This window comes from Humulus lupulus, chromosome 7 (genome assembly GCF_963169125.1).
Source record: "Humulus lupulus chromosome 7, drHumLupu1.1, whole genome shotgun sequence".
NCBI lineage: Eukaryota > Viridiplantae > Streptophyta > Magnoliopsida > Rosales > Cannabaceae > Humulus > Humulus lupulus.
In genome coordinates this window covers 70,275,083-70,347,171 of record NC_084799.1, presented here as the reverse complement: position 1 = coordinate 70,347,171, position 72,089 = coordinate 70,275,083, and the positions used below count along the sequence as shown (strand labels likewise).

At 34.9% G+C, this 72,089-nt stretch overlaps 2 protein-coding genes and 2 non-coding genes across 6 annotated transcripts; all 4 read left to right on the top strand.

The window, feature by feature from the left end:
- The first annotated feature begins 20,358 nt into the window (after positions 1-20,358).
- LOC133793085 (small nucleolar RNA R71) lies at positions 20,359-20,465 on the top strand. Its single transcript, XR_009874546.1, has one exon. It is a non-coding gene; the product is annotated as a small nucleolar RNA R71 (small nucleolar RNA).
- A 17,597-nt stretch (positions 20,466-38,062) lies between these two features.
- LOC133788264 (ABC transporter B family member 25, mitochondrial) lies at positions 38,063-46,003 on the top strand. 2 transcript variants are annotated; one of them, XM_062225679.1, is made up of 21 exons: positions 38,063-38,403; positions 38,515-38,877; positions 38,976-39,227; positions 39,332-39,518; positions 39,691-39,752; positions 40,019-40,062; positions 40,319-40,421; positions 40,625-40,732; positions 40,995-41,078; positions 41,192-41,252; positions 41,890-42,035; positions 42,150-42,266; positions 42,589-42,674; positions 43,443-43,531; positions 43,639-43,694; positions 43,854-43,934; positions 44,040-44,105; positions 44,206-44,298; positions 44,665-44,729; positions 44,996-45,131; positions 45,508-46,003. In XM_062225679.1, the coding sequence occupies exons 2-21, from the start codon at positions 38,524-38,526 to the stop codon at positions 45,649-45,651; spliced, it is 2,334 nt and encodes a 777-aa protein (XP_062081663.1). In that variant the 5' UTR covers positions 38,063-38,403; positions 38,515-38,523; the 3' UTR covers positions 45,652-46,003. The 2 variants fall into 2 exon arrangements, with proteins under 2 accessions (XP_062081663.1, XP_062081662.1); XM_062225678.1 differs by having other exon boundaries at positions 38,064-38,877.
- A 140-nt stretch (positions 46,004-46,143) lies between these two features.
- LOC133788263 (uncharacterized) lies at positions 46,144-54,358 on the top strand. 2 transcript variants are annotated; one of them, XM_062225675.1, is made up of 10 exons: positions 46,144-46,419; positions 46,520-47,608; positions 47,939-47,981; positions 48,081-48,162; positions 48,289-48,334; positions 48,432-48,530; positions 48,780-48,848; positions 48,959-49,151; positions 49,293-49,414; positions 49,967-54,358. In XM_062225675.1, exons 2-10 carry the CDS (start codon positions 47,303-47,305, stop codon positions 54,230-54,232), a joined length of 5,226 nt encoding a protein of 1,741 aa, XP_062081659.1. In that variant the 5' UTR covers positions 46,144-46,419; positions 46,520-47,302; the 3' UTR covers positions 54,233-54,358. The 2 variants fall into 2 exon arrangements, with proteins under 2 accessions (XP_062081659.1, XP_062081660.1); XM_062225676.1 differs by having other exon boundaries at positions 46,144-46,582; positions 47,273-47,608.
- A 13,925-nt stretch (positions 54,359-68,283) lies between these two features.
- LOC133793119 (small nucleolar RNA R71) lies at positions 68,284-68,391 on the top strand. The gene has a single exon (XR_009874579.1). It is a non-coding gene; the product is annotated as a small nucleolar RNA R71 (small nucleolar RNA).
- Positions 68,392-72,089: the final 3,698 nt, after the last annotated feature.

Here is a 72,089-nt window from a genome sequence, read left to right as displayed (position 1 = left end):
AGTGTTGGGGTTTGCTATATAAGCAACTATAAGCCCCAAAACATATATAAATCATAACATATAAAAAAATATTATAGCATAATCATATAAGCATATAATAACTATCCTATTTTCCTTACCAAATACCGGGATGTGAGAACAATGACGGGATTTTGGAACACTCCTAAAAACCATTAATGAGAAGGTGAGTGTTTCTAAAAGAAGGAGATGAAAAGTGAATGAACTAAACCACTGAGAAGATACTTACTGACAAGAAACCTCAAGTTCAAAGAACTTAGATGCCTAACCAAGAATGGAAAATACTGAGTTAGGATTTGAGTAGAGAAAAACTATAAAAACTAATGAAATATACAGAAATGAACTAGGAATAGAAATACCTTTGAATGCACTATGACCAAACTACACCTCGAAATCAAAATACACACTATTAACCTTACTTCCAAAGTGTTTAATAAACTTAAGATGATAAAGCTTATAACCCCAACCCAAGTGTTTAACACTCTAAAGTAAACCTAGCAGCTTGAAGGCTCTGAACTCAGCTTGAAGAATGAAAGAAATGACTGGGTACTAGGTCCTATTTATAGAGTTCAAGAATGAAAATATCTTCTTTTAGCTTGAATAAAATAATGACTTTTTAATTGAAAAACATTTAAATAATCATTCAGCATAGGCTTAAGACTTGGTCAAAAGATTCTGAGGCTTATCAAGAGGTTATGGAATAAAATGAGCTCGGATTCAAAATTGTTTGAAAAACTTGCCCTAGAGCCGATATATCTCCCATGGTAGGCGATATATCTCCTGGGCTTATGTTCCCGAGGCTCATCGAAGTGTTCGTGCGAAGTTACGTGTTTTTCGTATTCCCCGAGTGGCGATATATCGCCCCCTATAGCTACGATATATCGGCATACGCTGAAATATTATACACGTAATTGCACTTTTTCATCCTAGTTTGAATTGAGTAAACAGCTTTGACTGAGTCCTATAACGATCTTAAAGCTGCTGGCAGACTCTAGGATTTTCAAATGTTACTCTTAATAAACTATTCCTCAAAATTACTTAATTCTTCAATAAACATGCACATGACAAGTGTCATTATCTTATTGGGTCTATCTAAACCTTATTTTATAATAAATATCATCTTCATAATCAATTATATTAATCAAACCTTATGTTATAATTAATATTCTTAAACTATAGGTTAAACTTATAAAATCTACAAGTGTTGCTACGAGTGTCCAACTAAGTCCCGGCTTGAACCAAAATCCACAGTAATAAACATACTATAACTACTACTAGCTATTACTACTACTACTACTACTACTATCTAACTAGCTAAGTAAAGTTCCTGGACTCTACACAATCCCACATAAAAAGTAGGCCTTCGCCCAACACCTCCTAGATGACGTCTTCTACATCTGGCACATTCCAGATATGTCTTCCAGCTCTCATTGCCACCCTGCAGCCAATCTGTACACTATGTGGCCTCCTATCAGGTCTGGGAGCCAAAACAGTAACTGAGGTCTTCATTTTCTGGTCATTAGGACCTCCGCCCCTACCTGATCCTATAAAGGGAGGTCCCATTCTCCTCATATCCATTCTGGTTGCATTCTCGCGCCAGATCTTGTTCTCAGCACCCTCTGTAGTAAGGGCTCTCTCTACTACTTGAGCGTATGTCATCACTCTAGGTACTATGGTAATTCTGACATCCCGGGCTATCATAAGTTGTGGCCCCTGAAGGAATCTTTCCTTCCTTGTCCCATCAGTGGGCACCAAGTCTGCAGCGAACTTAGCTAATCTGTCGAATTTCAGGGCATATTCAGTCATCGACATATTCCTTTAACAGTCTAATAAATTCCTCGGCCTTTGCAGATTTAATGGCCTCGTTATAATACTTTTCATTGAAGAGAATTCTAAACTCTTCCCAGTTCATTGTGGTTGCATCCCTAGTCTGGGACACCACCTCCCACCAGATTCAGGCATCCTCCCAAAACATGTATGTGGCATAGACCACTCTCTCATTGCCCACCACCCTCATAAAATCCAGGTTGGATGTAATCATAGCCATCCACTGGTCTGCCTTAAGTGGATCTGCACTACCCTCGAAAATTGGAGGGTGTTGTTTCCTGAACCGTTCATACACTAACTCCCAACGGTTCTCTAATTATGTCAGCTGCTACATGGCTGGTACTGGGGCAGCAGATGGGGCCTCTGATGCAGCATTTGTAAAATGCCCTAGTCTAATGCTTTGTAAAACATTCACATGTTCATAGGTTTATGAGAGAAAAGCCACTTAATATAAAATCCTAGTGGGGTCTTGCTAAAAACATGCAAGTTGGGCCCAATAGTTTTGAAAGAAAATATCAGTTTTCATGCAAAGTTCTAAAACAACCAAAAGTTCAAGTCCCACTGATAAGCTTGAAAAGTCTCATTAAACATAACATTATTAAAAGATAAATGGCGTTTTAATTAATCGTTTCTCATCCATAGGATACCCCCACGCCATACACACCACGACGATAGAACTCCCCACATCACCACGCGTGCCATAGAGAAACGTATTTGCTACCTGGAAGGGAAAGTAAGGGGGTGAGCTAAAAGCCCAATAAGGAAGTACAAACAACAAGAAAGTAAGATACAACAAATCACAAACACCTTCATTCATCTTTATATATCATAACATTATCGTTAATATGGCATCAATATCATAAACATAAACATATTCATGTCATCATTAACACCATCATCATACCATAAACATCATAACATCATAGCATCATCATAACAAAACATCATAACATCATCATAAACAAAACATCATAACATCATCATAAACATTTCCTTGTGAACATGGCCCGCTAACTTGTCCATATCTCCCTTTGAGGTAAACAGGATCTCTGGTCCTTGAATAACCTCGGCGCGTCCGCCCTTTGAGCTACGTCTTTATATCTTTAGTAACGCAGGTTACATCTTCAAATCCTTAGCAACCCCTTTTTTATGTGTCATGTTCATCACGCTAACATCCATTCATAACATACAACAATCATACATTCCAATCACATCATCATAATAAAGCATTTCATAATTCATAGCGCAAAGCATCATAACACTTTCATATGAACAATCTTACCATTCATAGCATTAATAAACAAAATTCTATCTAACTTCCTTACCTCAGGTCCAAGCTAAGTAAAACGACAACTTCTCAACAAGCCTATATCAAAATATTATTCCTTTGCTTCACATAGACATTATTTTGCCCATTCATATAACTCATGTGTGCATGGGTCATGGACACATGGTGAGAATTACTCACAACAAATATGCATCGTTATACATAATGTCATAAAAGAATAATGCACATTCTGCTTATATTGCATGCATGATTTTTCTATAAAAACTACATAGTTGCATAATAGACATAGTTTTGGACGTAAAAGTGAATTCGCATGCAACATGCATACGTGGGAACGTGCGTAAATGTGGCGTTTAAAACGATAATTCTACGCGTCTTACTTCTATCGTATTCAAAATAATAAACTTGTAGCATGTTTTGTTTACCATTATTTATCTTCTTAAAATTACTAGGTTGATTAAATCTCCCAAGACATTATTTTTATTTCATAAAAATAATTTTATTTAGCCATTAAAAATATATAATAAACCCATTTATTATTTTCAAATTACAAAGAAATAACAAAGGCTTGAAATTATATATAAAATACTTAAAATTATCATGTTTCCTTAGAAAATAACAATTTAATTTAAGTTAATAGAATTACATAATTGATGTGAGAAAAATATAAGTTTTAGGTGTGGGAAAAATATATTTTGCTTGAATTATTTTTAAGACTTAATTTTGTATAACATAAATTCATATGTAAAAATCAAATAATTATTTTAAACTTATTAAACTAAACTTTCAGTCACCATTCAATTTATTTAAACATCACAAGTGAATTAAATTCAACATTTTTCTTAATCAAATTAAAGAAAAACCATAACTTGTAAACCACTCATATTATATTAAAAATACCACTTTTAATTTTACCATAGTTTAGGGTATTAATTTATTTCAAAATACTAATCAAATTCATTTTATTGAAACACACTTTACATTTTTTTAACATAAATTCCAGCAATTAAATTTATCATAAAATCACCATTCCTTCATTTTTAAAACTCATATTTTCATCAAAATATATAAAAAAAAAACGGAAAGTAATTATTTGTGCAAATTATCATTTTAAGTGTGAATTAAAACACTATTTTATTCTCACAAATACCACATATCATTAGAGACATTTCTTATGCATGCATATCATTATTTCATCATTCTTTTCACCAATTGATCACAAAATCAGCAAGCTTAAATCATCATGAATTTTATCTTTTACCTCATGCCTCACAAAATTCATACAAAGTCATACATGTACAAATAACACAATTAATCACAAATCCTAACATGCTCTTATTATACAAATAATTCAAAGAAAATAACCAACACATATTCATTTACAACCTTACAACACCTTATTCTATTTCCAATGAGTTCATACATGCAACTCAACAAAATAATAATAACAACATGCATTAATAACATAAACATCCATATTCATATATGCCTTTATATTAAACCTAACATGTTCCTATCATTTTTCATGCATACCATAATTTATTGATACATAATCTCATATACACCATTATCAAATTTCATGGATCCAATTATCAATATTCCAAATTATTATTACACCCAAATTACACAGGTCGTAGAACATGGATCTAACATATTGAAAACCACAAAACATAAAACATAGGGAATCCATAGACATGCATAGGCCGAAACATAGAATATCCAAAATCAACCTATCCCAATCATTCAACCTCACAAATATGCTTATCAATATAAACAAAAATAAATAAAAAAATAACACCATGAACCCTAGATTATGTTATATTATTTCATATAATATAATATTAGATTAAATAATGTGACAAAATGTGATTTGTCACACCTTGTAACATATTATTGAGAGTCACAAAATTGGACACATGTGTGTGCCCAAATGTGACATATTTTGGAGTTACAAAATCAGTTACAAATTTGTAACTCCCAAATAATACCCAATAATGTGTATATTATATGTTACACATTTGGGATTAGATTTCATAAAGCCATAATGAAATATGGCTGTTGGAGACATATTTTTAACTCCCAATAGGTGTTTGGAGGTTACAAAATCATGTGAGAAAGGATTTGGGACATTTTGGAACAATTTGGAAAATGAAAATTTTTGTGCTGAAACTAGGTTGTGGTCGCGGCCACTGTCTTTCCCTGGCCACGGCCTGGGGGACAGAGGCCAGTGGCCGCGGCCACTGATGATCCTGGGCGCGGCTAGTGAGGCTGACAGCCTATTTTGTTTTTTAGTTTTTTCCAAATTGAACGGTTCTAACATCCCAAATAACTCCCAAATCTATATTTTAATTCCATAAACATCCAATTAAACATTGGTAAAAGCCATGGGAGTTGGTGGAATTTGAAACTCAAAGGGGTATCTCAAACTCTATAAATAGGAGCCTAATGCTCACTTGTAAGACACACCATTTTCCATCCACAAAGCACTTGGCTAGAAAATATACCTTGTGGCTTGATTATTCCATAAAGCATTTCCAAAAATCTGTGAGAGATCCCTTAGTGCTTGAGTTAGGGGGGAATAAGCTTTTGGACAAAGGTTTTAAACCTTGTTCAAGTTGGTGATCCCCAACCCTCTTCACTTAGGTTGTGTAAGTGAGAGTTTACTATTGTTTTGTTCTTGCATTTTTCTCTATTGCTTTTCTTCTTATTTTCATTTTCTATTTACTTGTAATTTTTGTTTAGAGTTGTAATCTTCTTTTCTTTTGTTTCAAACACGTTTCCTTTACTTGCAATCTTTTGTTTAGAGTTGTATCTTTCACCATTCTCTTCTTCTCTTTCTTCCACTTCCTTTCTTTGTTTGTTTGTATTTTCAGTTATAAAGTTGTAACACTCCTTTTAATCAATTATTATTTATTTGTAATATATTGCATAGAGTTGTATTATCTTACCTTTTCCATTGAGGCAATCTATTTTTCCAAACAATCAAAAGCTTATCCCTCTTTGTTTCAATGGAAGGGGAGACCATCAAGATCATGAACCAAGACCTAGTGAGGTTGGATAGGTTTGATGGATCCAATTTCACTAGGTGGCAAGACAAGGTGAAATTCCTTTTGACAACACTCAAGATAGCCTACATCCTTGAGTCATCCTTGACACCTCTAGCTGAGCCATCCGACAAAGACACTCCCGAGGAGGTGGAGAAAAGAAGGAAGAAAGAAGAGGACAACCTTCTTTGTAGGGGTCATATCCTTAATGCCCTATCTGATAGGCTATATGACCTCTATACCAATACCAATTCCGCGAAGGAGATTTGGGATGCCTTGGAGAGTAAGTACAAGGCTGAGGAAGAAGGTACAAGACAGTTCTTAATTTCTCAATATTTTGAATTTTCTTTCGTTGATGGGAAAACTCTTTTACCTCAAATTCATGAGTTACAAGTGATTGTGAACAAGTTGAAAGTTCTCAAGATTGAGCTTCCCGAGGCCTTCCAAGTTGGTGCAATAGTGGCAAAATTACCACCAACTTGGAGGAGCTATAGGAAAAGAATCCTCCATAAGAATGAGGATTACACTTTGGAAGAGATCCAAAAACACATTAGAATTGAAGAGGAATCGAGAATAAGAGACAAGGGTGTGAATGAGTCTAAAGATGAGACTTCCCAGGCCAATATGGTTTCACACAAGCATCCAAAGGGCAACAACAATAACAAAAAGGGTAGTGGGAACCCTTTAGGTCCAAAGAAAGATCATGGACAATTCAAAGACGTGAGAGGTCATTGTTTTGTTTGTGGAAAACCCGGGCACTATGCTAGAGTATGTAGGTACCAAAAGGACTCACATGAGAATGAGGTAAATGCAATAGAAAAGGAAGAGAGATCCTAGCATGATTACCATGTTTATGTGCCTTGTTGGGAAAATTGTTATTTTGTAATAAAGCTTGTACTCTTGAAAGCTATCAATAAAATTAAAGTATTATTCTATGATAATTCTTTATTTTGCTATGAGACATTTGTGTGAGACATTAACAAAGTTTCAAAATGAACTTGTTAAAATAATAGGTAAGTGTGTAGACCTATTATTTCATAATGTGATTATTTGTTTGAGAAATTCTCACATTACACTTGTGTTCACATTTTATTTTGTGAAATATATAAAAGAAAGCAACCAAGTGAAAGTTACTTTCAAATAAGTGTGCCTTGCTTTAGCAAGTAAATAAATCAAGATAAACATTGAGGTTTTATCTTGAGAGTTTATCATGTGGCATAGAGGACTCATGATGAATTTTGAGAATCATAGGTCTAGATTTATCTTGGAGGATAAAGGACTTAATAGAAATAAAGAGATTTCTATTTTAAAGTGATATTTTATTATCACTATGTGAGAAATGTGGGGGTGATTCTCCAAAAGTTAATCAATTGATTAATTCGCTCATCCTATAAAATAGGTGATTTGGAATTCCACATTCTAAATCACATTGGCTATATGTGTATAGGATGAACAAATCTAGACATGCTTGGTGTCTAAAGTTATTGTTTGTAATATTTTGATTCAAGAAGGAATCAATTTAAAACATAAAGGAGAATTCTAGAAACAAATAGGTTTCTAGAATTAATATTCAAATGTTTATCTTGGATATTAAAACTATAAAATAGTAGGGGTGTTAACTATGGTCAAAATCACTATTTTAAAAGGGTAGCTATTTTAATCAAACTATGGCTAGCAACAAAGTTTGAATAAAATAATGAGTGTCTAAGAATACCTACATGAGAAAAGAAATGATTCAAATGGAATCATTTCTACATCTCAAGGGGTGGGACTTAGACTCCCTAAAGAGATTCACGGTTGATAGTAACCTATCTTAATACTAGTCACCAAACTAGTATTAGGTTCAATAGGTAATAACAAGTCAATCAAGTGAATAGTAGTAGTACTCAAATTTTGTCCCATCTAAGATATGAGTACTAGTGTGTTACCAAAATGAGGGTTAAAACCAAAAGGTTTTTTAATAGAACTCAGTCTTGAAAAGACAAGTATTTTAGGGTAACAAAATACTGTAAGAGTTCTACCTATATAGACCTAGGGGTGGTGCCGCCCCTCATGAGAATTGGGAGTCATTCTCAAGAAAAGTCTGAATGGAATGTGCACATGGCCATTAATGGTGCAAAAGCGAGACATTGAGGTCTCAAGTGAACATAGCAAATGTAACGCCCTGGCTACCCCAGAACAGTTACGGTGAACGGTGGACCGGAAATTTGACTCGCTACTCGAGTCCTTTGGTCAAAAACGTGCTCTAGGTGTAATTAACAGGTTAAGGCATAAAACCAATAAAAAGGAAATGGAGATTTTCATTAAAAACTGCTCTGCAGAGCTAAACAAAACATTTACAAGTGGTTCTCAGAACAAAATGGTCATTACTAGTTTAAATTTACGATCCCGCCGACCTAAGCGGCAAAAATAGGGTAAACCCCCTAGTTCCTCTGAGAACTCCTTGGCCGTGATGGTCAAGCGGCCGCATATGTACACATCACCACATCAGCTCTCCACTCAAGGCTAGGTGAGCTTTTCTTTCCCTTTACCTGCACCACATAGCACCCATGAGCCAAAGCCCAGCAAGAAAACATAATACTTATCATAAACATTATCAAATGATTATCATTATAATCACACTGAACATAAAGCTTTCCAACAAGCGAGTGAGCATCACATGATTCAAGAGGGAGAGTGGCTGCTAGGTAAGCCACTAGCCTCCAAGTGCTTACTTCATTCATCGACCCTCGAGGTCAGTCAGGCATTAATGCTCTTTGAGCCATTCAATGCTAATGGTCGATTAGATCTAATCTCCGTTGACTTGCGTGAACCACGCTAAGACCGTTCTGGCTAATAAGTCAGCGCTAAGTGACCAGTGTCCAGTATCACTGCCGAACTTGACTAATCAGTCACAACTTCACAGCTGATAATAACACCTTTGCCAATTCTGAGTGACCAGTGTCCAGTATCACTGCCGAACTTGACTAATCAGTCACAGCTTCACAGCTGATACTAACACCTTTGCCAGACCTGACTAATAAGTCAGTGCTATGCACAAGTGAGCAACAAATGCTCAACATTCTATATTCAATCCATGTCCTTATTACACAACCAACATGCCTCACGAATATCCATGCATGTCACACTTGGGGTGCAGTTTTCTTACCTCGGGTCCGAGCTAGAACGAATAAAAGAGTGACCCTGAGAACGATCAACCTTTTGGTCCTTTAGCAGTTACCTGGTCATAACCAATTATGGGATTCCATCAATAAAATGAATAATAAAAGGTTCCTAAACCAAAACCTAACCTCCGGGACATCAAACACTACTCAACCAGGTAGTAGGTTCAACCCCGAGGCCCTAGGTTTGAATCCCCATGCTAAAAACACTATTCTGGCCAAAATGCCATGTTGGGCCGTGGCCCTCCCCAGCTGCGCCGCGGCGTGCCTCCAAACAGAGGTGACCACCCTCCCGACAGGCACCTTGGGCCGTGGCTCACCTATGCCAGGCCGCGGCTCAATAAGCATAAATGCCCAGAATTCAGCACGCACCAGCAAGCAACCTCCTGCGTTTATCCCTAGAACCAGCCCTTCAAATCAACTCAATACCCCTTCCAAACACCCATTTAAACCTCCAAACATCACCCATAACTCCCCCTCATCATAACCCAAGTAAAACACCACAAAAACTCCCCTTGATTCCAACTTTCCACACTTAAATCTAGAGCTAAAATCTTAAAACGAAAACAGAGTACAACTAGAAACTCAATGGATAAACTCACCTCAAACCTGGAATTAAATCCTCCCCAACAGCTGAACCAAGCCTAAAACCTCAGCCCCTTGATCTCCTAGCTTGATTCCACCCTTTGAGCTCAAAACTCCAAAGAAGGAAAGAGAGAAATGGATGCACGGGAAGGAGAAAGAAACGTCTCTGTTTTTGCTCTGTTCTATTCTGTTTCTATAGCCATCTAAACCTCGCATATATCCTAGCCAAATGACCTAAATGCCCCTAGGTCATTTAAGGCTTCTAAAACCACTTCAAGGGTAATTTTGGCATTTTCCACCTATACCGTTAATGATAATTAACGCTTCCCAATTCCCGCTAATCTCAATATTCTCAAACTCCAATATTTCACATCCCGTTACCCTTTAACGCCCGATAACACTCTAATCATTAAAACACCCCGAGACTCACCCCGAGCCCCGAGCTTAAGCCTGTTATGTCCAAACCGATAATTAACATTCCTTGATCGTCTCATGCCAAATGGCTCGAACAAACCCACATCATAATGTGGTCTCAAGATATATCACCAACATGCGTACAAATAATTAATTTACCCCCAACGGGCCAAATTACCATCACACCCCTGTAATAAGAAATATGGACTCACATGCATGCATTTCACATCATATCATAATATAATCAACATATACATGCATTTTATCAATTAATAACATAATTAAGCAAGTATGGCCCTCCCGGCCTACTATTCACGCTGTTAAACTTATCGGAGAATTCGGGGCATTACAGCAAAGGTGTGTGTGTTATCACCGGTTTGTTATCAAGGGATAGTGGTTCAATGCTTCGGCAACCAAAATTTCAACAAACTTTGTGATAATTACACTAATGTAAAATTCAAGTTGAAAGACATTTTATTTTATGCACCAATGCAAAGGTTTCTATAGAGAGTGATTATTTAATCAAGTGGGGGAATATTATATTTTAATATAATGTTTGATTGATTAAATAAATGTTACAAAAAGTGATTATTTAATCTAGTGGGGAAATGTTATATTATTTCATATAATATAATATTAAATTAAATAATGTGACAAAATGTGATTTGTCACACCTTGTAACATATTATTGAGAGTCACAAAATTGGACACATGTGTGTGCCCAAATGTGACAAATGTGATTTGTCACACCTTGTAACATATTATTGAGAGTCACAAAATTGGACACATGTGTGTGCCCAAATGTGACATATTTTGGAGTTACAAAATCAGTTACAAATTTGTAACTCCCAAATATTACCCAATAATGTGTATATTATATGTTACACATTTGAGATAGATTTCATAAAGCCATAATGAAATATGATTGTTGGAGACATGTTTTTACTCCCAATAGGTGTTTGGAGGTTACAAAATCATGTGGGAAAGGATTTGGGACATTTTGGAACGATTTGGAAAATGACAATTTTTGTGCTGAAACTAGGTTGTGGCTGCGACCACTGTCTTTCCCTGGCTGCAGCCTAGGGGACAGAGGCCAGTGGCCGCGGCCACTGATGATCCTGGCCGCGGCCATTGAGGCTGACAGCCTATTTGGTTTTTTAGTTTTTTCCAAATTGAACGGTTCTAACATCCCAAATAACTCCCAAATCTCCATTTTAATTCCATAAACATCCAATTAAACATTGGTAACAACCATGGGGGTTGGTGGAATTTGAAACTCAAAGGGGTATCTCAAACTCTATAAATAGGAGCCTAATGCTCACTTGTAAGACACACCATTTTCCATCCACAAAGCACTTGGCTGGAAAATACACCTTGTGGCTTGATTATTCCAGAAAGCATTTCCAAAAATCTGTGAGAGATCCCTTAGTGCTTGAGTTAGGGGGAAATAAGCTTGTGGACAAAGGTTTTAAACCTTGTTCAAGTTGGTGATCCCCAACCCTCTTCACTTAGGTTGTGTAAGTGAGAGTTTACTATTGTTTTGTTCTTGCATTTTTCTCTATTGCTTTTCTTCTTATTTTCATTTTCTATTTACTTGTAACTTTTGTTTAGAGTGGTAATCTTCTTTTCTTTTGTTTCAAACACCTTTCCTTTACTTGTAATCTTTTGTTTAGAGTTGTATCTTTCACCATTCTCTTCTTCTCTTTCTTCCACTTCCTTTCTTTGTTTGTTTGTATTTTCAGTTATAGAGTTGTAACACTCCTTTTAATCAATCATTATTTATTTGTAATATATTGTATACAGTTGTATTATCTTACCTTTTCCATTGAGGCAATCTATTTTTCCTAACAGATTATGACTAGGCCGAACCCCTGATCAAAATAATCCATCAAAGCCACAAACATCCCAACATCATAATATCAAGACACATCATCACAACAACCAAAAGGATAGATTCACTACCTCCTTGATATAAATCAATACCACAAGGTTGATTCTTCTCTTGAGCACCTATGATTTTCGAACCCCAACAAGAACAAGGAAGAAAAAAACATTATTTCTCTAGATTCAAGAAGAAGAGAATGAAAGAAGAAAAAAAAATAAACAACAACCTTGAATACCTACAACTAGGGATTTCGAATCCCTTCTTCTTCTTCCTCTCCTTCTTTCTTTCTTTCCTTCTTCCTCTCTCTCTAGCCGTGCACTTCCTCTCTCTCACTCTCTCTCTCTAGAATTCGGCAGCCATAAGCAAATGGCTCTCCTCTTCACTCCATTCCCCATTTATCCTAATTCTCTCCATAATGGTCCACTTAAGAGAAAAGGTAAGTTTTCTATTCTCTCCTTATTTTCTCTTAATTTTTGTTTAATTGTTTTTATCTTTAATTGGCATGGAATAAAAAGATGATCACATCCTTACCCAAAATAGCTATTATCCTCAAATTTAATTTATTATCTTAAAGAAAAAAAAATGAAAAAATCCAATATCATTCTCACTACACATACACGTCAAACTCATGGTTTCCCATTCCTTCTTATTTTTATTTTTATTTTTTAATAATAATTAATTCTAAATAAAGGAAACTACAAGTGTGTAGAAATTTCTACACATGTGCACCATTCTACTATGCACTAGCACACACTCAATAATTAGGGTGCATCACTACCTACCATGCACCTTAGTGCATTCAACCAAAACTCAAATAATCACATTTTAAAAATAAAAATAATTACATATCATTTAACAATTAATTTCACAAAAATTCTACCAAAAATTCTAACAATTAAATAAAACAAACAAACAATTAAATAAAATAAACAAACATTTAAATAAAACAATTCACCACACTTAACATTCAAATAAAATAAAACACAAAAATTTTAATAACAAAAAAAAATGGTGCACTACAGTGTTCCCTGTCGAAACCTGCTGTTGCCTCAACTGGCGAATCTCTTCATCCTGTCTCTGCAGCCTAGCTTGCATGTCAGCAAGCAACTGTTGCCAGTTCTCAGGGACTAGCGGAGGGTTCTGACCCTGTTCATTACTTCCGACCTGATTCTCAGCGCCGACTGGCTCATTAGATTGCCCTGGAAGCATACTTCCAAGTCTATCTGCAATCAATGACTCGGCTTATCAGGCAGTAATAACAATATCTCATACCAATCCACGGTTCAAAACTTATCGAATAAGTATCCACATGCATTGACAATGCTAATAAGCATCCCAGCAATTCACACATAAATGATCATGCTAATAAGCAGAGAAACTCATAATCATACTTGGACAAGATGCTGATAAGCACATTCTTGGCATGCATACACATAACATAATGTTATTAAACATTTCCAATACTCAAGGGCAAGAAGAATGCTAATAGGAATTTCCTAGCATACATAGACAATTAACGATGCTAATAAGCATTCTTTTTTAACATGTAACGATGTTAATAAGCATCCCTTCTCATACATGCACGTACAGCAGCGTTGATAAGCGTTTCTGGCATTCTAAAACAATAATGATGCTTATAAGAAATACTACAACATTTACAAGCATCTATCGTGCTAATAAGCACATCTTTGACCTACATACAGCAGTCAAGGGTCATGCCCTATCAGAATTTCTCATGCTTCTTATTTAAGCTAGCAGGTAAGACATATATAGTTAATTTAAGAAAATACACACATAACTATATTAATAGTTACCCAACCCTGAGTCGAGCTTGTCTTTAGCAGTGAGTGTACATGCCTAGTCCTTCATTAGGAACCCTTAAACCTTGGCAGCTCTGATACCAAGCTGTAACGCCCTGCTAATTAGGGTATGTTACCATGTGTGTTTAAGACTATATTTGAACTCGCTAAACGATTCATTTGGACTAAACATATGATTAAGCCACTAAGGGTTTAGGTATTTAAAATTTTGGTCAAGTCATAAACATTTTTATTAAACAAAAACTTTAGTCTTTACATTGGATCCCAAAATACAAGTTTAAAATTCGGTTACCATTCCAAGGTTACATATAAGCTGACCTAGGCGGCAAAATTGGATCCAACCCTAGCTTCCTTGAAATCTCTCGGCCGTGGCGGTCGAGTGAACTAGATATGTACACGCCACTGCTATTGCTCTCCAAATCATGGTTGGCCAAGCTTCTCCTTACCCTTACCTGCACCACAAAGCACCTATGAGCCAAAAGACTCAGCAAGAAAACATATTCAAACAATTCACGAGATCATATAGCAGGCTTAGTAGTAATAACTGAAACTAAGCATAAACACTATTTAGATTAGATCAACAACCATAGGGTTGTACAAGTGCATGTTGCACTCCCTTTCTATTCTTATGGCATCCGAGCCATTCAAGTGCTTGGTGCACTCCCAAGGTGGCCCAGCCACAGCGGCCCGCGCTCAACGCACGTAATGCCGATCTCGGCTCATAAGTCGAGTATTGCAAATCCTCGGCTTATAAGTCGAGCCTCGGAGATCCTCGACTTATAAGTCGAGCCCCTTAAATCAAGTATGCCCTCAACTAGTAAGTCAATCCTTAACCAAATACAACAACTGATCCTCAACTTATAAACCAAGCTTCCTAGCCATAGCAGACAATCACATAATATGTTTATCACACATACAGGTACAATGCATTGTAATACACTAAAATATATATACACAGGCATAATCATAATCATGCGCATTTACAGGGCCACGCCCAAATCAAGATTATGTTCAGCATTCAAGCCAATCCCTAATCATGTACATCATATTCTAGGTGTAGTTTTCTTACCTTTGGGCCAAGTGCAAGCTACCAATGAACAATTCTTGAGTACGATCCCTGATTTGAGCCCCTAGCGACGACCTAATCATAATCATGATAAAGAATCCCATCAAAATGAGTGAATAAAGGCTTCCGGACCGAGTCCTAGCCTCCGGGACATCGAATTCCACTGAACTGGGTAGTAGGATCGATCCTGAGTCCTAGCCTCCCTTGGCTCCTTGTGTTCAAGAGGGCCGCAGCACCCCAAGAATAGGGTCGCGCCCCAACCTCTTCGAACCCAGAAGTCTCGGGTTTTTCTTCAGCCAAACCCTACCCAAATCACTTCAAAACAAACCTAAAATCTCAATTCAATTCCCATAATAAATTTAACACATCTCCAACAATGAAACCTAACTCAAAACTTAGTTGAAAACTCATCAAAATCCAAAATTCAATCTTTAAACCCTCTCACATGCAAACTTTAAACTTCCTATAGAACAAAAGAAATAACATAAAGAAATTCGAGTTCAGATCCTTACCTTTGAGATATTTTCACCCTTGAGCTAATCCCCAAGTTCAACAAGTCTAATTCTTCAATTTCCTAAGCTTTGTTCCTTCAATTTTCTCAAAGTTCCCAAGCTACCAAGGAGAGAGAGAGAGCTACGAGAGAGTTTTTTTTTTCTTCTTTCTTTCTTTCTGAATGGTTCTAAGGCTCTAGCTGCCTAAGCCAAACATATCCCTTTTTGCCAAAAAGTCCAAAATGCCCTTATAACTAACTTAGATCCTCTAGTGACCTCAAGGGCAATTCTGTCAATTGCCACTTCCCGTAAATCCTCGAGTGTTCATCTAAATCCCCATCTACCTTAAAATAAAAATAATTTAATCTCCCATTACCCGATAAATCCCGGTAATGTACTAAATTACCAAAATACCCCTAGGCTCACCCTGAGCTAGGTATTTAATCCTCGTTGTGACTTAATAGCTAACTTGCTCACCAGGATCGCCTCACGTCGAGTAACTGTAATGACCCAAATTTACTAATAAGGTTTGGGACCTTGATTAGGAGGCCGGGAGGGCCATAATTGATTTATTATGCCATTAAATGATTATATGCATGTTTATGTGAATTATATTATTATATGATGATAAATGCATGCATTTGGGTCCACTTTTAATTATAAGGGCATTTTGGTAATTTGGCCCGTTGAGGACATAATCGTGTATTTTCATGCATGTTGGTGAATTGTGAGTAAGACCACATTATATGTGGATTTGTTCGAGCTTTTTGGCATGAGACGATCTCAGAATGCAAGTTATCGGTTTGGTCATAATGGGGTTAATTTCGGGGCTCGGGGTGAGTCTCGGGGTAATTTGAGGATTAGAACATTGTTGGGAATTAAAGGGTAATGGGATATGATTTATTAGCATTTTAGAATATTGGAAATAACGGGAATTGGAGGGTGTTAATTATGATTAACGAGATAGGTGGGAAATGACGATTTTGCCCTTGGAAGTTGTTAAGGGTTTTAAATAGGCTTGGGGGCATTTTAGTCTTTTCACCTAGGGATATATATAAACCTTTGAGAAGTTGTAGAAGGCTGTAGAAAATAGAGCATCACCTTCACCTTCTCCCGATCATCATTTTCTCTTTTTTTCTTTTGAATTTTGAAGCTCTTTTTGAGGAACCAAGCTTTGATGATCTAGAGTTATGTTCTACCATTGAAGAGGATGTGATACTGAGATTGAGGTGAGTTTCTAGCCATTAAAACTCTGGTTTCATACTCTGTTTTCATTTGGATTTTAGCTAGATTTTCAAGGTTGATATTGAGGATTGATTTTGGCAAGGGTTGTTTAGGTTATGTTGCCTAGGACTTGTGTATATGGTATTTGGGTTCATTTGGGGGTTTAAATGAGGTTTGGAAGCTTGTTTTTCAGGTTGGGAATGGAAGACTCGAAGGAGGAGGAACCAAGGCTGTTCCAGCTTGGTTCTAGTGCTACAGCGCTGTCCAGGGCCAGACTCCCCTGGTTGTAGCGCTAGGGTGCTAGGGGGGCAGCGCTACCCTATTTTTCCTGATGCATATTTTGGGCACTTTTGAGGGTTTTTGGCTTGGGGTTTCAATTCCTAAGGCTCGGGATTGAATCTACTCACCATTTGAGTACGATTTGAGGTTCCGAGAGTGAGGTTTAAGTCAAGAACCTTTTATGGTTGATTTTCATTAATGGAGTTTATATTTGGTTATGACTAGGTGATCGCTAAGGGTTCAAAGGATTGATCGTTCTCAAAGGTCGTTCAATTGTTATTTCTCGCTCGAACCAGAGGTAAGAAAACTGCACCCAGTATGTGATGCATGTGATGCATGAGAAACATGTGATTAGGGCATGACATGAATGTTGAATATGAGTTTAATCAGAGCTTGAGTCTCTACATTTGTGCATGATCATAATTATGCTAGCGACTGTTAAGTAAGCATGCTGAATGCCCTACATTTGGATATTTGACATATGATATATGCCTAGTTGCATTGCTTACTTGTGCATGGCACTGACTCATTAATCAAAATCGGCAATGGTGTCAGTATTAATTGTGAAGCTGTGACTTACTAGTCAAGTTCTGCAGTAGTACTGAGCACTGGTCGTATGTTATTGGCTTAAGAGTCAAGAACGGTTTTGGCGTGTTTAACGCAAGCCGAAAAAGATTAGATCTAATCGACATAGCATTGAATGACTCATCATGAGCATTAATGCTTGACCGATCTCAAGTTTGATGAAAACTAAAAGTGCTTGTCTAGTCTAATGGCTAGTCACTCAGAGCCAGGGCCAAAAGGCCCAGGTGACTGCATCGTCACATGGCTAAGGGTGTAGGAACCCACATTAGTGACTCCATGGTCACTCATTTGGTTTACATTAGTGACTCACTCATTAGTCACTCATCTGAGCCACGGTTAGAAGGCCCAAGTGACAGCATCGTCACATGGCTAAGGGTGCAGAACCTATGTTAGTGACTCACTCATTAGTCACTCATCTGAGCCGGGGTCAGAAGGCTCAAGTGACTGCATCGTCACATGGCTAAGGGTGCGGAACCCATGTTAGTGACTTACTCCTCAGTCACTCATCTGGTTTAAGGCTATAAGCCCAACATGGTTATCAGAACCTCAAAGTGTTAATCACTCATTTGTTTTGGATTGACTTGATAGTCATCCATACAGGAGGGCAGGGCCCACAAACATCATTATTTGGACTTATTTGCATGCTTGAATATGGCTATTATTGCTAGGCATGCCTGTTATGATTTGGTAACATGTTATTATTGTTCATGAGCATATTAAGTTTTCTTGCTGAGCTTCGACTCACGGGTGCTATGTGGTGCAGGTAAAGACAAAAGAAAGCTGGATCATCCTTGAGTTGGAGAGCTTAGGTGACAATGTGTACATATGCGGCTGCTCGACCGCCACTGCCAAGGGTTGAAAGAGGAACTAGGGTTAAACCCTATTTTGCCGCTTAGGTCGACTAGTTATAAATATTCTCTTATAATTAACCTTTAAATTATATTTTTGGGATCCCAATGTATATAGTAAACGTTTTAGTGAAATGTTGTATCTTAATCAAAAAAATTCACCCTAAAACACTAATCATATTTAGTTACACAATTATGGCCAAATGACTCGATTAGCGAGTTTAGCACTGTTTAAAATGCACACCGTAATGGTCCCTGGATTTTTGGGTTTTACAGTAACCCAAATATATTCACATAATAATGTGGTCTCAATCACACACACGCATATTTACAATTATACCCTCAATGGGTCAAATTACTAAAATGCCCTTCTTATAAGAAACGGGCTCACACGCATATTTAATATTTCTAAACATGCAAGCATAGTTATATTATAATATAATTCACACAATGGCATGCTCATACCATATTAGCACATAATTAAAAACAACTATTGCCTCCCAGGTCCCTAATCTAGGCAAGAAGCCATATTAGGGAATTTGGGATGTTACAGTTTTAGTTCACCAAGACCAAGTTGCTTATAAACAGAATAAGGCAATAAATTCACACTAGCACCTAAATCAAGTAAAGCCTTGTTAATAAAATGATCACCAATAATGCATGAAATTATGGGACACCCAGGATCTTTATATTTAATAAGACTCTTATATTGAATAATGGAACTAGCTTGTTTAGTTAAAAACACATTTTTAGGAACATTAGTGTTTCTTTTTAAAGTACAAAGATCCTTCAAAAATTTATAGTAATCGAGAATTTGTTTAATGACAGCTAAGAAAGGGATATTGATACTAACTTGTTTAAATACTTCTAAGATGTCATTATATTGACCGCCTTTTTTTAATTGGAAGTAATCTTTGTGGGAATGAGGCTTATGGAATGAAATGATGGATTTGACTATCCTCATTTGAAGAGTCATTGGCATTAAAACTAGAAGGTTGACTCTTTTCTTTTTCTTTTTCTTTTTCAACCTCGGGTATGTAATCAGGTATGACAATAATCTTTCCGGACCTTTTGGATTTGGGATAGGTTGACTAGGGAATGTTCCTTTTTCTCTATCATCTAAAGCAGTAGCGAGTTTTCCTACTTGTGTCTCGAGTTTGGTAATTGATTGAGATTGATTTTGTAGGATTATTTTAGTGAATTGCATAAATTGTTGTAAAGTATCTTCAAAGGAAGGTTTCCTTTGTTGAGGATATCGTTGATTTTGTGGGACATGAGTTTGGTTTTGCGTGTTGTATTGGTGCCCTTGATCCATTAGAGGTTGGTTTTGTCTCCATGAAAAGTTTGGATGGTTTCTCCAATTTGGATTATAAGTGAATGAAAATGGGCTATCATTTGGTTTCCCGTAAGCATGAAGAGCATTGGTCTCCTCAGAAAAGGCTTCTTGGTAGGAAGGACATGATTGTGCATTATGGCAAGAACTAGAACATATAGAACAAACATCTTCTCTTGGTTTTATTGGAGAATTTATAGTTTGGCTTATGGCTAAAGCTTCTATTTTTCTCGCTAATTTGTCTAAGGATGTTCTTAAGTCTAATTCATATTTTACTTCATACCTTCCTCCTCATTTTGGTGAATTAGTTGACCTAGACCTAGGATAAAAATAATTCAATTGTTGTAAATTGACAGATAAATCTTCGAGGGCGTCCCAAGCCCCTTGTCCTTGAAATTTTAAAAAAAATTCGATATGCATAGATTAAATCATTTGACGATTAGAGGGAGTCAAACCATCATAAAAATATTTTACAAGTCTCCATTTTTCTAAACCATGATGAGGACATTTTAATAATAAATCTTTAAATCTTTCCCAACATTCATAAAACTCTTCAATATCTTTTTGAGAAAACTCGAAGATTTGTCTCCTTAGACTATCAGTTTTAGACATAGGAAAAAATTTCAGCAAGAATTTATATAAAATTGATCCCATGTGTTATAGACCCCATGGGAAGAGAATTCAACCAAGCTTTTGATTTGTCTTTTAATGAAAAGGGAATAATCTTAGTTTGACCGACTCATCAGAAATTTTTTGAAATTTAAATATTGAGCAAATTTCTAAGAAATCTTCGACATGCATGTAAGGATCCTCTCTATCTAACCCATAAAAAGATGGAAATAATTGAATGATTAATGGTTTAAGCTCAAAATGTGTAGCAGAAGTCATAGGAAAAACAATACATGAAGGAGCATTAGATGAAATAGGTGCAAAATATTCAAGCAAGGTTTTTTCAGGCACAACATTTTCATCAACATGATTTCTATTGATATTAGCAATTGGTTCCATGATGCTCAGATTTTTACTAACACTTTCAATTTCAAACAAAGATAAACGTCTTTTTACTAATCGACTTTTAGAGTTACGTTCCCAATGATGCATACAATTTTCACAAACAAGGCAACTAAGATAATCTCAAACAAATAATTTTCTGATGTGGATGATTCGTTAAAACCGCAACCACGGAGCATACTTAGAATTTTTAGAGATTTCACATCAATATAATTTTTATGGTTTACTTGTCCCAAGCCTATTTGATTCCACTTACTCGAACACTATTAACAACTCCCCGAGGTTAATTAGCAGAGGCGAATTGAGAATTTTGTTCAAATTTCCTTTAAGCAAAAATTGCTTATGGTGAAAGGACAAGATTTAGGTTTTTTTTTCAAGTATTTTTTCACAATTACACAATAATATGCTGAGAGAAATAAAATAGGACAAAATAGACAATGTTAACTAAACTTGAACAAAATTTGGGAGGCATAGCATGCTATCAACCATTGATATTCCACAATAGAAAATAAAATGGAACGAATTTACCGATCAATATTTCTGGCTGAGTCGCGGACAAAGTCGCTCTCTTTAAGACGTTTCGCGGCTCTGCCCCAAGTGTGCACGGCAGTCTATCAACCACGCCGTCCCCAGGATAAAACAGCCTCTGATACGAATCCTCCCTGCACCGAGAGGATCGTTCTTGTACACCCTTTATAAAAAATTGCTCTCTGAAAAATTCTCGCAGAACCCAGAACCCAAAAGGAACTCTCTGTTTGTTGTATTTTTTTTCTGAAAAAGGTTCTATCTTATTTATACACAGAGAAATCCCCAAAATGGTCAAAAACGTTTTTTTCTTAATAAATCAGAGGAGGATTAAGGATTAAACGGCTAAAAACGTTTATCTTCAATTAATAAAAATAAAACCGTTTTTGGTATTATTAAAATGAACGTTTTAAAATTAATTTAATTAATAAAATGATATAAACGTTTAGATACCTTTGTTTAAAAAATAAAACGTTAACACCACACCACCCACCCGCCAGCCAGCTCAGCTCAGCTCGGTCGGACGGACGGCGGCGGCGGCGGCGCGCGCGCGTGTGTGGTGGTCAAGTGTGTGAGTCCTCACCCATTCGCACAAAACTGGGTACCCCTTGGGGCACACCCCAAGTCATTGCATTTGCAATATATATACACTCCAAGAAGAGTGTTCCAAATCCATGTGGGACTTTTCCCATATCACACACAAATGTATCAATTTTTAATAATTCATAACAAAAGGTTCCAACAATCCCCCACTTGAATTTTTAAAAAATATTTTCTTGAGCAATTTCAGAATCTATAAGATTGTGCATAAACAAATGTATCTTTCGATTTGAACATTTGCGTAGTGAATACGATTTAGATTATACTAGAGTGACGCGTAGTCTTGAACTCTATTTCTAACATCGTACCACGCACCAACCTTTCAAGGGTGTAATCAAAACAGCCCGTGCGTTAATGGCCATGCACGTCTATCCCAGTATAGTGAATGCTCTAGAAATTTTGCCCAAATTCCATAGGAAGCGGCCCCACTTCCACATTCACGTAGGTGAGTCTATCAAGAGTACTCTTGTAGCTCGGTACCCCACTCCACATAGAGTATAGATCTCATTAAGAGTTTCTATTAACTCATCCTCTCATCGCTTCAGGAATTCATGCTTCTATTTGCTTTAATGGAAATAGCATGATTCAACTCATATCACTTCACAACTTGTTATTACCCATTGAACCTAGTTCTTGGGATCTCCAGTCTTTAGGTTGGGTTACCATCATGAGTGATTCATCATTCTAAGGGCAATAGTCCCATTCCCTTCGATGTTTTATGGACTTTCTCTCTAGCTAATCCTTTCGTCAAAGGATCTGCTAGGTTATCATCAGTGCGTACATGATCCACTCTAATAGCTCCTGTTGAGAGAAACTCTCTAACAGTACTATGCTTACGACGTATCTGTCGTCTCTTACCATTGTAATAACGGTTCTGAATTTTTGCAATAGCCGCGGTACTATCGCAGTGGATCAACACAGCTGGTATCGGTTTTTCCCATAAAGGGATCTCAGCTAGCAGGCTTCTCAGCCAACCTGCTTCTTCACTAGCTGTAGCTAGTGCTATCATTTCAGACTCCATGGTGGACTGTGCCAAAATAGTCTGTTTCTTAGATTTCCAGGAGACAGCTCCACCAGCTATACTAAAGATATAGCCACTTGTTGCTTTGGAGTCATCAGACAGAGAGTTCCAGTCTGCATCACTATAACCTTCGAGAACAGCTGGAAACTTCTGATAATGTAATCCAAGGTTCATGGTTCTCTTTAGGTATCTCATGACCCTTTCAATAGCATGCCAATGCTCTATACTAGGTCTGCTAGTAAACCTGCACAATAATCCCACGACATAGGCAATGTCGGGTCTCGTACAATCAGTGGCATATCGAAGACTGCCAATGATGCTCGCATAGTCAGATTGTCTTACACCGTCACCAGTGTTCTTAAATAACTTTACACTTGGATCATATGGTGTGCAAGCAGGTTTACAATCAAAGTAATTATATTTCATTAGAATCTTCTCAATATAGTGAGATTGATCCTGAGAAATTCCCTTTTCGGACCTAGTAATCTTAATACCAAGGATTACATTCGCTTCTCCGAGGTCCTTCATATCAAAGTTAGCACACAACAGAGATTTCACAACATTAACAGCATGGATATTCGAACCAAATATGAGCAAGTCATCCACATATAGACATACAATAGTGCAAATGTCATTATCAGATTTATAATAAATGCATTTGTCACTTTCATTCACTTTAAATCCATGTGAGATAACTAAATTGTCAAATTTCTCATGACATTGCTTAGGTGCCTGCTTAAGACCATATAGAGATTTATCTAACTTGCAAACCTTATGTTCCTGGCCATGGATCACAAACCCTTCCGGTTGATCCATATAGATCTCTTCTTCCAATTCACCATTCAAAAAAGCAGTCTTAACATCCATTTGGTGTACAACTAGATTGTGTATGGCAGCTAGGGAAATCAAAACTCTAATGGATGTTATCCTCGTAACAGGTGAAAAGGTGTCAAAGAAATCTATGTTTTCTCTCTGCCTAAAACCCTTGGCTACCAAACGAGCCTTGTATTTTTCAACAGTACCATCGGGTTTCAATTTCTTTTTCAAGATCCACTTACAACCTATAGGCTTACAACCAGGAGGTAAATCAACTAAGTGCCACGTTTTGTTAGACTCAAGAGACTCCATCTCATCATTTATTGCTTCTTGCCAAAGGTCAGCATCTAAAGAGCACAAGGCTTCTTGGAGGTTAGCAGGATCCTCCTCTAATGTATAGACACAGAAATCAGAACCATAATCTTTAGCAACTCTAGTTCTTTTACTTCTCCTAGGTTCTAATTCTCTATCCTCAATATGTTCATTATTCCTAATCACAGGAATGTTGCTAGTAGATGCGCCCCCACTATTTCTCAATTTAAAAGGGAATCTATGTTCATAAAAATCAGCATCATTTGATTCCACAATAACATGCGCATTTAGATCATAGAACCTATATGCTTTACTATTCATTGCATATCCGATAAATACACATTCATAGGCTCTACTTGCTAGTTTAATTCTCTTAGGATCAGGAATACGAACATAAGCCAGACAACCCCAAGTTCTAAAATAAGACAGGTTAGGTTGCCTATTTTTCAAGATCTCATAAGGTGAAACTTTACTTTTAGACTTAGGAACTCTATTCAACACATAACAAACAGTCAAAAGAATTTCACCCCACCAATGAGATGCAGCACCAGAATTCAATAAAATAGCCACAACAGATTCAGTAAAAGTTCGATTCTTCCTTTCAGCTTTACCGTTCATTTCAGGTGAATATGGTGCAGTGGTTTCGTGTACAATGCCATGTGAATTATAAAACTCAACAAACATGTTTGAATCATATTCAGTTCCTCTATCACTACGAAACCTTTTAATTTTCTTATTGAATTGATTCTCTATTTCAGTCACAAATAATTTGAACATGTCAAGCACATCACTTTTATTTTTCATCAAGTACACATAAGTAAAGTCAGAACAATCATCAATAAAAGTGATAAAATAACGTTTACCATTCCTAGTTAACGTTCCGTCAAGTTCACAAATATCTGAATGAATTAAATCTAGTGGCTCAGATTCTCTAGTAACAGACTTATGAGGAGTCTTAGTTATTTTTGCTTGACTACAAAAATCACATTTTTCAAAATCATTTTCTGACACTTTAGGAATCAGTCCTATGTTACTCATGTTCTTAATAATGCGCTTATTAACATGACAAAGTCTAGCATGCCAACCATTAAAATCACACAACATATAAGCAGAAGGAGAAACTTTATTGGATTCAACATTTAACTTAAACATACCATCAGTAGCATAACCCTTCCCAACAAAAATACCATTCTTAGTGATGGTGTACAAATCAGCCCCAATAGTTTGAGTAAACCCAGCCTTATTAAGCAGAAAACCAGAAACCAGATTCTTTCTCATCTCAGGAGTATGCATTACATCTTTCAGTAATAAAGTCTTTCCTGAGGTAAACTTAAGCTCCACATTTCCCATCCCAGCAACAATAGTGGTGTGGGAATCTCCCAACAGCACTTTCTTATCATCAGCAGCAGTGTATGTTTTAAACATAGCACGATCATAGCAGACATGGCGAGAAGCGCCAGTGTCTACCCACCACCCATCTGATCCACCAATAAGGTTGATCTCAGAAATCATAGCTATAAAAGCTTCTTCAGTCAAGTTAGCCTGCGGAGCAGTGCTTGGCTTGTTCCTACACTTACGTGCCATATGACCTGGCTTGTTACAAACGTAACAAAGGAATTGTCCAGAGTCATTCTGTTTAGGTGGAGGCTGCTGCCTTCCATGTTGGTTCCTGTTATGGTTCCAATTCTGATTGTTGTTTCGAGGATTGTGCTGGTTGTTGCGGTTGAGATTTGAATTCGCGTTGCGGTTGGAATTTGAATTCGAGTTGCGGTTCTGATTCTTAAAAGTTTTGCCATTTGGCTTCAGAACCGCAGGTGTGGGCTTCTTAGGGATGCTGTTAGAGACAACAAGCACCTCTTCTTTCTGGTCTTGTTTCCTTGCTTCCTCCTCGATACGAAGGCGGGTGATCAAACTTTCTAAGGAAAATTCCTTAGTCTTATGCCTGAGAACATTTTTAAAGTCCTTCCAGGAAGGAGGTAATTTGTCAATTAAAACAGCAACTTGAAACTGTTCATCAAGGGCCATACCTTCCGAGATAATCTCATGAGCAATTTTCTGAATTTCGTGAGATTGGGCCTCCACAGATTTGTCATCAACCATCTGATACTTCAGGTAGCGACTAACAGCGTATTTTTTAGTCCCCGCCTCCTCTGTATCGTATTTCTTTTGCAGCGCCTCCCAAATCTCCTTTGCTGACTTGTCTGAGTTATAATAGTCATATAGATCATCAGATAAACCGTTAAGAATAAAATTCTTACATAGGAAATCGTTTTCCACCCATGAGTCCAAGTCCTTCTGTTGCTTCTCACGTTCAGTCTGATTGTCCTTGTCGGTCGAGGCTTCAGGGACAACCGGCTTCAGAGCAGTGAGCACAAACGCCACCTTCTTCATGGTCAGATAAAAAAGCATCTTCTGTTTCCAACGCTTAAAGTGTAAACCCTCAAAGCGAAATGGTTTGTTAATATCAACAAAGGTAGAACCAGAAAATTCATCGGTCGCAGCCATAGCAGAACATAAAACGACTTAAAATTGATATTCCACAATAGAAAATAAAATGGAACGAATTTACCGATCAATATTTCTGGCTGAGTCGCGGACAAAGTCGCTCTCTTTAAGACGTTTCGCGGCTTTGCCCCAAGTGTGCACGGCAGTCTATCAACCACGCCGTCCCCAGGATAAAACAGCCTCTGATACGAATCCTCCCTGCACCGAGAGGATCGTTCTTGTACACCCTTTATAAAAAATTGCTCTCTGAAAAATTCTCGCAGAACCCAGAACCCAAAAGGAACTCTCTGTTTGTTGTATTTTTTTTCTGAAAAAGGTTCTATCTTATTTATACACAGAGAAATCCCCAAAATGGTCAAAAACGTTTTTTTCTTAATAAATCAGAGGAGGATTAAGGATTAAACGGCTAAAAACGTTTATCTTCAATTAATAAAAATAAAACCATTTTTGGTATTATTAAAATGAACGTTTTAAAATTAATTTAATTAATAAAATGATATAAACGTTTAGATACCTTTGTTTAAAAAATAAAACGTTAACACCACACCACCCACCCGCCAGCCAGCTCAGCTCGGCTCGGTCGGACGGACGGCGGCGCGCGTGCGTGTGTGGTGGTCAAGTGTGTGAGTCCTCACCCATTCGCACAAAACTGGGTACCCCTTGGGGCACACCCCAAGTCATTGCATTTGCAATATATATACACTCCAAGAAGAGTGTTCCAAATCCATGTGGGACTTTTCCCATATCACACACAAATGTATCAATTTTTAATAATTCATAACAAAAGGTTCCAACAACCATAACAAAAATAAAGTACAAACTAGGATGCAAAATTGACATCAATTAGTAAATAAGGTAAAAAGAAAAACTAGGAGGCACAAGTGCCATCAACTAAAGAAAAGAGTTGGGAGGCATAGCATGCCATCAACCATAAAGAAAATAAAATAACAACTAGGAGGCAAAAATTGCCATCAACTAGTAAATGTGCACAAAAATATAACAAAAGATAAATAAAGTAAATTACAATAAATGTTAGGAGGCACAAGTGCCGTCAACTTACACAAATATAGCAAAAATAAAAATATTACAAAAAAAGTAAATAAAAAAATAATAAAAAAAAGTTAGGAGGCACAAGTGTCGTCAACTAAAAAAATTAATAATAGAAAGCATAGGTATAAATAGATATATAAATAAAAAAAAATTATGGGTGGTAGAACCGTCCCAACTTTTATTCTTATATTTTTTTTAGTTTTATATTTTCGTATACTTTTATATAATGCAAAAATTAAAGTAACTAGTAGAAGAATTCACTAACCTTGAGAAAAAGTTCGTTTTTTTTCTTACAACTCCTCGGCAACGGCGCCAAAAACTTGATGGACCCAAAATGGGTACGTTTTAAATATGAAAATCGCAAGAGCATGAATCATATATATAATATAGAGTTCGTGTAAGTAAGGATGTTGAACCCAAATGAGTTGTCTAAAATAAAAAAGAAAACTATTTTAAACCAACATTAATAAACTCTAACCTAGCTCGAAAGGTTGATGAAGGGATATTGTGACAAGAAAATCAAATAAATGCAATAATAAAAAAATTAAAGACAATATATAACTAAATTAATAATTGTAAACAAGATGGTAGAAGAAAGATTATTAACATAATAGAATCCACAAAATATAAGTTCAATAATATTTATAAGTACATTGATTCCCAAGTTTTAGTAATAGTAGAAATTAGTCAAACCATCACTTATTTAAATTAGATATTCTATTTAAGCACAAGTTATTATAGAAATATAAGATTTATCTTCACTTTTTAAGATATAATTTCAAAGTATTTGGTGTGAATCAATCTAAAGAAACAACAAATAAATCAATGAATATTATTTATAAGGCAAAACATAATATTTTTGTTCTAAGCATTTGATGTGCACAATTTAATGGCACACATTAATCAAAGAATATTATGATTTTGCACTAATGAAGAACAAAGTATAAATATGTGCTAACAATAAAAAATACATGATATTTAAGATGAAAGAAGATATTTGAAGAAAAAAAATCCATAAACTTTGTTGCGCAAATGGGAAATCAACATACAAAATAAATACTATCTAGTTACATATTATTTTATCATCACCTTAATAATCTTAAAAAGATTAGAAACTCATAACTATAATAGAAATTACAAAACAAGGAGAATACATACATGAAAAATGCTATTGAAAAACACTAAAATGGAGGAGAGAATGGTAGAAAAGATGATGATAAAAAAAAATTAAGCACCCCAAAATGGTCTTGAAATTACATATTTATAGTCAAAATGAGATTATCAAAATAATAAATTTAAATTAATTAAATTGATTAGATTAATTAAATTAATAATAAATGGGAAGTATGGGTAAATTCTAGGGTGTCGTGATGAATTTTGTAGTGAAATGTGTAGAAAAATTGGGTAAAAAATTGACATTTGAGGGACAAGGGGACAAGGAGACAATATGGGCTCAATAGGAAAATGGCAGGTGGCTTGGTGGGCTGGCAGGCTACTGGGTCGTGGGGCTGCTGGCAGGCTCGTGTGAGGAGAAGGGAGCTGGGGGCTGGCTAAGGCAGGCTGGGCCGAAGGGGAAATGAGGCAGAGCTGAGCCAGGCGGGTTTGGGCCGGAGGCTGGGCAGGCAGGCCTGGAGGTGGCTAGGCCGGCTGGGAGGCACGAGCCTAGGCTCGTGGGCTTCAACTCCTTGAGCTGAGGCTTTTTTTTTTCTTTTTCAGAAATATCATTTTTATCTTTCTTTTCCTTGAAAATGTCACTTTCTTTTCTTCATTTTTCTTGTTTTTCAAGAGCCAAAAAATACAACATATTCCTTATAAATTAAATTAGAATTAAATATATTCAATAATAAAATTTACAACATAAGTTCCATGAAAATATTAATTAAAACTTAATTTACTTGAACATTTAAGCTCAAAAGTACTTCTTTTTTACTTCTAACTTAACAATACTAATTTCAAATAATTAAACTACAACATATTATAATAAAATATCTATAAAAACATGTAAGAATCTAAAAAATTACAATAAGACTAATAAATTCAAAATTACTTAAAAACTTAATAAGTTACTTAAAAACTTAAAGACTAAGCAACAACCAACATAAAAAATGTGGTAATTCTATTTTGTAAAGTTGTCAATTATGGTATCTTACTATTTATGATGTATTTTTGTAACTTTTAAGCTTATTTCATAAACTAATAAGTTGTCATATAGTATAACAAGTTACCATATTTAGTAAATGATTCTATTTATTATACTACGTAGTAATTTTTTTAAATATATATATATATAAGACAAATTTTAGTCACTATGATTTTTACATATGAATTATAAAGATATTCTCATTAACCAAGCTAAAAAGAACTTATAAGTTACTTTAAAATCATAGCAAAATAGTGCACACTTTTGGTTACTTACAATGTCAATAAGATAAAGATTGATTATTTTTTCATAAAAAAAGCTTAATTTTTAGACTATATTAATTCATATACATTTTGGTTATCAAATCTTATTTGTAGATATCTTAAGATACCGAGTGTTGGGGTTAGGATATAAACAACCCAAGTTTTGTGATACAATTGAAGACAAAATATATGAGTAATCAATCTTTAATGAAAGTAAAACATAAGTTACATAAACACAATGAGATCAAAGTTTAGAGTAGTGTTGGTATTAAAAGTGTAAATTAGAGTTACGCATCAGGATGTGTCTTTTAATAAATTTATTAATACCAAATAAGATCATATATATATATATATTAAATCACATACAAATAGATTAAAGATTACCTCTTGTAGCCTATAAAGTGTCCTCAAATCTTTTTGTATTAAATTAAAGATCTTCCAATCCAAATTCTGAAATATCACATCTTGATCTTCCAGACCAATCTTCAAACACACAAGGAAGTGTGTGGGCACGTAAAATTCAAAATGTTGATTTAGATTTCTCTAGATGTACTCAACACATGAGATCTAGAGATGTTTGATTGAGAGAATATGTACCGAATAGTTTTTTAGGTTTAGAAAAAACTATTGCTTTCTTTTTTTAGAGAAAGAGCCTGACACTCTAAACTTTTTAATTATTTAAAACAACTTATTCCTGAAAGTATCGCTCTTTCAGTTTTATAAAGATAATTAACTAAATTAATTAACCCTTAATTTTCTCATTTGTTTGTTTAATCAATATTTAAGACAATATATTTATCCCAAAATAAATATCAGTTAATTCAAAATTAATTTTATCTTAAAATATCAGTTTTAAATAAATAAATATCTTATTATAAATGAGATAATTATTAATCTCTATTTCATATTAATCCAAACATGATTAATATTTATTTTAACATATATTTTTTCAAAATAAAAACTATATAGTTAAATAATTGATTAATTCATAATTAATCAATTGCCCATAATTATTTTCTTACCCTGAAAAATTAATTTATTTGCAATTAAGTCATTCTCCCTACAAATCTTTCTTTTGACATCCTTACCATTGACAATATAGGACATAGGTGATCTGAGGACCATAGACTTATAATACGAAGCTCCAATAAACCAGATTATTAATTACACTCTTTAATCTAATAATCTTATTTATTAATTCCATGATTACTCCACTATAAATATGGAATTGCACTCTTAATATTTATAGAATTATGTTCATAGAATTTTCTCTTATAATCATTTGATATATTCAATAAATATAGTTATGTCCTTCATTTATTGGTTTGTTAATTAGAGCTGGTCAAGATTACCGTTTTACCATTGTTTAACGCCCAAACGTGACTTCCACTTAGCGGTAGTCGTAGTATAGATGGGTTGTCGATTCCACAAGGAGGTAAAGAAACAAGTTAATGAAAAAATAAATGTTAGAGATAAATAATGTGAGGAAAATAGACATAGTGATATTTTTTTGTTGTTTTTGAGATTGAAATAAAGATAGATTAAAATGTGATGTAACAATAGGTAACAAGTAGGAAGGATCAAGAATCACCAATATGCATACTCATTTATTTGGATCTTTGATTCACAAAAATTACACAAATGGATAGTTCACATCCCAACTATTCATTTGGAAGATTTAACATTAAAGCACAAATATATTTTACAAAAATGTATTCAAGTGATTATTATTCTTTACCATAGAAAGATGAGATAAATCTTATGAGAAATCTAAAAATGACATTATACCATTGACAATAATGCAATAAAAGATTGGACATAAAACCTAACACAAATATTACTTTTACTATTTATAAAATACATAGAAAGATCATGACTAATTCTATATAGATTTTAGTAAAAGTGCATATATATGAGTGAGATGGAGAAAATGATAAAAGATATTATCTATATTATTTTCACTAATTTGATAATACATAGAGAGTGCATGACAAAAATCTATATACTATTAGTAAACATAAATATAGATAATAAGATGAAGAAGTAGAGATGAAAGAAAATAAATCACTAAAATATATAAACTTTAAGTACATGGTGAATCAAAAATATCAAACAAAGTCATAGTGCATATAGGATCATCCTAACCTTCCCAAGAAGATTAGCTTATTATGCTAGACATTCTCATGAAATTCTAGAGAGAAAATATGAGAGATGAGACTAAAATTTGGTAAAGTTTTGCTACCTAAAAATTACATACCAAATGTGAAGAAAGTGTCCCTATTTATAGATGGAGAGAAGGACTAAAAAGAAATTAAACAAAAATTTGGGGTTTACAAAATAAATCTGAAATATTAATAATAAAATATGATTTTGAAAAATCAAATCTTATTATAAATATTAACCTAGTTATTTTGGTGTATGGTCAAAATGCCATTTTTCAAAAGCACAAAAAAAGATGAGCTTTAAAGCTCAAAATGGTAATTTTGCAAGGCCCAATACCCACAAAATATGGGTTGAAAGTGACTGGTGGCAGATGAGGATTTTGACCCACTCCCAGCCAATGGGAAGGTGCCACGTAGGCGCTGGCTGGGATTGATTCGGATTGGGCTTGCTGTGTTGGGCCGTTGGATGTTGCTAGGCCTGCTGGAGATAAATGCTGAATGAGGCTTTGGAGGGTCACGTTGGAGAGTTGCTGAAGGAAGTTGAAGATGGCTTGGGCCTTTGGCTGAATTGGGCCTTGGAGGTGCTTTGGGCCTTGGAGGCTGGCAGTCACGTTGGAGGAACTCAATTGATGGAGTGAAGCTGAATATGCTACGAGGTGCGAGGAGATGGTTGGCTGGGAGAGTTGCTGGGACGCGTGGCGCGAGGAGAGCACGCCACCTGGCAGCTGGGGGAGAGAGGAAGGAAGAGCTGGGCCTTTGATTTGGGCCTTCGGGACTGGGCCAAATTCCTCAAAAATGCCACTTCCTTCATTTTCTTTTTCAGTTTTAACCATTCTTTGTTTTCTCTTTTTATTAATGTCCAAATGCAATTTATTTCTTGAAAATTAAACACAAATTAAATTTAAAATTAATATTTTCAATTGTAAAATATATTACAATAAATTCATAAAAATATTAATTAAAACTTAATTTATTTTACACTTTAAAACCAATAAATTTGCATTTTCGAGCACTAATCAACCATTCTAATTACCTTTTGATCCTTAAGTATAATTAATTTACTAGCGAATAATCAATATATAATCAAATTATAGATTGAGCTCAATAACTATTCAGTTCCAGAATTAACCCTTAAGAGAACCAATATTTGATCCGTTAGGAAAGTATGTATTCCATTATTGTAAATCATGTTCCCAGTCATTCATGACATTGAATCTCCAAAACAAAAGTCATTAGCCTCATTCTACTAAGAAACCTTAACGAGTGAATCAAAAGATCCAATAAACACAAACAGGAGTTCATGAATACTCAGGATTTAGACCGATCTACAAATGATCATCTATTATGATAAGAATTAAATCTTTATGTTAAACGACAAGTTTATACAGATAATTAATTCTCATCGGTCCTGTCATATATAATCTCTATTATATATAATACCTTTATTAAGATGTCTATCCACATCAGTCATCTGAATCTAGATCACTTGCATCCCTTATGCTTAGTAAACCTCATCAATAATCATTCATTAAAGATTCCTTACTTTAATATGTTACTGACTATTTTATTCATTATATATAATCTTAATTCTCCCGTACTAATACAAGGTCATATTCTTATAAATGAATAAGAATTTTTCTTGATATTAATATATAATTAATTCAAACATTAATTATAATATTCAAATATAATAAAATTGTACTTTTATTTAAATCAATAAAATATCTTTACATGCTTTTAAGGCATTAATCCTAACAAGTAGACCTTTCTTGAAGAACAACTCTTAGAGCATAAATTCACAAAGCTATGATTTTATGTAAAACACAAAAGTTGCAAAACTTGACAAATGTAGAATTGTTGTCCAAAAATATCTATTCCTAGCATTCTCTATGGAAATGTTTGAAGCCACAATAATGGAATGAGACTGGATACACAAGCCTTGATCATTCATACAAGCCAAACTTTCTTGATGAAGATCTTGGAGAAAACTAGTTATCTTGGAGCTAGAGAGATAGATGGAGTATTTCTTTTAGAGAGAAAGAGAAGCGAGTGATCAAGTCACCAATTAACTCATATGAATCCCTTAAATAGTATAGGACCCTCATTAGACTCAACCAATGAGATTAGAGTATTTAAATTTAAGTTTTGCAGCTAAATTACGTAATTGTACGAACATGCAATAACGACCAAGGCAATGTATCGCCTAGCACCAGGCGATGTATCGCTTGCCAGGTGATGCATCGCCTAACACCAGACGATACATAGCCTAGTCTGTCTCGTTTAGGGTTTCATGGGCCAGGCGATGCGTCGTCTCCCAGGGGCGACGCATCGCTGATGCCCCTGACTTTGTACTAAAAAATATGTCTCAAAACATCCTCAAATGATCACAAACTTCTAGGGTACTCTTATATTCTCCAAATAAACATTTTGGACCCAAAATGATAATTTATAAATGCTTATATCGAAAGTCAACTTTCACATGTTGACTTTTGTGAAATCGTTATTGTTTTAGCACCTCTCCGTGCCTAAACAATTCCACTATGTATTTAACAAATCTCAACACCGAGTAGATATTTTTAGGTTATATTATGGTATCTTATTATTTAAGATATTGTTGATCCCAAAAGAGGGTATTTTAATATTTAAACTCGCAAGTGCACGAATCGTTTCGGAATATAATGTTCATGTAAGTACGAGGTCGAACCCATGGGAGTTGACTAACATCAAAAGAAACTATTTCAAATAAAGCAAGAATATTCTAACCTAGTTCCAAACATTTGATGAGATTTTGTTTTAGAAAAATAAAAGACAAGTAATAAAAAGATTTAAGATTAAATAGAAAAATGGTTTTCAAATGAGATATGTAAAATAAGATTATTAAGATATTAGAATCCACAAAATACAAGTTCAATAGTATTTATAAGTATATTGATTCCCAAGTTTAGATATAGTTGAAATAAATCACACTATATTTTTTTTCAAAATACATTTTCTATTCAAGCACAAGTTACTTTAAAAAAGGTAGGATTTTTCTTCACTTATATAAGATATAATTTCTAAGCATTAGTTGTATTACAACCTAATGAAACTACAAAAAATCAAAGAGATTATGTTTAGGCAAAATATGATACTTATGCTCTAAGAATTAGATGTGAACAATTTAATGAAAAACATTTAATAAAAGAATATCATATTTTTGCATAATGAAGAGCTAAGTGTAATATGCTTTAACAATCAATAATAGATGAAAAATGCATATCTTTGATAGAAAAATCCATAAACAATGTTGCACAAATGGGAAATCAACATACAACAAAAAATACTATCTAGTTACATTTTGCTTCATCATCATCTTAATAATCTTGAAAAAAGATTAGAAGCTCATAACTAGATTGAAATAAAAATTACAAAATAACATACTTGACATGCTCTTCAAAAGATGAAAATGGTAGAGAGAAAATAGTGAAAAGAAGAGAGAAAAATATGAAGTGTGGAAGAGGTTGAAAAGATGAAGAAGAGCCCCCCAAATGGTCTTACAAGACTCTATTTATAGGCAAAATATGTAGATTAAATTAATCAAATTAAAATAAATAAATTGATTAATTTAATTATGTCGGGAAGTGGTAGGATAAATAGAGTAAGTGTAAGAGTATTAGAAAGATGAAATGTTTGGTTGAGTAAAAGATTAGTGAAAAGCTAGAGTAAAAAAATGAATTAGGAATGTTTATTTAGGTAAGAAAAATAAGGAAGAGTGAATTGATATTTGAGTGAAAAACATTGGGAATAAAAACATGATTTTTTTTTTGGTATTATGGTGGCTGTGTTGGCAGGGTGGGTTCGGCTGAGATGGTGTTGGGCCTGGCTGGTGGCAGGCGGCCCAGAAGCTGGTGGCATATGGCATATGGGGCGTTGGGCCTGGGCTGCTTTGTGCTGGGCCGAAGGCTGGAAGGAGATGCTTGCTGAAGAAGCTGGGAGGTAGCTTGGTACGGACGGATGGCTGGAGTGATTCGGTTGGAGGAGCTACGGCTGGGGAATGCTGAAGAGAACTTGGGACAGCTGGCGGCATCAGGAGTGTTGGGTGCTGAAGGAATGCTGCGTGATGGGTAGGGAGGAGAGCTGGAAGCAGGGAGCTCGACTGGGCTGATGTTGGCGGGCTGGGTCGACTGCAGTGCTTGATCCATGGCATTTTTAAAAAATGCCATTTTCCCTTCTTTCTTTTCCTTAAAAATGCCAATTTTTCTTTCTTTCTCTTTATTCTTCAAACACAACAAAGATACAACATAATTCCTACACCATAAAAAAATTAAATTAAATAACAATAAAAAATTTTCAATTATAAATAAATCATATTAATTATTTGAAAATACTTAATTAAAACTTAATTTAATTTATCAATAAAGATCAACAAAATTGCACTTTTATTTTACTTCTAACTAAACTATATTAATTACACATAATTTAAACTACAACATGTTATAATAAAATATCTATAAAAATATATAAAAATCTAGAAAATTACAATAAGACTAATAAATGTAAAATTACTTAAAAACTTAATAAATTAATTAAGAACTTAAGAACTAAGCAACAATTAACACATAAAAAGTGGTAAAATAACTCTATTTTGTAGAGTTATCAGATATATTTTGGTAACCTTTAAGCCTATTTTAGAAACTAATTAGTTAATATATAGTATGCCAAATAGCCATATTTAGTAAATAGTTTTATTTAGTATGCTATATAGTAACTTTTTTTTTATATAAAAAAATATAATACATGTTTTAGTCACTCATGTCTTTTACATATGAATTATAGAGTTATATACATTAACCAAGCGAAAAAAAACTTACAAGTTACATTAAAAAAATAATAAATATTGCATATTTTTTTTGATTCTTTAATTTAACTTTTACTTAAATAAATTAAAAAGCAACTACAAAGTTACTTTTCACACGTAATAGAAACCATCAACCAAATTCTAAAAATAACCTTGGAACTAATTAACTAAAATAAAGTTTTTTTTGTAGAAGGGTGTCTAATTAGTATCTGATTGGTATCGTAAGTTACTAAATGATTACTTTTGATTTTGGTGACAATGAGAAAATATGTGCATCCCATATATCAAAATGACCTCATAAAGAATATGTCAAGATGATATTAATTTTGAGTCCAAACTTTAAAGTGGTGAAAAAGATAAAGAAAAAAAGAGACAAGTAATATAATGTTATATTATTTGATAAAAAAAGTAGGAGCAATGTAATTTTAGAATTAAGATGGATTAAAGTATTTTTGAAATTAAGATGATAAAAAAAAACATCAAATGTAAATTTATCAAATTTGTTTGTCCAACCAAATTTATTTGAGGTGAGTTTTACTAAACTAAAAAAATCTTGACACATAAGTGTAATATTGTATAACAAAATGTGTACGCACATATCATCACTAAAAAACAATAATAATCAATCGAGTAGAAAAGGAATTAAGCATTCCTTTCAAACTTTATTCAATTAATAAAGCGGTGGTAGTCACGGTAAAAAGAAAGAAAAAAAGGTTGGTAAATACTTGTTTTAATTTGGGTTTTAGATTTAAGTTTAATCTAATAATCTAAAACTAATGTGAAAAAAGTGTGTGTCGGACTCGGAGGAGCCATACCACATTGTTTTGCAAATTCTATTAAAAATGGTCACTGCAATCTAATCCAATTGGCCATTTTGCCTCTCCCAATACAAGGCCAAGAATAATTCTCAAAACCCGTGGCCAGATAAATTCTCTCATTCTTTCTGTCTTAAGGTGATAAATGCAATTTACAAAATTCTCCACAAGAAAAGAAAAGAGCTAATGATATGTGTGATTTGGTTTGACCTAAAAGAAATGGGGATGATTATCTTTGCCTCCATTCAGCGAGTTCTTCGACATTATCATACAAAATCAACGTGTTTAATTATACAAATTTAAAATAAAGATGCACTTGGCCTATAAATTGGGTTGAGTGCATGATTAAATCTCTCTTCATGTTAATAATAAGCAGTCACAGAATGAGAACCTCTCAACAAGATTTCAACACAGAAGCCGTTAAGACCCAATCAAAGTGATGCAAATATAGACATAAACTTCCTTCTCTCAAATTAGGGTTTTCTTTCTTTCTTGTTTTGATTCTCTTTTAAGGACCGTAAATTGTTGAACTGCGTTCCCCAATTGTTGCCAATTTTGTATTTTTTTTCTTCTTTGGATCGAATAGCAGGAATCGAGAATGCTGGGAGCTACGGCATCGAGATGTTACAGAGCTGGTGAGTTTCTGCTTCAGCAGAGTAGGGGTTTCACGGTTATGTCGAATCGTGTCTATCGGAGCCGGATTCCCGGTTCCTTAGGTACTGTTAGTGTTAGTGGTGTCTGTAGAAACCATTTGAGTAGTGACCGAGGAGGAGTAGGGCGAAGACGATGCCTGCTTCATGTAAGTGTCAAAAGTTGTTTCAATGGCGACTCGATTTTACGCAGTTGTGGCTCGACAACGGCTCCTCTACCTAGGAAAATCTTTCCTAATATCAATGGCTTCCTCTCTGATTCGTCCTCTTCTTTCTCCGTTCCTTATTCTCGATCAAAACCAGTTAGTCATTCTCTCTGTTATTACGACTAGAACTATTACTTATTTTTTCTTATGTATACTGTACTTCTTTGGTTTAACTAGAATTGTTCTATTGATAGGGCTCGGTTGTAGATGGGTGGTCGTTATATTCGACATCTTCGAGTGATAATATTGATAATAAGAATGGGGTACCATCGAAGCCTGCTGCGGAACAGAGCAAAGCTACCACAGTTGTGACCAAGGGACCTGTGGACCAGCAAATTGCTGACATCAAAATCCTCCGAACTCTTGCCGGTTACTTGTGGATGAAGGATAATCCCGAGTTCCGTTGGAGGGTCATTGCTGCCTTGGGTTTTTTGGTTGGCGCCAAGGTCAGTTATACAGTCAAGCTTTTCTTATGGTTTCGTCTCCACTGCTCTGTTTTGTATCTGATGTGATTTGTGGCGTCTCTAATACTGTTATCTTTCAATTTCAGGTCATAAATGTTCAGGTGCCATTCCTCTTCAAGCTTGCTGTAGATTGGTTAACCACAGCAACTGGTAATGCCGGTGCTCTTGCTTCCTTTACGGCAGCTAACTCGACTGCATTAGCTCTTTTTGCAACCCCTGCATCGGTTTTAATTGGATATGGGATAGCACGATCAGGATCTTCAGCTTTCAACGGTACTACAAATGAAGTAATTGCTTGCTGCTATTTATGTTGAGGTTTTATCTTATTTTTAGGTCTAACCGCGGTTGCAAGTGTTTCGTATCTCTACACAGTTTTCATTTTTTTTGCGTTGTTTTGGTTGTATTGTTCGATTGTTGAAACTAATTTTGAACTGTGTTGTGGCAGAACTGCGCACTGCTGTTTTCTCTAAGGTCGCTCTTCGAACAATTCGCTCAGTATCTAGGAAGGTACGACACTTCCACATTTTTTCCAGAACCATCCCTTTTCTGTTGTTTTGTGCAAGTTTCCAATTTTGAAGATCCTTCCCAACATTTATAACTTTTGTTTTTAAGATTGAAATGAAGGGTGAAGATACCCTCTTAAAAAAATCTACACTGTCCATTACACTTTAGAAAACTACGAACAGAAAATATAAATATTTCAAGCGAGTCCTTTCCCTGGCTCATATCCTAAATTGCTCTGTTTGAAACACATATTGGTATCTACTTTGCAGGTCTTTTCTCATTTGCATGACCTTGACCTCCGATATCATTTAAGGTATTACTTGTTGCCAAACTTTTTTTTATTTCTTATGTGTGTAACTTGTGCTGTGGAACAACATACCTTTCAGGCCCAGCATTTTAAACAGAGAATTCCTTGAGAGGGATGAAGCAGCTTTGTAGTCACCATTCATCTTTTTTAGTTTTGTTTATTCTTTTTACTTAATCAAATAATAGAGAATGCTCTCCTGGGCTAGATTAAACTTGTTTCTTAGTTTGTTTATTTTTCTCCATTTTGGCTACTAAATCTGCAGTCGAGAAACAGGTGCACTGAATAGAATAATTGATCGTGGTAGCCGTGCAATAAATTTTATTCTCTCATCCATGGTGTTCAATGTTGTACCCACAATATTAGAGGTATGGTTTTCCATTTATTTTTCCTGTTGAGCTATTTGCATGCATAGAAAGGCTAGATTCTGTAATTTGGGTAATGGGTTTGGACAACTAATAACATAAGGTCTTCAAGTTTGGTCTTTTACAAAATAAGAGTAACATATTGAACCTGATTTTGGTATTTTCTTACTTGAAAGGCTTGCCAGATGTAACATGTATACTTTCAGATATCTATGGTTTCAGGTATACTAGCTTACAAATTTGGAGCACCTTTTGCATGGATCACATCACTCTCAGTTGTTGCTTATGTGGTGTTTACATTATCTGTGACACAGGTACTATTTCATCTCCCAGTTCTTTTGTTCACTCATCTAAGTAAATGTTAATTTAGGAATCTATTGATGCATCTTATTTGCTATTCATATTTTATAAGTCGTGTTTAAATTGTTTATTAAACTATGTTAAGCATCTTGTTCAGATTTATATTTAAAGATTATAAACATGTAATCCTTCAGCTCTATATGTTCAATTGTAGTCTAAATCTCTTGTGGAGTTACTGTTTATTATTAATCTCATATGAAGTCCTTGTTTTTACAGTGGAGGACTAAGTTTAGGAAGGCCATGAATAAGGCTGATAATGATGCAAGTACAAGGGCAATAGACTCACTTATTAATTATGAGGTGAGGTTGTGATGTACCTTATTTTGTCTTTGTTCTCTTTGCTTTACTTGATGCTGTATTCATTTTTTGCGTGGTCCATCTGATGTTACTTTTTTACTCTCTCTTTTCTGCAGACTGTCAAATATTTTAACAATGAAGCTTTCGAAGCTGATAAATATGACGAGTACTTAAAGAGTAAGTTCATGTGTTCTCTTGTCCAATCCACAACAATATCAATCCTGAACAAATCAGATCTATCAAACTGCAAGACTTGACAGAAATATATTTGTATTAGATGATATTGAATTTGCGATCTGACTTGTTTTGGTTGTAGAAAGTAGATGTTTATGACCTCTTTATGATTTATTTCATGGTTGCTTATAATTGATTAAGAAACAAAAGAAAAATTGACTTATGTGTGTATTAAGGTGTGATTGCATATTTTTTCTGCACAGTACAAGGTGACATTGGCCGTTTATGTAAGTGGTAATGAACAAGTAGAAAACAAGAGAGAACTTAAAACTTGATCACTTGATATTTTTTTTTGTCATTACATGTCAACAAGTATTAACACTTGTGTTTTGGTTTTCTTTGTGAATGTATGTATGGAATCTTTAAAGGGCACTGAAATCTTTTACTTTAGCCCCGTAATTCATTGTGTGGCACTTCTCCTATTGTTATGTCTTTGCACTTATTGTTTGGAGTCTTATAAGAACTGTGTATTCTTTCAGTAGATATGGGAAGATCTAACATGCTAACTGTCTTAGCTTGCAGGAGCTGCTTTTGTTGCTGGTGTTGATTACTTTTTTTTTCCCGCTCTTTCTTTATACAGAGTATGAAGATGCTGCTTTAAAAACACAACGCAGTCTTGCCTTTTTAAACTTTGGCCAAAATATAATATTTAGCACAGCTCTGTCAACAGCTATGGTGTTGTGCTCACAGGGTATTATGAATGGTAGTATGACAGTAGGTGATTTGGTAAGTTATCTTTATGATGGTTTTTTATTAAATTATTTTTTGATGTAAAACTTGATTTCCGGTTTTGATTTATGATGGTAACACATAAAATTATGGATGAAAATTCAAACGTAGGTCATGGTGAATGGACTTCTCTTCCAGCTGTCACTTCCACTCAATTTCCTTGGTAGTGTTTATCGTGAAACTATACAAAGTCTTGTTGACATGAAATCTATGTTTCAGTTACTGGAGGTAATTTCAGGGAATGTCCTTGAATTTTAGTTTCTCTACTTACCCACCAGAATTATATTAGCATGTCTTTATCAATTTATTTAACTTGCCATCAATGTCTATTTATTGCACTTGAATTGTATTTGAAGAGCAACACTTCATTGACAAGAACCCCTTTAATCTGTTGATTTATAATTGATAGTAAAAATTATATGTTGCTTATATGTTGTTAAAGTGTTTTCAGATAAGATATGCGATTTTTGTTCTTTATATGTTGTTAAACTTACACTGAAGCTTTTTCTTCTTCTGACTTGTAGTTTGTTCTGTCCAACTTTAATTTCAGGAGCGGGCAGACATTAGAGATAAAGAAGATGCAAAACCTCTGAAATTGAGTGGGGGAAGCATTCAATTTGGGAATGTTCATTTCAGGTGTTAAATGCAATTCTTTATCAATTTCATGTTAACAAACCTCAAAAAAAAAAAAAAGTTATTGTTAAATGAGCACTGAACATCTTAATGTTTCTTAGTACTACTATTGGGTAATCAATAAAATTGTAAACTACTAGATGGTCATTAGTTGCGTTTTTTTTTAACTCATCACATAACTTTACCAGGACATTCTGAAGAAATTATTGTGATTTCATGAGACAGAAGTTTGTATTAACTATTTTGGACTTTTAAGGGTTTGTAACCTGCATTACTGAGGTTTGGGAGTCACAGAGTCCTTTGGCTTATAAATGATTAAAGGAACGGAACAAAGGTGCAAGTTTGGAAGATTAAGAAGTAGGTAGTGTAATTCACAGAACTACAGATGATTTTTTAGTCATAGTTTGTCAGAAAGGCTAATGATGATTGATTAAGTATGAGAAAGGTTTTTTGTGCTTTTTGTATTTTTATTTTTTTATTTTTCAGGTAAAAAAACATCAACTACATTCAAAGTGTGCACATTTGTGAGACATTTAAGTAAAATGGAAAAAGATCTGTGTATATTCCATCATTTATAGACAATATATCGATTTCAAATTAAGAGTTTCAATTGAGTGGAAATACAAATGTAATGGAATTTTTGCCTTTGTTATCTTTTTATTTATTTTATGTTTCGGTGAGTTATTTACATGTCTACATGTTGTGGCTTTGTTTCCTATGCGACATAATGCTGATGATGTACCTCATTTCCCCCTGCCCCTCTTAAAACAGCTACTTAACTGAGAGAAAGATTCTTGATGATATTTCTTTTCTCGTACCAGCTGGAAAGAGTGTGGCCATTGTTGGAACTAGTGGGAGTGGTAAGGCATTAGTGTTGAGGAATCTTCTCTTTTACAAGCAATCCACTCTTACATTAAATTATCAAGGGTTTGCATCATAATTAATGTATTAAACTGGATACTTGCAGGGAAGTCGACTATTTTAAGATTGCTCTTCAGGTTTTTTGACACCCATTCCGGAAGTGTAAGAACTCTTTCTGGTCTCTACAATTGCTTACTGTTATCACTAGATAAACTTAACTAGCAGTTTGTTTGTGGTATTGTATATTGATGTGCTTTTAGTATAAACTTGTCTGACTGATGTTCTTCGGTTGTATATATATTTACAACTTTTCTTGGACAGATAAGGATAGATGATCAAGACATTAGGGATGTGACTCTAGAGAGTCTAAGGAAGTCGATTGGTGTTGTGCCCCAAGATACGGTATAGTCACTTAGTATCTCTCCCTCGTGGATTTTCCTTGTATGGTGAATTTTATATGTGGAATCTTACAATGTTATAAACCAAGTAATTATGCTTCATGCTCAGGTACTTTTCAATGATACGATATTTCATAATATTCGTTATGGCCGTCTTTCAGCGACAGAGGAGGAGGTTTTATTTCCACCTTTAGTCCCTTTATTATTTACATTGTTAGTTATGAATTCACTTGAATGATACCTTAAGTCTTATCCTAATAGCTATTTTCTAACAGGTGCATGACGCAGCTCGACGTGCAGCTATACATGTTACTATCATGAAATTCCCTGAGAAGTATTCTACTGTTGTAGGGGAACGAGGGCTCAAGGTAAGACTGTTGTGTAGTGTATATTTTCCAGACTAGTTACAGTGTTACCACACTCTTTTTAGGGCAAGGGTGGGGTGTGGGAAGAAAGTTTAATATGTACCTGGTGAAATTTTCTAAAATAACAATAAATAATTTGATTACTTTATAAACCAAAACTCAAAAGAGAGTTATTAGAGATACATTAAATAATTTGGTCTTGGTGAGCTGACTTAATTTTTGTATCTAAATTCTATAATCCATACCGAATTCTTATCCATTCTCTGTGGAACTTCTATAGCATCTAGGACTTTGGGGAAGTTATCAGCATAAACATTTATGTTTTCAGTAATCTTGATGTTTTAAATGATTTTGTGTTTGTCTATACAGTTAAGTGGTGGGGAGAAGCAACGTGTGGCTTTAGCTCGTGCATTTTTGAAAGCACCTCCAATTCTGTAATATTTTGTTCTTCATCTTCAACTAATTCTACTTTTATATATAACTACACATACATACTTGAACCAATACATTATTGTCACACGTGTTAGGCCTGACAGTTGAGGCTAAAAATTTGTTGCACATTTAACGAAGTTCTTTTAGAGAATGCAATTTAATTTTTTTCTCTTGGAAATTATAGTCCTGTACAGGAGAAAATGTAAACAGAATTTTAACTAATTCATAACATGCTGTATATGAATGTTGTTTTATTTGGTATCTTTAGGCTGTGTGATGAAGCTACAAGTGCACTGGATAGCACAACAGAGGCTGAAATATTAACTGCATTGAAGTCCTTAGCAACTAATCGAACTTCAATCTTCATAGCTCACAGGCTGACCACTGCAATGCAGTGTGATGAGGTTCTTTTTTTTTTCTTCCCAAATAGTGTCACTTATGTTCTGAAGTTCATTTGCCCAATGAAATTTTTCATATTTCTCTTTTTATCTATGTTTAATGCATTATAAATTATAACTAATGATGTTTGGGATTTATATATATATTTATATCTGTTTTTGTGTGTAAAGGGAAAGATATTTAGTATAACTGATATCCACCATTCTCAGTTGAACTTGAATTTTCAGTATATGTCAACACTATTGACCAACTCTTGTCCAAGTTTTCGTGTCCTACATGCATGTCATTGAGTTGGTTTTCTTTTTAACTTTTTTTTTTTGCTTTTCAAGAGTTCAATTAATCGCATTGCTCATTCTCCATATCTCTTTGCTGATAATGCAGATAATAGTAATTGAGAATGGAAAGGTGGTTGAACAAGGACCACATGAAATTCTGTTGTCTAAGGCCGGAAGATATGCACAGCTCTGGGGACAACAAAACAACACAGTGGATGTGCTTGATTCTGCAGTCAAATTGAGGGCATGATGGTTACTTCTCTCCAAGTACTATCTCTATTCAGAACAAGAATGAAAATGGAATTTAGGAAGGTTCCCCTATTTGTATAACAGATGAATTTTGCTACCTCTTTTATTTCAGTGGCTATATTTAAACTGATAGATACAGAAGCCGCACTTTAGGTGAAAAAAACTGTTGTTTTAAGCCTGTTAAACTTAGGATGGAGTTCCCATACCAGTTGAATTGATAGAATGGTTTAGAAGGAATAAGATATGTGTACCTTTACCAACAATGTAAATGAGTGATGATTTTGGCTTTGAATGCATTCTTAACTCAGAAGCATATTTCAAATAAATGTCATATCTTGAGTAGGATTTTCTGACCATGTGTTTTACTTTTTTTCCTTTTTTAAATGTGGTTATGGAATAATTTGAGCCTACCTGAGTAATTTTGTAGTATTGATAATGACAGTACCAGGTGCGTTGGCATTTTGTAATACGTGGCACAAAAATTTAATGTCAAACCAAATGGGAAGTTACCGGCACTTTTCGCCGGAGGAATCGAACTTTGTACAGTTGTCAAATTAAATTTTGCATGTAACGCTAACTACGCCACCGACATAAGCGCTTGGCATTTGTATTTAAAAGCTCTGATTGGAGTGAATTCTTGAGCGTGCCTTGAATGTTTATGATATCCCCTTAAAAAATAGTGAAGGGTAGATTTTTTTTTTCTTCCAATTCTATCAGAGGGTCTACCAGTGAAGGGGCGAGCAATTTCCATTTCATAGTTTTGGAGTAGGTAAAGTCTAGTCATTTTTCCAATTTCTCATTCTCTTGTTTATGACATTTTTCCAATTTCTCATTCTCTTGTTTATGAAAATCTGCTATTCGCCAACAAGATAATCTCCCAAACAGGTTTTTCCTCTATTGTTTGGCTGGTCAATCTTCTGTCTGCAGAATTTGTAAGCTGCACTCTTTTATTCCTGAGCAGATTTAAGTTCTGTTTAGCTTTCAATAATAATCTGATCTTGTTTCTCCTTTACTTTTCTTCATGCGATAATTGTAAATTTCTACCAACTTCTGAGAAAGAAAAGAAAAGAAAAAACTACAGAAACCATCAACATGTTTTAACATCATTTTTATACTAGTGAAGAGACTTGTCATATGGTGCTGTCGTTCACATCAGCCCCCAAATTCTGCCCCCTTTTGGCTGATGTTTATGACATATCATTAGTTTAGAAGACAGACTTGCTTTGCTGTCCTATATCAGATATTACCATTGTTTTCATTTTTCAAAGACAGCCTGAATTTCCAAGCACTATGGTAGATTAATAATTATGTTATAAGCAAAAGCATACTAGATGATCGATAAATTGGTAGGCGAAATTGAGGGGGTTGCAGCTCAAAATTGTATGCATACTGCACAGAAATAACTTTTGTCTGTTTTCTCTTTTTCTCAATTGTCAACAACCAAAAGTTCATTTTGTCAAAAGAACTGGATTTCTTCCTTTCTATACTTCAGTTTTGTTTCTTCTTCTTTTTTTTTTCCTTCCCTCTTTAAATAATCTTTTTTCCTGTTTTGAATATACGGCTACACAGGTAACTGCTGATTTTAGTTGAGTATCTAACATGATTTTTTTTTTTTGTAGCAGTATTAACATGTGAGTATAAATACAGAAAAAATGTCTAAGGAAGGAGAAGTAGAAGTTGTAGGAGAGAGAAGAAAAAGTGCCCGAATAATGGTTTTGGAGGAAGAGAAGAGGAATGAAAGGCTGAAACGCAACTTAAGTGTCATTGCCTTCAATAACAATCTCAGCAAAGCAGGCTATACTGTGAATGGCTCTCTTGAGAATGAGCAGCAGCTGCATCATGGTCTTGCACCCTCAAGCAGAGCAATGCCAGCCTCTCCTCCACTCAAACGTGGTCGCAAGCAGAAACGACTTGAAGACCTTGTCTTGCCTTCCTTTGCCAAAAATCTGCTCCAACAGGTTCATTTCGTGTTTGCTTAATTTGTGTATTTTGAATGCTTACTATAGGACATGCTTGGCAAAATTGTAATTTTTGTTGTGAAATCTGATTGAATGGTTCAATGCAGCATGATTTTAGTCAAAACAGTCCTATTTTATGGCTTAAGAAAATCCTTATGTTGCATTTTTTTCTTGTATACTGAGAGCTGATTGGAGAATTGTTATATTTGAGGTTAAGGGAGAGAAACAACATAAGTTGACTGAATACATTCATGACTTTCCCTGTTTATTTTGGATTTAATATCTTTCTTTTAATGTGCCCTCTGTTTTATCATTTTACTTATTATGTAGGGTGGAGAAAACAGACAACATGGAAATACTTTAACCAGACATGGTAATCCTGTCATTCTGCAGACCTATGGATTAGTGACTACAGTATTTAACACCTTACCTATTATAATTTCACCAATGTAATATTGTTTATATCACCTAGATCAACAAGTGAATGAATTGCCATCCGCACCATGGATACCAGAAAAACGTGTACTTGAGCTCATCCTTGATATACTGCAAAGGTGAATATTTTTCTATGATTAATTTTCCTCGATATTAATAGAACAGGAAATGAGTCGAATGTAAACATATATACTGCTCAAATTACTTTTGGAAAAGTTCCTAATCATATCTTAATCTTACTGTAGGAGGGATACACATAAAATATTTGCTCGGCCTGTTAACCCCAAAGAGGTCAGTTCTATCACTTCTAGCTACTTGGTTTCTAAATATTTAGGCCATTGAGTTTTTAATTATTTCCTCAAGTAAAACTTGTTTCTTTCCATTAAAGGTGGACAACTACTACACCATTATCAAAGAACCGATGGATTTTAGTACCATGAGGACCAAGCTTCAGGAAGGGCATTATACAAGCTTGGAAAAATTTGAGGTTATGCTCTTAAACTAAAAATTATTCATAGTCCTTTCACATTTTTCATCTTGTCCGTAAAGTCTTTCATGTAAGAAGTTTTACAATAATTTCCATACATGTTGCTCTCACTGCTATTATAGTACAGCTAAGATTCAATGAACTGCAAGTTCTTCATCAATGCATAGTAGATTGATGACCATTTGTAGGCGTCAGTGGATCGATAAAGTTCTTAGTATTAACTGATTAGTGATTTTTGTCAATCAACAGCATGATGTGTTTCTGATCACCAGCAATGCAATGCATTTTAATTCATCAACTACAATATACTATAAGGAGGTAGGCTGGTTTATCATCAGCTTTGTCTTTCACCAGTTACTAGTGAACTTGTAAAATGAGATCTTCTGTATCCTTCAATACTTATGATGCATAGACATCGAGTTTTTCAGGCTCGTAGTGTACAAGATGTAGCCCAAGTAATATTTCAATGTCTGAGAACTGATCCACAAAAACTCGAGTCACGATTAATATCTGCAATAAGATCAGGAGGCCCTGGAAAGAGACCCCTAATAAGCGAAATCAGAGGTCGACGAGCAAAAGTTCCTAGGCTTGGTGGCTTTAAAATTGGTCCTTCACCTCTTGGTAAGTTCCTTGTCTCTTTAATGGTCATCATCTCTCCATATAAGGACTTAATAGAGGTTCCTTCATCTTTGTGTATCTATACAGCATGTGTGGATTGAGAAGGAAGAATAATTTGGTTTCGATTATCTCTTCCCTAAACAGGACCAAGAGATTGCCGGAAATCTGGTACCTTATCCGAAAGAGAAAGACCTTTGATCCCGTTTTGCAATGACTATGAATCACTAGTCTCACCTGTTTATGATGCTTACACAACACTAGTACATGTAAGTACTTGTCTAAACCAACGAATTTATTAGTATTTGAACATCCTTATTGGACTAACATGCTTCTCATCTAATTTTCTATTCCATACTTCACCTCATTCACTCCTTGTTGTCTCAACTGCTTCTATTGCTAATATTATAAGGGAAATTTGACCTAATATGCATCCTAATACCTCCTATTTTAGAAATATGTCAACTTTAAAGATTATTGGAAAACTATGCTTTTTTAAAAAAAAATTAGACAAGATTGCCTCTCTCTCTCTCCACAACCATCAGGGAAAAAAAAAGCCCCACAGCCATTAACACCACCATTTAGAGCACTAACACCACCATTTTAAGCACCCATTGAAGCACTGTGGTTCAATGGTGGTGTTAACGGCCTTTTTTTTTGGAGAAGGGAGAGAGGGGATGTTTGAATGGGAGGGTTTCCCTATTATAATTTTGATATGCAATCAGAACTTTCTTTTTCTTTTTCATTCTATGGCATTAATAGTCATATACATGCTGCTATATAGCACAGGCTTTCTTATGCCTCTATATCTATGTTTGTAGATTGATGAAAATGAGAAATTTGGATACAAAGAAAGGCTTTTAATGTTTGTCAAAAACTTGGGACCAACGCCCCAGAAGGTGGCTGCCAGAAAGTTGATCCAATGTCTACCTAATTATCAAGCTCCAAACTTATCTTGGCAGACTCAAATCTCTAATCAACAACAGACCACTCAAAGATTTCTGCTTCCGTCACCAACAACATCATCTCTCCCATTGAGAATTCCTTCTCAAAGTCCTAAAATTGCCTCCACAGTCTCTACCTTAGCTGTTATCTCAAATAATGTTTCTTCTCATGGGAAGAATAGCACATTCAATCTCAACCTTCAGGCTTCTCCTGTAGATCAAGGAACTGTTGGCAGCTCTTATGGTGACAATAAAGTCCATGAGCCAGTTGATGATAGAAGATTAAAGATAGATAGTCTACTTATGCCTCCCCCAAAGGAAAAGAGTCCCAATGATCAAGATGTGCTAAGAAAAAAGTCATTTATCTCCAATAATAAGAATGCTCAAAATGGAGGAAGAACTATCAAGGCTCATTTGAATGGCTCAGTGGTAGCTAAAACAAGTGACTTCAATGGGAAAATGGGAAACTTTCCTAAAACTTTTCTCCGGGAAAAGGTAGCTGGTCAACAAAACAATACTGGTAAAATGTCATTCATATTTGATTACAGCGCAGCCAAAAGAGGAGGAGATAACAAGTATCTTCAGAAGGGGAAAATGGTAGTAGAAAAAAGTGACTTCAATGGTAAAATGGAAAATTTTCATGGGAATTATTTCCAGGAAAATATAACTGGTCAACTGGAGAATAATATTCAGGTGCCATTCATGTTGGATAACGATGTTGCATCCAACAAAGAAAGACATAACAAGTATCTGTTGATAGACAAAATGGTAGCTGAAACAACCAACTTCAATGAGAAATTGGAAACTTTTCCTGGGAATTTTGTTACGGAAAATGTTTCTGGCCAACGGGAGAATACTAGTCCAATGTTATTTTTATTGGATAGCGACATTGCAGCCAACAGAGGGAGAGAAAATCAGCATCCTTTGAAGGGGAAAAGGATAGCTGAAACGAGCGACTTCCATAAGAAACTAGGAAATTTTCCTAAGGATTTTCACAGGGGCAATGTAGCTGGTCAACGGGAGACAAATGGCACAATGTCATTCTTATTTGATAATAACATTACAGCCAGCAGAGGGAGAGATATCCAGTATCCTTTGAAGGACATAATGGTAGCTGAAACAAGTGACCATAATGAGAAGATGAGAAATTTTTCTGGGAATTTTCTGCGGGAAAATGTAGCTGGTCAACAAGAGATTAGTATTCATATGCCATTCATGTTGCATAATAACATTGCATCCAGCAGAGGAAGAGATGATAAGTATTGTTTGAAAGAAAAAACAGTAGGTGAATCAAGTGCCTTCAATAGAAAAAAGGGAAATTTTCCCTGGGAAAGTGTAGCTGATCGACAAGTGAGTAGTATACAAATGCCATTCATGCTGGATAATAACATTGCAGCCAAAAGAAACAAAGATGACAGTGATTGGTTGAAAGGAAAAACAGTAGGGGAAGCAGGTGCCTTCAGTGAGAAAGTAGAAAAAATTTCCTGGGAAGGTTTAGGTGATCGACGAGAGAATAGTATACCAATGCCATTCATGCTGGATAATAACATTGCAGCCAATGGAAACAAAGATGACAGTGATTGGTTGAAAGGAAAGACAGTACCGGAAGCAAGTGCCTTCAGTGAGGAAGTGGGAAATTTTTCCTGGGAAAATGTAGCTGATCGACGAGAGAATAGTATACAAATGCCATTCATGCTGGATAATAACATTGCAGCCAACGGTAACAAAGATGACGTTGATTGGTTGAAAGGAAAAACAGCAGCGGAAGCAAGTGTCTGTGAGAAAGTGGGAAATTTTTCCTGGGAAAATGTAACTGATCAACGAGAGAATAGTATACAAATGCCATTCATGCTGGATAATAACAGTGCAGCCAACGGAAGCAAAGACGACGGTGATTGGTTGAAAGGAAAAACAGTAGCGGAAGCAAGTGTCTGTGAGAAAGTGGGAAATTTTCCCTGGGAAAGTGTAGCTGATCAACGAGAGAATAGTATACAAATGCCATTCATGCTGGTTAATAACATTGCAGCCAATGGAAACAAAGATGACGGTGATTGGTTGAAAGGAAAAACAGTAGCGGAAACAAGTGCCTTCAGTGAGAAAGTGGGAAATTTTTCCTGGGAAAATGTAGCTGATCGACCAGAGAAAAGTATTCAAGTACCATTCATGTTGGATAGTGACATTGCAGCTGACGGAGCCAATGATAACTGTTATGGTTTGAAAGGAAAGACAGTAGCAGAAATAAGTGCTTTTAATGAGAAAGTGGGAGATTTTCCCTGGGAAAATGTAGCTGATCAACGTGAGAAGAGTATTCAAGTGCCATTCATGTTGGATAATGACATTGCAGCTGATGGAGCCAAAGATAACTGTTATGGTTTGAAAGGAAAGACAGTAGCAGAAATAAGTGCTTTTAATGAGAAAGTGGGAAATTTCCCCTGGGAAAATGTAGCTGATCAACGTGAGAAGAGTATTCAAGTGCCATTCATGTTGGACAATCACATTGCCCCCAATAGAGGCGAAGATAATAGTTATTGTTTGAAAGGAAAGACAGTAGCAGAAATAAGTGCCTTCAATGAGAAAGTGGGAAATTTTTCTTGGGAAAATGTAGCTGATCGACAAGATAATAGTACTCCAGTGCCATTCATGTTGGATAATATCATTGCAGCTAGTGGAGGCAAAGATAACAATCATTGTTTGAAAGGAAAGACAGTAGCAGAAACAAGTTCCTTCATTGAGAAAGTGAGACAGTTATCCTGGGAAAATGCAGCTGGTCAACAGGTGAATACAAGTCAAGCGCCATTCATGTTGGATAATAATATTGTAGCCAACAGAGGAAGAAATGTCAATTATTGTTTGAATGGAAAAACAGTAGCTGAAACAAGTGCCTTCAATGAAAGAAATGAAAATTTTCCCTGGGAAAATGTAGCTGACCAACGAGAAAATACTAGTCAAACACCATTCATGTACGATAATAATGTTGCAGCCAATGGAGGAAATGATGGCAGTTATTGTTTGAAAGGAAAAACTGTAGAGGAAACAAGTGCCTTCAATGAGAAAGTGGCAAATTTTCTCTGTGAAAATGGGGATGGTCAACAGGAGAATACCAGTCAAATGCCATTCATCTGTAATAATTATATTGCATCTCGCGGAGGTAAAGATACCCAGCATCATTCGCTGGGCAAAATGGTAGCAGAAACAAGTGCCTTCAATGAGAAAAGAGGAAATTTTTCCAAGAATTTTCTCAGGGAGAAAGTAGCTGGTCAACGGGAGAATTCTAGTCAAATGCCATTCATATTGGATAACAATATTGCAACCAATGGAGGAAGAAACACCAAATACCCTTTGATGGGCAAATCAGTCGCTGAGACAAGTGACTTGAATGACAAAATGGAAAAAAATTCTGGGAATTTTCTCAGAGAAAACGCAGCTGGTCAACATGAGAATACTAGTCAAAATAAATGCTGGTTAGCTTCACATTTCCGGGTTATCCCAGTTCATGATGATGGTGATTCATACACTCCTTGTGGGAGCACAAAAACCAGGTTCAGGACTGTCGATATGTTGGCAGAAGGTAACGATATTATGAATCATAACATTAGGCTGCAAAAAGGGAAACAAGTAGAACGAGTTCAACAGGCTTCATTGGATAGAGTTGATCAACTCTCCACTAAATGGGAGTCAAGGTTGAATGACTTTGTTGATAGAAGCAATGATCTGGGCCCAACTTTCATGTCTACTATTCCTGAAGAAATGAAGTTCCTGTACCCTTCACCTACATCTTCTGACACTACTGATCTGCTTGATCCATGGGGCCAATCAGATGGGCTTTATGGTTTGCAAGACCCAATAATGGGCCCAAACTATGATGGGAACTACACTCAGGTGTTGGAGGGAGGCACAGTCAGTAGTTTTCCAGTGACTTATAATAATGAAGATAATTCATTGAACCAGCTGAACTACACTCCTATGAGTTTGAGGCCAGATTTGCAGGCTCCTGCTTTGTCATCAGGCCAGTTGGGGGTACTAATGCCATTGACCAATGAAGCTAGTTTTATTCTCCATGAAAGAGTTGATGATGACCGGGATCCACAACTACAGTACTTGAACGACACCGATCAGCTACCTGATTTGGATCTTCAGCTCTGATGAGATCATCTTTTTAAACTACTTCTGCCCATGTTTAGGGAACCTATCAATTTAAGTGTTTCTTATTTGTCAATTTTAAGGTTGGGACTCGAAGTTTTTGATATATAAGAATCTTTTCTTGTTGCTTATCTTTCTCTCCGTATATGTGTGTGCGTAGATATAACGTGAAATGAAACATAATGGCATTTCGAATACACATGCTATGAAGAAAAATCTTTCCACGAAATTTACACTAAATACAACATCAAAAATTGTACGTATTAAAATTTGACCAGTGAAATTATAGTTTTTTACTTTTTTTTTTTTATCACTACTCATCAATTCTTAAATAGTGTTTGGATTGTAGTTTCCTACTTTCATGACTTAGATGCACTTAATTTGCAATGTCTTTCCCTTATTAAGGATTAATCCCTAATTCTTCTTGTTTGGATAAACTTGTAATGGGAGTGGGAGTAGCATTTTCAGTGATAGCTGAACTTAAAGTAATGGCTTTCTGTGCAACTTAGAAAAGATCTTAATGTTGTGGGATCATTCGGTTTGTTACAACCTCTAGCATAATTTAAAATTGACTCCAAAAAAGCCTATTTCACCAAGTAGGGCTTCACCCCCTAAGTTGGTGGCGTCGATTTTTTTTTTTCACCTACCTAAATGGTAAGGAATGGTTCTTTCATGCAAATGGAAGTCAAAGAGCATTCCTGGCTACTTGTTTACTCCATTTTTTTGAAATACATTACTAATTTTTTTTTTTATTTTACATTAAAATTTTACTTTACACCATACATTAATTTCTCTCTATTTTTCTTTTGCATAATTTAAATAATATATATTTTTTATTTTTTAAAAATATATACTAGATACAAGCAACATGCAATGCACGTTTACTTAGTTTTATTTATAGAATTTATTAATTATTTTTTATTAAATTTGTATCATAATCATATAAATTTCAGATAAATAAATAATATTATATATAAAAGAATGACATAAACATATTAAATGAAAATGTAAACCAAAACATTGTTTATAATTTTTAAAATAAATATATATATAATATAATAACATTTTTTAATTACAAATAATAATTTTTTAATAAAAATTAAGATTATGTATTATATATTATTATTTTAATAATATTTTATAATATTTAAATTTATATTAATATAAGTATTAAATATCTAGTTTTGTATTAAATATTATTATCATGATAATATTTTATAATATTTGAATTCATATTAATATAATTAGATTAGATTATCATAATAATATTTTATAACATTTAAATTTATATTGATATAATTATTAAATATTTAGTCTTGTATTATATATTATTATAATAATGATATTTTATAGAATTTGAATTTATATTATAATATTTAAATTTATATTAATATAAGTAATAAATATTTATTTTTAATTAGTTTTAAAAATATATTCAATTAAATATTTAAAATATTCGGTTAAAGTTGAAAAAAATTGTTAAAATAAATTTTTTTCGTTATTTACACACTTTTTATATAGAAGATTTATATATATATATAAACACATATATATATATTTATAGACACACATTTATATATACTATACTAGGTGAAAGCAACATGACATGTTTGTTTAGTTTTATTTTTAAAAAATGTATCAATATATTTTTATTATGTTTTCTTAATTTTCATATTAATTTTAAATAAATAAACAATGTCATAAATATTTAAAAAAAATGTATAATGTGTGACATAAATATATTAACAAAAAAATATAGAAATTTAAAACAAAACATTGTCTATAGTTTTTTTTTTTAAAAAGTTGCTTCATATTAATTTTGTTGACTATCGATTTAGCCAACGACACGGAGTCACACAAACGACGTAAAAATAAGAACTAAACTCAAGATCAATAAACGACACTAAAGATTTATAGTCGTTCGGCCCCGAAAGTCGGTAATAACCTACGCCCACTTAAGCTTTTATTGATATTGAAACTCTCAAACTCACGATCAGATGAACTAGAATCAATTGAGTTTCGTTAGCCTGAAATAATACAAAAACTAGTGTATAAAAGCCTTATAGTCTCTCTAGAATATTTTTGTGCCTCCTTTAATGATTCACTAAGCCTCCTATTTATAGGCTTAGGAGTTTACAACATGGATCGTGGGCCTTACTAAAAAAGAGCAACAAACTGTAATAACATAGAAATATCTTTACAATAACATATTCTAAAGACCTTGTTCGACACCTTCGACCAATCTTACCTACGTACCATCGACCGGCTTGGTTGATGATTTCTGTTTCCATATTGACTACATCTGACTAATACATACTCAGTTGTATGATGAACCTTTATGCAAACTGGTTGAGCATCGACTAGACCTCTTTTTTGTTGCACCATTAGTTAGCTGCCACGTATCTCATATCTTAATCACGTCATCACGCTAGTTTTTGGGTAAAAAAAATTTAAATAAATAAATAATATCATATATTATAAAAGAAGATGTTTAATATAATGTATGACACGAAAACATTAAAAAGAAATTTAAACCAAAATTTTGTCACTAGTTTTCAAAAGAGTTGCTTAGTTTTTGTTTCTAATTTAGGATGAAGATGCATCATGCTTCTCATCTTATGTCGCCTTAATGGAAAGAATAGTGAAAGACTTGTATTTTACATGCTTCATTTTTTCTAGATCTGCATACACTTAGATTGTCCATTTTTTTGTTGATAATTTATCCGCAACATTTTAAATATATTGGCGTTATTCCTACAAAAGTAAATTGGAATTACTTTACATGATTAAAGAAAATTCTATTTTTTTATGATGTATTATTTTTAAATGAAGTACCCTAATTTTTATTTACATCTCTATCGCATGTTCCATCTATTAAACTACAGAGCAACCTAATGCTTCTTCTACTATTTCTCCAAACATAACAATATCTAGCATTCCAGTATTATCTTCTAGTTCAATAAATTTTCTTAAAATGCATTTAACCATATTAGTTTCAATGTCAATATTAATAACTTTTTAATTACAAATTCAAATATAAAGTACTTATCGTGGTGTGGGGAGCCCTCGTTGTTTGCACTTTATATTGTCACAATTGATTGTTTTGTTGTACTTATACCCAATTTCTTTATGACATGCGGCACATGACATGTGATAAAATATTTGGGGTGAAATTAATAATATATTTGACCGAACAACTCTATCGTCCTCCTCCTCCTCCTTTGAGCCCAAGTAAGATCTCTCCACCTCAGATCTAGATTGTTGAGTATTTTTTATCATTATTATTTCTTTGTTTGATCTTGATTTCTGAATTGTTGAATGTATTAGTGATGAGGTTGATGGTATGATTTTAATTTGAGTTTTGATTTCATGGTATGATTGAGATTTGAGTTTGGAGTTTGATATTTAAGATTTGAATAATTTAAATTTTTTGGCTTTTTATTGAGGTTGTTTGGTTGGTGAGAAAGTAAAGGAATATTTTAGCTTTAATTTTATTGATTTTAGTTTTTTATCAAATATTTTTAAATATTTTTTATTGTATTTTAAATTTTAAATTTTTTTTTAATATGGAATAATTATGAAGTGATGATGTGGCAATGATACATTAGCTATGTCAAGCCATGTGTCCGTCACATAAGCACCACTAAAAATGTTAGATGGTAGGTAGTGACGGAACACACATTCTTGAGACATTGAGTATATTTATCGCAAAAAAATATATAAAAATACAACATTTTTTAAATATTGAGTATTTTGGCACCTATTTATTCTATTTTTTATATCATTAAAACGTTTTCTGATTAAATAAGAAAGATAAGCTAGCCCTTTTTATGTAAAAGTATTACCATTTACCTTATTAATTGGTGTATGGAAAAAAAAATCACTAATAAATTATCAATTTGTGATGTGTCTAAAAAAATGTTTAACTATAGTATTTACTTTTGGTAACTGAGGATCATGTGGTGTAGATTCATTCCTCAAACCCTTTGGCCCTTAAGGCAATCTTGAGTACCACTAGCCAGTTATAGAGGTTTGAGTTGGATTCCTTCACATGTTAAATTATGGATTCCTATTTTAACGATAGATTCCACCAAAATAAACTTGTAGCATTTACGACATTCATGTTGGAGTTAAGGTAAATCCCACCAAAAATGAGGACTTGGTGCGATTCAAACCCAAAGGCAACACAAAGAGATGGTTTAACTAAAGTATTTCAATATGTAAATTTAGTTCTACTCAATTTAGTCGAATACAATTTATATAGTCTAATTTCATGTAATTCACAAAGTATTATATTTGTGCACATTTAAAAGCAATTTTTTTTTATTAAAAGTAATGATCAACCTAAAACAATCTACATCTCTATACAAATAAAACTCTAATAAATATTTTATGAATTTTGTATAATATAATATAGAATAAGAAAATATTAAAACATAAGATTTAAAATAAATAAAAATATAACATATATGTAACATTCACCACTTCCTTAGGTAATAACATAATAGTGTTGAAGCTCGAACTCAAAAAATTATTCACATAGAGTGTGTAACGTCCTAAAAATGCTAATAAGGTTTAGTGCCTTGATTATCGTGTCGGGAGGACATAACTGAATATATGTGTGATTAACTGATTAAATGCGTGACTATGTGACATGCATGATATATATGATAATGTGAGTATGATTATATGCATGTTTATGAGTATTAAATAAGCATGTGAGTCCATTCTTGATAGTTGTTGCATATTTATAAATTGTAGGCATAAATGTTAATATATGTGAGTAAATGATTGAGACCACATTATTATGTGGATATATTTGCAGTATATGGCTTGAGGCGATCCTAGTGAGCGGATTGACGGAATAGTTATAGCGGGGTTTAATACCCGGCTCGGGGCGAGCCTAGGGGTATTTTGGGAAGTTTAATGTATATTTGGGGTTTATTGAGTAGTGGGAAAGTAATTGGAGAGTAAATGGGCATGTCGGGATTAATTGTGAATTTATAGGATTACTCAAGGAGTTAGCGGGAGATGTGGCAAATGATGATTTTTCCATTGGGGCCATTTAAGGTTAAACGTATGCTTAGGGGGCAATATGGTCTTTTGGTAAGTGAATAGAATTAGTAGAGGCCTGTAGATACAAGGTAATAAGTAGAGTCTCTCTTCCTCTCTCCTTAGTCGGTTGGCACATCTTCCCTTAGTGGGCATTGAAGCTAGAGGAGTGGCTTGAGGAAATGGCTGAGGAGAAGACTGAGAATTGAAAGTTTGGAAAGCAAAGTTGAAAATTGAGGCTAGGAATGGACAAGTAGCAGCTGAGGGATCAAGCTAGGAGTATTCACGGATTAACCGAAGGATCAAAACATCTATGAGGTATGGTTTCAAAGTTCTAAATCACTTAATTCTGTTGTGTTACTATTAGAGTTTAGAGTTGTAGAAATTCTAGGTTGTGACTGGTTATGGGTGTAAGGGAATTTTTTATGGACTAGATATGATGTTTTGGATAAAAGGATAAGAATTCTAAGCTTAGTTCTGGGTTTGGCTGGTTATTGGGGTTGGATTTTAAGGTTTAGGCTCGAGGGAAACACTGGGAAAAATGTGGAATTTCTGGGTTTGGGGCCTCAGGTCACGACCCTGTTCTTCAGGCTTCGCGGCCCGCGTGCTTGAAGAGGCTGGGATGCCTCTGTTTTTCCAGGCGCGCCGCGACCCCAGGGTGGTGCAAGTCGCGGCCCGTGTCCTCCAGCAGGGAGGACCTGGTCTCTGTTTAAGGGGCAGGCTGCGACCCTTTAGGGTAAGTTGTGACCCTAAATGGAAAATGGTGGGAAGCCAAGGATTTTAGGCTCGAGGATTCAAGCCAAAGCACTCGGGGTGATTTCTACTACCCAATTTAGTAGAAATCGAGGTCCCAGAGGCTAGTCTTTGATTCCAAAGCTTTTAAATGATTTAGAATCTTATGGTTATCCATTATCGCATTGTAACTAGGTTTTACTGCAAGGGCTTAGGAATTAAGGATCGTGCTCGGGGTCATCATACGCTCGCTGCTCGGGATTCGAGGTAAGAAAAATGCACCCATGTGGTTGTCATTGGGATTGAGATTCCCTATAATTGAATATATGCATTTTGTGGGTTGTATATCTGTTATGTGGAATATGGAAGTACGGCCTAAGGGTTCTGGGGCTGATGATAAGCGTATTGGACCTAGCTTGGCCTAAGTGAGCTGGGATCAGTTAAATAATCGGAGGACTCGGCCTACGCGAGCTGGGGTCAGTTAAATAAATAGAGGGCTCGGCCTAAGGGTGTCGACACCTGAACATTTGTATTATTGATTGAGATGTATGCTTGAGAATACATGTTTACTGTTGTTTAACTTAATGCTTGTACTCTGTTAAATAATTGAATTAATTGGATTAAAGTCGATTGAATGCTACTGCTGCTATATATGTTTGTTGTTTTTAAGTTTTCTTGCTGGGCCTTGGCTCACGGGTGCTACGTGGTATATGTAAGAGAGTTGATAGCTAGACCAGTCATGAGTTGGAGAGCTTCAGGGGTGGTGTGTACATATGCAGCCTGCTCAATCGCCACGGTCGGGATAGCTTGGGAGGAACTAGGGTTAAACCCTGACCCTATTTTTGCCACTTAGGACAGCTAAATTGTGTTTGTTCATCTTTCGCAAGTCTGTAAACCGATTTTATGGGATCTCATGTACAAACTTAATATTTTAATAAAAAGTAATCATTTTCGTTTTGTTGACCAAATCTTTTATTACTTGACCTTAACTTAGTCTTTAATTACACATTTAAGTTTAAACGACTTGCTTAGCAGGTTAAGCACTATTTTAAACACACAGTGAAACGGTCTTGGTTATCGAGGGCGTTACAACTTGGTATTAGAGCCATCTAGGTCTAAGGGTTCCTGAAGACTGGTTGAGCGTGTACACTCGCTGCTAAAGATAAGCTCAACTCACGGTTAGGTACTTAACGACATGATTATGTGGTTGTTTAAATTGAACCTATGTGCCTTATCTGCATGCTAGTATAGGAAGCATGATGTGTATGCGTATATTTGGTAGTAATGGGATTTGATAATGAATGCATGAGTAATGTAGATTGGTACTTTGATATGCTTATTGTGCGTGTGATTAATGTGATTGTTTGGACCTGCCCGTGGGATGATTCTGGATATGAACATCAGGGATGAGGGGTTTAGTCGGTGATTGCGGACTGATTCAGCATGTATGTACTCAAGATAGTTAATTGGACCTGGTATTGCTAGAATGGGGACTGTAGATGATAGTTAGGGTTGGAACCCTCCATTTGCCCCTGGAATTCGCAACAGATGTTGGCTAGCATGCAAGTAAGGTTGCCATATTAGGATAAGGAGATTAGATGGTTAAGACAACGGGTTCCGTTGGGGAAACACTGCTTCGTATGTCTTGACAATAAGGGAACTGGTGTTGGTTTAATCTGAGAATGGAAATAGGTAAGAGTTATCGTATGGATTGATTTAGAAGCATTATCTTGCAGTTCCGAGGGAGGTATGGGTTTGCTCAAGAACTGATCAATAAATAGGCATGATTAACTCCGCCCTTGATGATATGAGAATGGTAGGTCACGATAGAGTAATTGTGCCATGCATATGCGGCAGGAGGATGCCCTGATGTGGTGGGAAATAGTACCCCAGTCCCGGAATGTTGTTATGATGAGCTGGGAGGAATTCAGACAGTGATTTGATAAGAGAGACTACTATGATGCAGATTGTGTTAGGATTTTATGTCCTAATTAAAACTCAATTTTTTGTAATCTCATTTATTATCAATAAAAGAATAGAAATCAGTTTTTGACTTGGTCAATCACTTTGCTCACTTGTTTTATTTTCATGATTATTTGTTTAATATAAACTTCTATTAAATCCCGAGCATATAACTAATCGTATTTATAGTGACGTAATCATAGTGAAATATAAATATGATTATATGTTCAAAATAAGTTAGTCCTAAGATTAGTCAGTTGAAAATATTAATTTAATTTAACATTTGAGATCAATAAATATGCATTTTTCACCACCAATCACAACCCCCAACCAGCTTATTGCTAGTCCCTAGCAATTCAAGCGGAGAAGAAAATTATCAAGTTGAGTAATCAAGTCAAACCAATCAAAACTAGCCAAGCAGTTTAAAAATATCATCAAGAAATAAGAAATTGCTATGCAAACTACTCAGTTGTAATTCCAGAGTTTTGTGTGTGTGTGCACCAAACCATATTCATTTCTTACCATAAGCCATAACACAAATAGTATCGAAAAATCTCAAAAGAATAAAGATCTCAACTCCAATTTCCTCACAGGTGTTGAAAGTATTTTTATGGGAGAGATGACACTCTTGGAGTTGGAATTGTAACAATTAAAGCTCAAATGAGAAAGGATATAATTTTTAGGACAAACAATCTAAAAAAATATTGATCACAAGATAGGCAAATCAAATCATTAGAATTCAAATGACAAACAACCTTTGGGATTTACACAAGAAACTCGAAGAATAATTAGCCAACTAAAAATAAACTATAAATAAAGAAAAGAACACCTTTTTTTTCTAACCATAACATAAAAATAAAACACAATAATAAAAGGAAATGTTGCTCTTGTTCTATTATTATTATTATTTATTTTCTTATTTTTTGATTTTTTTGATTTTTTTATATTTATATTTTTTTGACAAGAGGCAACACATAAATACATAAACAAAAAGAAACATGAAAATAAAATTACAACAAAGGCTCTTTTAAACATGAAATTATCCCTCCAGTACATGTCATGTTTTAAATTCCAAAAATATGATTTCACCAACTCAAATGATCAATCAAAGTTCAAAAAGTCGTTTTCTCAACTCTCACAACTCACCAAGAAATGGAAAAACTTTAAATTTGAAAATTTTCTCAACTATTTGTGTCATCAACCATCTTACCACATGTTTGGAAAGTGCATTAAAGAACTCTGGAAATCACTCCTTAATAGCTAAACATAGCAAAAGCCAACTCAAACCACATATTTTTCAATCATGCTTAGAAAATTTTGAGAAAATTTGACTTAAGAATTCAACACAACAATATAATTGTCCAAATGAATGCTCACCAGAGCTCACCACCCCCAACCGAAAATCAGACAGTGTCCTCAATGTAAAAATAAATATGCAATGAAAAAGATAGGGAAAGAGAACACCTGGAAGATGACAATATCCATGGGGCGATAGTTGAAACAACCTGTTAACAACAAAACAAACCAAAAACAAACAAAAAACAAAAAACATACAAAAATAAAAGAAAAACAGAAAAATAAAATAAAATAAAACATGTAAAAGAAATAAACCAATCAGAGTGTTTAAACAGGGTCTTCAAGAAGGACCTCTTCAACATGACTCACACTCTCGATGTAATGCTTCAATCTCTAGCCATTAACTCTGAAAATTCTCCCATTGGTTGAGTCCTCAACCTCAATAGAACCGTTGGGAAAAACTTGTTTCACCACAAATGGGCCAGTCCACCGCGATCTCAACTTACCTGGGTGGAAATGCAACCGAGAATCATAAAGATGCACCTTTTGATTCACCTCAAAATGCTTTCGCATGATTTGTTTATCATGAGCAGCTTTCATTTTTGCCTTGTAGATCATGGAATTGTCATTGCATCATTTCGCAACTCGTCAATTTTTGACAGCTGGAGTTTACGATTAATTCCTTATGCTCAAGTTCAACAGGTAAATGACAGACTTTCCCATAAACAAGTCGATAGGGAGACATCCCAGGAGGGGATTTGAAAGCAGTACGGTATGCCCAAAGTGCGTCAAGAAGATGAGAAGACCAATCTTTTCGGTCGGGTTTTACCATTTTTTCTTGAATTTGTTTTATCTCCCAATTGGCTAACTCCACTTGCCCATTGGTTTTCCGATGATAGGAATTAGCAACCTTATGAAGTACACCATATTTGCGCATGAGAGCCTCAAAATACTTATTGCAAAAATGAGTGCCTTGCTCACTAATGATGGCACGAGGCGTACCGAACCTTGACAATATATTTTCTTTCAAGAACTTGGAAACTATTGCATTATCATTGGTTCGACAAGGTACAACCTCGACCCATTTGGAAACATAATCCACAGCAAGGAGAATGTAAAGTTAACCAGAAGAAGATGGAAATGGTCCCATAAAATCTATGCCCCAATAATCAAATATCTCAATCACAAGAATTGGGTTCAAGGGCATCATATGATGATGGGACAGAGAACCTAACTTCTGACACCTCACACATGAACGACATAATTCATTGGTGTCTTTGAACAAAGTGGGCCAATAAAGACCACACTGTAAGATTTTTGTAGCAATTTTCTTCATAGAGAAGTGACCACCACAAGCATCATTGTGATAAAAGTTTAGAACACTAGACACCTCATCATTAGGGATGCATCTTCGCATGATTTGGTCGAGGAAATACTTGAACAAGTATGGATCATCCCAATAGAAATTGCGCACCTTGACCAAAAACTTGCGTCTATCCCGTGAACTCCAGTCAGAAGGAAGTTCAAATGTTACTAAGTAGTTAACAATGTGTGCATACCATGGTAACTTAGTAACAACAAGCAGTTGTTCATCGAGGAAATCATCACGAATAGGTGGACCATCAGCAGAATCATCGAATTCAAGTCAGGACAAGTGATCCGCAATGACATTTTCAACCCCTTTCTTGTCTTTGATTGTGATGTCAAATTCTTGCAGAAGAAGGATCCACTGTATTAAGTGCGCCTTAGCATCCTTTTTGAAAAGGAGGTACTTAAGGGCAGAATGATTTGTGAAGATCGTAATAGGTGAGCCAATCAAGTATCCTCGAAATTTGTCAAGAGCAAAGACAATGACAAGCAACTTTTTTTCAGTAGTGGAATAGTTCATTTGAGCATTATTAAGAGTTCAACTTGCATAGTAGACAACAAAAGGTTTCCCCTCCCTTCGTTGTCCCAAAAGAGCTCCTACTGCAAAATTACTTGCGTCACACATGATTTCAAAAGGAAAATCCCAATCAGGTGACTATATAATAAGAGCAGAGGTCAATTTTAAAACAAGTGTTTGGAAGGCATCCTCACAATTAGGCGTCCACTCAAAAGTAGCATCTTTGGCTAGGAGGTTACATAGCGGACGAGAAATCGCTGAATTTTTTTGAATGAACCTCCTATAAAAACTAGCATGCCCAAGAAAAGATCTGACATCTTTGACAGTATTTGGAATGGGAAAATTAGAAATGAGATCAATCTTAGATTGATCAACCTCAATTCCTCTTTCAGAGACAATGTGTCCCAAGAATATGCCTGAAGATACCATGAAATGGCATTTTTCCCAGTTGAGCACAAGGCCTTTCTCAATACATTGTGTCAAAACAACTTCTAAATTAAGAAGGCATGCGTCAAAAGAGTTTCCAAAGACTATTATATCATCCATGAATACTTCCATACATTTTTCAACCATGTCACTGAAAATACTCATCATGCACCTTTGGAAGGTGGCTGGTGCATTACACAGTCCAAATGGCATATGCCGAAAGGTATAAGTACTAAAAGGACAATTGAAAGTGGTCTTATCTTGATCCTTCAATGTAATCTCAATTTGATAGTAGCCTGAATAGCCATCAAGAAAGCAATAGAAAGGATGACCAGCCACACGTTCAAGGATTTGGTCAATGAATGGAAGTGGGAAATGATCTTTGCGGGTGGAAGAATTCAACTTTCGATAGTCAATGCACATGCGCCAACCCGTCACAGTTCTTGTGGGGACAAGGGCCCCTTTCTCATTTTCAACAACAGTTACACCCGATTTCTTGGGTACTACCTGAGTTGGACTAACCCATTTGCTATCAGCCACTGGATAAATGATGTCAGCATCCAGAAGTTTGAGCACTTCATTTTTTTACAACTTCTTTCATTGTGGGGTTCAGTCTTCTTTGAAGATCTCTTTGAGGGATTTACCCGTCCTCCAGATTGATTCGATGGGAGCAAATTAAAGGGCTAATACCTTTAAAATCAGCGGTTGTCCAACCTAATGCAGATTTAAGCTTTTGCAGTAGCTTAATTTCTTGTGAAGGATCAAGTTTGGACAAAATTATAACAGGAAAGGTATCACCATCTCCCAGGAAGAGATGTTTTAAACCCTCAGGTAGTTGAGCTAACTTAACAATGGGAACTTCTTCAGCAGAAGGTTTTGGCTTTTCCCTTCCACTAGGCAGCTCTTCAAAGCGAGGTTGCCAAAATTTTGTTCTTCCGTTTTGTGAGTCTTTGTAACAAGAAATTTCATTAATTGACTCATCTAAAACAGAACTTTCACTAACAGAGAGGATTTCATCAAGATCATCAGAATTTCTTTGCAATTGAATCTCCTCAGGAATGAGTGTGTCAATCAGAAATGTCTGATAACACTCATCATCATCATGTGGTTGCTTTGCAACATGAAAAATATTGACCTCGAGAGTCATATTCCCAAAAGATATTTTCATCAGACCATTCCTACAATTAATAAGGGCATTAGCTGTAGTAAGGAAAGGTCTTCCAAGTATGATAGAGATTGTTGACTCCATGTTAACCATAGATTGAGTATCCAGAATGAGGAAGTCAACAGGGTAATAGAATTTGTCAACTTGAACAAGAACATCCTCAACAATACCCCAATGCTTCTTAATAGAACGATCAGCCATCTGTAAGACTACAGAAGTAGGCTTGATTTCACCAAGACCAAGTTGCGAGTAGATAGAATAATGCATGAGATTGACACTCGCTCCTAAGTCTAGCAAGGCTTGGCTAAATTCACGAGTCCCAATTTGGCAGGAAATGGTGGGACAACCAGGATCTTTGTATTTTGGTGGTGTCTTTTGTTCAATTATTGCACTCACTTTCTCTGTTAGGAAAGCAGTCTTCTTGACATGATGCTTCTTTTTTACAGTGCAAAGATCCTTGATGATTTTAACATATGCGGGCATTTGTTTGATGATGTGAAGCAAAGGAAGATTAATCTTCACTTGTGTTAAGTGCTCAAGGATTTCTCCTTGATTTTCAGGAATTTTCCCAGTAGGTCTTAGAGCCTGGGGAAATGGAACTTTTGTAGAAGCATTGGATGGCACACTTTCAGAGACAACATTTGGAGATTTTGAAGTAGTAGTTGGTATTGGTGGATCTTCCAAAGCTTTACCACTTCTAGTTGTGATGGCATTAGCCTCCTTAACGTTTTGATTGTTATAGTTGGAGGTTTGAGCCATATGTTGCCCTTGTGTATTGAATTGAGACTGAGAAGGAAGTTTGCCTCTTTCAGAAATAGCCAAGGATCCAGTCAGTTTTGAAAATTGACTTTTCATTTCCTTGATTTCTTCCACCATTTGGCGATTTATTTTGGCTTGCTCCTCCATGAATGAATGAAGGGTGTTCTCAAGAGAACTCCTTTGAGGTGGAGCATTGTATTGAGGAGCAGGTTGAGCCTTTGATGGTTAAGACTGGTGCTCATTTCTCCATTGCCCTCCAGAAGATTGTGCTTGGTTGGGATCTCTCCCACTGAAATTCAGGTGGTTTCTCCAATCAGAGTTGTACGTATGAGAGAATGGCTTATTACAGGCCCCTAAGGAATTACATTGCTCTTCATAAATCCCCCTCATTTCACTGAAAGCTAACCAGTCCTTAGCTAAATAATCCGTTCCTCCACACACAAAACATGGCTCATGTGTTTATGCTCGAGCAATCATATGAAGTCCTTGCCCACCTTTTGTCTTAAAGGCCTTAAGTTGCTTTGTTAAACTTTAACTTGAGCTTTTAGATTGTCTTCCTCCCTCAATTGGTAAATTCCTACCGGTCGATTTCTGTTGGTGCTTTCAGTAGCAATTGGACCAGTCCAGGTGTGAGATTTTTCTACAAGCTCATTGAGATATTCCAAAGCTTCTTCAAGATCTTTTTGGAGGAATTCACCATTGCACATCATTTCTACAAATTGGCATTCACAAATAGTGAGGCCTTCATAGAAATAGCTGACTAGGCGCCATTTTTCATAGCCATGGTGGGGACAAAGAGTCAACAGTTCTTTAAACCTTTCCCAGTCTTGATAGAGAGTTTCATTGTCTTTTTGGGAAAATGTAGAAATATGCCTTTTTAAGCCATTGGTCTTGTGGTTAGGGAAGTATTTTTGAAAGAATGACGATGTCATTTCATCCCATGTTCCAATAGACCTTGGTCTCAGAGAGTATAACTAACTTTTAGCCTTATCCTTCAAAGAGAAGGGAAAAAACTTTAATCGCACAATATCCGCGATATTAGCTTGGTTATAGAAAGTGGCTACCACCTCCTCAAATTCCCTAATATGCACATAAGGATTTTCATTTTCTAAACCATGGAAATTTGGCAAGAGTTGAATCATGCTAGGTTTAAATTCAAAGTTGGGCATATTTGGTGGAAAGATGATACAAGAAGGGGTAGGAGTACGAGTAGGATGGAGATAGTCATTTAGACTTCTCTGTTGAATTTCCTCATGATGAGCCATGGTGAAAAGATTATGAGCAATTGTTGAGGTGGGAGAGGCAATGTTGGATGTATTGGAAGAATTGTCACTAGGGGTGTTGGGTCTCCTTACAAATCTTCCTAGTTCATCTCTATGACGATTCATCCACTTTCAAAAACGAATTTTTTTGTTGTTAAACTTGTTCCTTGGTAGATTTGGACAATTTGAAATGATCTCACATGCCTCACCAAAACTCCCCGAGGTTACTAGATGAGTATGGAAAATCACAATTCAAACCTTTTCAACCAAATGACCTATAAGTAAAATAAATTACTTATTTTGAAAGAACAAGATTAGTTTTGTTTTTAAATAGTAAAAAGTTCAAAAATGTAATAATACAAGGGCATACACAAGAATTATTCCTAGGCCGATTGGGAATGTTGCCAAGGTACCGCTTTGTCCCACACTTTCCTAGGCAGAACCAAGGAGCCCAGGAAAGTGTAGAGGGTATTCTATCAAAAACCTTAAAAGCCAATCTTTCTAGACATAATACTCTTAGTTTTTACCACTTGTAGCATTATACTATTGTTCCCAATACCAGAAAGTTTTATGCTAAAATTTTATGAACAATTTTATTTTTTAGAATTTTATGATTTTTTTTAAAACAATAATTGAAGAGAAAGCACCTAAATTATAGCTAATTCTAAAACCCAACGTCACAAAAATTATGAGACCTAAGTTATTATCTAAAATTTTAAAATCTATAAATTTAAAGCTAAAAAGTAAAACTAGAAACAAAATAATTAAATGACAAATATTTAACAATGAATGATAATTTAGAAGCAATCAATTAAAAAAAATTAATACTAAAAATAATAATAACGTATAAAGAAAATTAATGACTAATATTTTTTTTTAATAATGAAAATAATAATGTAAGAAGAGAAAACAAAATAGTCCTATATGCAACACTAGTAAATCCTAGCATTTTTTTGGTTACCTGTTAATTATATTGTATAAACTCAAAAATAAAAATAAATGAATAATAAACATATAATTATTCACATAAAGCCTTTTCTTTTACCAGATAAAAAAAATACCTAATAGATAAAATACAACACTAACAAAAATAAAAATAAAATAGCTACAACAATCCTAAAAAATAAATAAATAAAAATAATAATAAAAAATAAATAAAAAATCACCTACCTCTTGGCCATTCCACTAAACTTTTGGAATCTATCTCCACGGCAATGGTACCAAAATTTGATTACGCCCAAATTTGTCTTCACAAAGCGGTTGTTGTAGTGTAGTATGGGCGGTCGTGTCCACAAAGAGATATCTGTAACGACCCACTAATCTAGACTACTTGGACCATTAACGAATCTATACATAAAACTTACATTTTTGCGGAAATACCATAATTATATTGAAAACTTATGGAAACAAAGGTTACTTTCATAAAATAAGTAGGATATGGGTACCCATTGTCTTTAAAACAAAAATAACTTAAAAACTAAAAAGATTTACATAGAAAATGCGGAAAATACATTTAAAACCATAAAAACATAAACATGACTACATCCTCGAATCGAATAACGCTCGGCTCCTTGACTCCATTCACCATCGATACACATCCTCTAAGCGTCACGAATCTTTCCGCCTCTAAAGCTTATTTCCTGCACCTAAACAGAAAGGAGTGAGCCTAATGCCCAGCAAGGAAAATCTAACACATAGTCATAAACATAAACATAATTTCATAATAACGTAAAGACATATCATAACACATAATTCACTTATTATAATGGCCATTATTACTTGGGGTCCCATAGACTAAACAAGCATATGCCCATGGGATTAGTGGGGTCCTACTAGCTAAGTAGGTCATATGCCCATAACCCATTTGGGGTCTTGTTAGTCATATGGGTCATATGCCCAAGCCTACAAACATACACATATACATATCATAACACTTTTAATAACATAAACATATAGATAACATAAGCACATAACATATTAATTCTAGCCTATTTTCCTTACCAAAGTTACCGGGATATAATGGACTGAGTTAGGACTTTTGGAACACTCCTAAAACCATAAGAAAGAGTGAGTCTTAAGAAGAAGATGAAATGAAAGAGAATAGGAAGACTAAACCATTAAAAGAAAATATGCTTACCACAACTTAAGTGCTTAAGAACTTGGATTCCCTAACCAAAATAAGAATGAGGTTAGGAAATTGAGTAGAAGACTAAGAGAAAGGAAACATAATACAGAAAGGAACTAGAGTTTTGGTTACCTCAATGATTTGCAAGATCAATCTAACCACAACCGAAATACTATAGAACTCACTTCCCAAAGTGTTTGATAAGCTTATGATGTTTAAGCTTATGATTTTTTTCCCAACCAAGTGTTTACACTCTCACACTCACTTAACACTAGCAGCTTCTGAACTTAGAGAAAATGGTGAATAATGGCTGGGTACTAGGTCCTATTTATAGAGTTTGGGAATGAAAATATCTTGATTTTACTTGAATAAAAATAATGGCTTTTTAGGTGAAAATCATTTGAATAATCGTTCAGCAGAGGCTGAAGACTCGTTCACAAGATGCTGGACTGTTGAAGGAGTTTGAATGGCTGAAAGGAAATGAATTCAAAAGAGTTTGAATCCATGCTGAAGGAGGCGATATATCGCCCCCTGTAGGCGATATATCGCCTGGGCCAGTATGCCCGAGGCGACCGTGCATCGTCTCGTGTTTTCCGTATCTACGTGCTGCGATATATCGCCCCCTATAGCTGCGATATATCGGCACACGCTGAATATTTAAACACGAAATTACACATTTTTAGCTAAGTTTGAATGGAGTAAACAGCCTTGACTAAGCCCTCAACGTACTCAAAGCTGCTGACTGACCCTATAACATTCAAACTTTACTCCTTATTATATTTAATCCTCAAAAATCTTAATCCTTAATTACCATTCAAAACATGTGCTTAAAATCCTATTGGTTGATGTCTAAACCTTATAATATAATAAATATAATCCTTAATATCAGTCACATTAATCAAACCTTAGGTTATACTTAATATTCTTAAACTATAGATTAAACTTAGAAAATCTATAAGTACTACTATGAGTGTCCAAATAATTCCCGGTCTGAACCAAAAATCCATAGTAACAAAGATAATGCTATAAATACTATCATACTATTATCTATCTTAGCTAAGTAAAGTTCTTGGACTCTACAATTCTCCCCTACTAAAAAGAATTTCGTCCTCGAAATTTACTTATCACATAACTCCGGATACCGGCCTTGCATGTCCTCCTCCAACTCCCACATTGCCTCGCATTCAGAACTATTG

Excerpts from the sequence above, each read along its gene's own strand:
- LOC133788264 (XM_062225679.1), top strand. The coding sequence starts at position 38,524 with ATGCTGGGAGCTACGGCATCGAGATGTTACAGAGCTGGTGAGTTTCTG. Across the intron at positions 38,878-38,975 it reads CTTATTCTCGATCAAAACCA|GGCTCGGTTGTAGATGGGTG; the intron begins GTTAGTCATTCT and ends TTCTATTGATAG. Across the intron at positions 40,063-40,318 it reads GACCTCCGATATCATTTAAG|TCGAGAAACAGGTGCACTGA; the intron begins GTATTACTTGTT and ends CTAAATCTGCAG.
- LOC133788263 (XM_062225675.1), top strand. The coding sequence starts at position 47,303 with ATGTCTAAGGAAGGAGAAGTAGAAGTTGTAGGAGAGAGAAGAAAAAGT. Across the intron at positions 47,609-47,938 it reads CCAAAAATCTGCTCCAACAG|GGTGGAGAAAACAGACAACA; the intron begins GTTCATTTCGTG and ends CTTATTATGTAG. Across the intron at positions 49,415-49,966 it reads CTTACACAACACTAGTACAT|ATTGATGAAAATGAGAAATT; the intron begins GTAAGTACTTGT and ends CTATGTTTGTAG.